The sequence below is a fragment of the Lycium barbarum genome, chromosome 5 (genome assembly GCF_019175385.1).
Source record: "Lycium barbarum isolate Lr01 chromosome 5, ASM1917538v2, whole genome shotgun sequence".
In the NCBI taxonomy this organism is placed as follows: Eukaryota; Viridiplantae; Streptophyta; class Magnoliopsida; order Solanales; family Solanaceae; genus Lycium; species Lycium barbarum.
The window spans coordinates 143149173-143213595 of NC_083341.1; the positions used below are offsets into that span (position 1 = coordinate 143149173).

At 33.2% G+C, this 64423-nt stretch overlaps 5 protein-coding genes across 5 annotated transcripts; 2 read left to right on the forward strand and 3 right to left on the reverse strand.

Annotated features, from left to right (window-relative positions):
- Positions 1-1501: 1501 nt before the first annotated feature.
- On the reverse strand, positions 1502-3338 carry LOC132642073 (methyltransferase FGSG_00040). The gene has a single exon (XM_060359341.1). It carries the CDS (start codon positions 3276-3278, stop codon positions 1689-1691), a length of 1590 nt encoding a protein of 529 aa, XP_060215324.1. The 5' UTR covers positions 3279-3338; the 3' UTR covers positions 1502-1688.
- A 1209-nt stretch (positions 3339-4547) lies between these two features.
- Positions 4548-15952, reverse strand: LOC132642074 (anaphase-promoting complex subunit 2). Its single transcript, XM_060359343.1, has 16 exons — positions 15371-15952; positions 13129-13218; positions 12276-12507; positions 10846-11141; positions 10572-10643; positions 9779-10023; positions 8153-8569; positions 7846-8047; positions 7594-7708; positions 7433-7509; positions 6596-6715; positions 6356-6444; positions 6180-6261; positions 5903-6094; positions 5324-5392; positions 4548-5213 (listed from the first exon to the last, which is right to left on the reverse strand). Exons 1-16 carry the CDS (start codon positions 15581-15583, stop codon positions 5091-5093), a joined length of 2634 nt encoding a protein of 877 aa, XP_060215326.1. The 5' UTR covers positions 15584-15952; the 3' UTR covers positions 4548-5090.
- A 730-nt stretch (positions 15953-16682) lies between these two features.
- Positions 16683-19656, reverse strand: LOC132642075 (pentatricopeptide repeat-containing protein At4g32450, mitochondrial-like). The gene has a single exon (XM_060359344.1). The coding sequence runs from the start codon at positions 19554-19556 to the stop codon at positions 17376-17378; it is 2181 nt and encodes a 726-aa protein (XP_060215327.1). The 5' UTR covers positions 19557-19656; the 3' UTR covers positions 16683-17375.
- A 4316-nt stretch (positions 19657-23972) lies between these two features.
- Positions 23973-29135, forward strand: LOC132642076 (mitochondrial uncoupling protein 3). The gene is made up of 3 exons (XM_060359345.1): positions 23973-24636; positions 27696-28281; positions 28525-29135. Exons 1-2 carry the CDS (start codon positions 24253-24255, stop codon positions 28236-28238), a joined length of 927 nt encoding a protein of 308 aa, XP_060215328.1. The 5' UTR covers positions 23973-24252; the 3' UTR covers positions 28239-28281; positions 28525-29135.
- Positions 29136-47593: 18458 nt separating this feature from the next.
- Positions 47594-50854, forward strand: LOC132642878 (transcription factor MYB16-like). The gene is made up of 3 exons (XM_060359891.1): positions 47594-47818; positions 48635-48764; positions 49912-50854. Exons 1-3 carry the CDS (start codon positions 47686-47688, stop codon positions 50675-50677), a joined length of 1029 nt encoding a protein of 342 aa, XP_060215874.1. The 5' UTR covers positions 47594-47685; the 3' UTR covers positions 50678-50854.
- Positions 50855-64423: the final 13569 nt, after the last annotated feature.

Below are 64423 nucleotides of genomic sequence, written 5' to 3' on the forward strand. Positions count from 1 at the left end.
TGCAAATCAAGACTTGAAGATCTCTACAACGCCATCAACAAGAGCTCAATCTTATTCTTCGATATAGAACCAATCAAATCTCTTTTCCAAGGATCAATATTCTTGGGTTTGCATCTCTGTCAAAGAGCCTAACAGGCAATTTCCAAAGACTATTTAAAGGCTCACTTTAGGGGAAATCAACATACTTTCATTTCAACCGTCTCAAATTCTTTAGTCTACTTTTAACGAGCATTGTAATCTTAGTGATTCACTGTGTACTCAAAACATAAAGGTGAGGAAAATGTTATGGTGAGGCATTTAGTTGCAAGAAAAAGAGTTTTAAGCGTAGACGTAGAAGTTACATTCACCAAAATTGTACAAGATCGCTAACAAGAGCTTACAAAGAACACCCTCGAAATCTAAGGGGACTGGACTAAGATCCATATTGGATCCCAACCAGTATCAAAATATCGTGTGTCACTTTACTTTCTGCCTTTAGTTTCTGCATTGTATAAAGTGTTCATTATTGTCCTTATTAACAGGTGACTACTCTCAATACCAATTGAATGAAATATTGAAAAAGTTACAACCCCCCCCCCCCCCCCCTCCGTACTTTCAGATATGGAACGAGAGAAAAAATTAACAAAGAACTTCAACTAATTTCGCAAATTTCATTATATGTGAGGGACAACCTAGTGCAATATTTATATTACGAGGGCTAATGACTAGGTATTTTGAGAATCTGCAAACATGGTTGGCTGAACCAAATACACCAAACAAGGGTCTCTGTCGCATACAAATCTTTTTATTAAAAAGGCTTAATGCATATGCAGCACCCTAAACTTGTTCTTTTTTTTCATTTTGGCATCTCAACTAAGTGTTGTTCCTATTGAATTCCTGAACCTGTCCTTAAGTGTGTCTATCAAACTCTTTAAATCTGATTTTTAGGTAATGAAGGTGAAGTAATATTTTAGACGTGTGGTAAGCTATTCTTTAGGTCATGGATGTGTCGGTTTTTGCTGGTTCTGCTCTTCCATTGCCAGCTTAATTAGGAGTTTACTTTTTTTTTCCCTCTCAATTGCTGCTAATCTTAGCTAAAAGATGGCATAATTAAATTAGAATATATATTAGTATGTTGCTACATTGAAGATAGAATACTATGTAAGTCAGATTGTGTTTGATAGACACACTTAAGAACGAGTTCAGGGGTTCAATAAGAACACCACTTAATTAAGGTGCCAAAAATGAAAAAAAGAGAAAAGTTGAGAAAGCTTTCGTATGCATTAAGCCTATTAAAAAAGTCTCATAAAACGGGACCCCTCGAATGGTATGGTACGTGGGCCTTTCTCAGGGAATGTCTGACTAACCTTTGATCTTCCCCTTCCTTCCTCTTTTTCGAGCTTTCTAAGGCTTTCCAATAAGTAAGCTTTCTCCTATAAGTAAGCATTGGTAGGAAGATTTCTACATCTAAAATAGTTAGAACTAAACAAGAATTAAAAATATCAAACATTAACAATCTGAATTGTGAATCAACTTCATCTTCTTTCTACTAATTTTTGTGAGAAAAAGAATCAAAAACTACGGAGCAACAAAAAAGAAAGTGAAAAAAAAAGAACTAACCATGAGATACATTTTTGAACAGGAAAAAAAAACAAGATTAATCTTGAAAATTGGCTATCAGTAATAGCCCTTAAAAGTCACCATTGCTATTAGTTGCCAAGCTGAAATAGTATAGTCTTCAATGTTTGTTTCTTCATTATCTTTCCATACAACCCCCTTCCCAATTTCATTGCTTTTTCCATCTCTAGAATTCCATTCCCATTATGGCCATTTTTTCTCTTCAATCTTCCCATCAACAACTTCACAATTCTCTCATCACTTCCCACTGCATCCACTACACTGTCCACCACACTTTCCATTAATGGAATCTTGCTTCCCAATTTCCTCATTAATCTTTCTGACTCATAAACTTCAAAATACACTTGCCAAAATGATGCTCTCAAATACCCTTTTCCTTTTCCCCTTACCATCAATCTCCTCATACTTTCCTCCAATCTATAAACTACACCTCCCATTTCTAGTCCTTTCCCAAGAAACATCTCAATTTCCATCATTTCTTGATTGGAACAAACACCACTTTCAAGTTTGCACCTTTTGCATTTGCAAATAAAGCCCCAATTTTTCGCCTTCTCTTCGCGGTTCTTGAAGGGTAAAAACACATCAAAATACGCGAATGTGAGCTCTTCGCCTGCTTTTATATCTCTAGAAGCATGGATTATCACATGATCGCCAACGTGAGACCGCCTCACGTTGGGATCACAAGAATGGTTGATAAAAGAAGCCAAAATCCATAGACCTATCCCATGCACATCACTGTTTTTCCCCTGAATTTTCGCGGAAATCAACTCCTCAACAATAGAATTTACATCAAGTATGTTAAGTAATTTTTCCTTGTCAATCTTCTTATCATGAAATCTAGTACTATCTTCTGCCTCAGGCCTAAATAATTCAATGTCAGGTACCTCCAAATGATCCTCATTTTCACCTGTTGATAGCTTACAAATCAAATCACGCGTTCGGATACATTTTTTAGCTGACTCCATAACCTTATCAATAAAACTCTTCCACATATCTAACTGAGCTTGTTCCTTAGATTCTTGAAAAATGGCTCTTTCAATTGCAACAGCCTTAGTAACTAACAACAAAGTCCCACAATCAATATTCTTTGTTGCAAACAAACCACGCCCACTAATCTCAGATTTATTAATCTCTATAGGACCAATAAACTCAGCTAGCTCAGTAGGTTTACCTTGGAACTTATTAAGTACCCAATCAGATATATCAAAAGCACCAGTTCTTGATAAAAATTCAAGCTTTTTGCATTTTTCTAAATACCCATTAAGGGTTTCAGAATTTTCTAACTCATGGGGATCATCAAGACTTGCTTTTTTAAAGCAATCTAAAGCCAACCCATATTGATTGAGACTGAGCAAAATCTTACCTTTACAAAGAAGAGTCTTGAAATGGGTGTTTCCAATTTGGGATGCTTCGTTACAATCCTTTAAGGCTTGAGGGAATTCTTGAAGATTTAAATGGGCTTCGGCTCGGTTACAGAGAGCTAAACAGAGGGATTTTTTGAGCTTATTTGAATCAAGATTTTGGTTGGTGTTTGAGATTTGGTCATGGTAAAAGGAGATTAACTCGGAGTAAGCTTCAATGGTGTCTTTAAATTCTTTTCTGAGTAGAAGCTCTGTGGCTTTGGATCTGAGATTTTGCATTCTATCATCTTCTTCCTCCATTTTTCTCTTTGTGTGTGTGTTGGTTGTGTTGTTGAAACTATTTGAATGAGATGGAAATGTAACGGTCGTATTTACTCTCTCTTCACGGGTTATGTGCTAACGGCTAAGTTATTTTTACTTTCTTTACCAACTATTCCTTTTTAAGATTACTCCCTCCGTCCCATATTACTTGCTATATTACTAAAAATATATGTCCCAAATTACTTGTTCATTTACAAAACTAAAATGCAATTAATTAAATCTTTTCCATCTTATCCTTAGTATTAAATGTTCTTGAAAATAGTCAATATTGATTATAATGTATTTATTGGAGAGAGATATGAGTAAGGTAGTAAAATACATCTTTTATTAATGATTTCTTAAGGGGCGTGTAAAAGCAAAAGTGGCCAAGTAATATGGGACAGAGGGAGTATTAAACAAGAGCCCATTACAAAAGGAAAGGAAAACAATTCGGGCAATTTGCAGGATTACCCTTCACTGGGGATGGTCTTTAATTTTTACCCCTCAAAATGGTGTTCTTTAAATTTTCACTTTCAGGTAGAATTTGCATGGACAGAAATTCTGCCTGTGCCCATTTGCATGGAAAGATTTGCAAAATTTTGCCTTGTGAATATATTTATTTTTTTACTGAGCTGGGGCTCGAACCCAGAATCTCGAGGTATTAGACGAAGGGCAAAACTTAAAGACCACCAATTTGAAGGGCAAAAATTAAAGACCACCCCAAATGAAGGCCAATCCGTGCAAAAAAAAAAAATCATTGTCGAAGAATCCAAAGTGATTACAATTTCTTTAGATTCTGGTTTAGATAAGACTTCAAATTTCATCTAAGAACAATTTATAAAAAGATTAATACGCTATAGTATAATTTAACCGGCTGCATTCGATTACAATATACTATAGCGCGTGAATACAATCTACTGTAGCTATAAAATGTAATTAGCTAAAGTATAGTTATGCCAAATTTTTAACCCTCAAAATGTAATCATTTATGTAAGTTTCCTATTTACTATAGCTTTTAGATGTTATCAACTCAAGAGTGTAGCATATAATAACTATTAACTAACCATATTGAGGACCCAAGTGATTTCATTTGTAAACTTTTAGGTACTCTCCCTCAGTAAATATACATAATAAACAAGGTATGCATGTGCATTTCACAAATTCAGTCTCTGAAACTTCCGATTTTAATTCTTTTTCTCCTTTATCAGTAGAACCATGAGATAAACTAGATATAGTTTTTTTCTTTTTGGAACAGGAACTGGATTCTAGTTGTTTTGGATAACAATGGTGATCCCTTTCATTTGAAATCAAAAGGCTAATGTATTCAGTTTACATCATGTACAGCAAATAAACAATAGCACTCCCTTTCTTTTGAAAGCAAATGTGCAATCTACTCAGTTTACATCATATACAACAAGTATACTGTCAACTAAACTGACTAGGAAACTAGCTAAAGAGCACCAGATCCGACATCTTCTCTTGGCTGGCTTTGTCTCTCTGTCTCTGTGTCGAGTGAAGGATCTGCTAATAAATATTACTAACACTCTTCCTTATGCGTTTAGTAGCACGAGTCATACAACCCACAGGAACCTTCTTAATTTGCACTTACCCTCAGCTTGATTAAATAGTACACAAATGATTTGACTGCAAGGAGTTTACAGATATTTCTGCACTTGAAAAGAGAAGAGAAAAAGAGATCTCTCTGCAGCCAAATGTTGTTATTTCTTTCTTAATCGCTCGTTATTGCATTTCATCAGTCTGAGAAGAGTGGCAATAAGATTCATGCCACCAAGACAATGTAGACGGAATTGATCACTTTCTCAGAAAGTACATTCCATCTCTTAATTCCAACTTCTCCTCAGCAACTAAACCAGATAAGAAGCTTTGCAGTTGTTGCAGTGATTTGTCATAAGTAGGATCAGCAATGCAAAACATCTGCAGCAATAATTTAGTACTTTTAATTCTTCGGCATTTCATGGCCTCATGCCACAACATAGTTCCCAATTCAATTATAATTCTTCGCGAGATATAAAACAAATAATTACCTTGAGAGTATTATGAATACGGTCCAAAGCCATACTGCCGAAATTGGTAAGCATCCCAGTGATAAATTTCTGCAGTAAACACCAGCACCTTGTTAAGAAAGCACCAGTGTTTTCTTTTCTGTCATTTTGTTTTTTGTTCTTTGCAAGATGGTTTCGGTCCTCAGAACAATGAATAAGCTTTGCCCAATATAAATTATTTAATAAATGATATATACATTTCAGATATAAGATAAAACACAGCCAGGCAAGAAGCTGGCGTCTCTGTCCTGCCTTGCAAAGAGTTTCACAAGGAGTTTCCTGTATCAGTAAGGGAATTATGCACAATATTTCAAAAACCCAGGTACCTCACTAGCAAAGAGAAATTGCAGGCTTATAAGAGCTTGTTCTATGATGATGTCAATGCAACTCAATAGTTTGGAAACCACAGGCTTCCATAAGAGGACACAAAAAACAGTTTTTGAGAGAAGAAAAGCTTCTACCATTTACACGTTGACAACTGATAAGAGTGTGTATCAGATTCAGATATATACAAGTTCCATTTATATGCAAAAGCAAGAAAAAGGAATTCGATTGGTATACCTCATAAATAGTCATCTCTTTTCGCAATTGATCTTCAACAGAGGCCACAGACCGTTCACCATCGTCATCACCTGCCAATAGCTCTTCACAGCCTCCATCAATTGTACCACTTTTACCTGTATCACTCATGGTTTCCACCAGAGTAAAAGCATGATCAGCAGAGTCTGCCCCCATTGACTCTACCAGAACTCCCTAGTTAATCAAGTGAAAAAAGATCAAATAAATCTTTCCACCAGAGAACCATATACTGATGATAATTCAAGTGAGAGGAACTAACCTTGCTTATCCAAAAATTTATTCTCCTATTCAACACATCAACAGGTACTCCAACTGCAGCTGCAAGATTCTTAGATGTCCACCTGCAACATGAGGTGTACATACCCTTTACAGCAATTGCCGAAACTTTTCTGAAGAACTGATAAAATGAAAATACAAGATGATCCCCAAAGTTACCTTTTCTGATCTTGAAACTGCATAATAATTGAAGCATGCAAAGGAGTTACATTGAACTGCATTGCTCTATCCTCAAATTGGAGCTCCAACTACAATAATGGCAGTAACAACAGAGTCAGTCGTCTGGTGTATAAAAGGATGCAGGGAACAGAGAACTCAGATCTAGAGATTTTAAATCAACTGTTTGTGTAGACTATTTCGAAAGACACACAAGTCCCAAGACACTGTACAGTGACTGACCTTTACACTGCCCAGGTTTTTCTTCCACACTAGCTTACGTGGTGTCTTGATTTCAGTATACCTTTTAGCATAATCAGTCAGAAGCTGCTCCACAGGCTCTGGTAAGTTGACTGCCTCATCCTGCCATTAAAGAAGATTTTCTTACTTGACCGGCAAAAATGAAACAAAACAAAGAAAGCTACATAAAGGCAAACAATTAACACTATTAACCAAAAGCCTGCATGAAGAATTTGTTTGGACCGGGAAGAAGGGGAAGAGAGGTGGGGGGGAGGAGGATGTCCTAAAATCAACCCGCCTTTATCGATTTTTTCCTTTCTCTCTGTGAGATACAGAGGTGGTGGTCCACAAACCTCCAAAGACCTTCCTTTCCAATTTATGTGAACTCATACATAACTTCTGCAGTCTCTATGAACGTAAAATTGCTCATATGTTGATACCATGCTGCAGATACAACAGCATCTAAACTCTTTGAAGGTTGTCCAAAGGCAGACGCAGTGACAATAGGAAGTATAAAGGAAAGATTTGTCAACACATCAAGGATGTCAAATGGGACATTTACTTGATTCAGACTAAGACCATGAAATGTGAATGTCAAGCATCCCGAACCCGTTAATTTATGATTATATTGGAAGGAGAAAACACCACTATAAAAATAAAATGGAGCAGTTGAAATGTTCCGCTTGTACGGTTCATTTCTAATGTTTACGTATTTAACTTCCTGTAGGGTAAAAGATAGTCCAGAATGGATGAAGACACTCCACTAGATAACTAAAGAGTCTTACCAACAGATGGTGAATAAAATTATTGTATCAGTTAAATGGAAGAATAAGCGCATACCTGAATAGGAGGCCAGAAATTTGAAGATATGATGGTAGCATTAAGATTGTCTAGAGAAACATTGAGGTCTGTTTGCTCTGTATTTGCACAAATCCAGTAATCAATAAGAATAATTAAAATAGTCGAAAGCCCAAGAACAGGACATAACTTACAATCATTACCTGGCTGTGGTTGATGCTTGATAGTTGCTTTTATATTTGTATTTGTCCTCTTTGAGTCAATCAAATCGTTAAGCATTATTTCACATTTCTGCATGCTGCTTTCTCCAAAATGAATCTGCAAATGATAGAAATGTCAAGCTGACTATGTAAATCAGGATGAAATCATATAGCAGAAAAGGTCTCTATTTTCGAGTACACCATGTGACTGATTTGAGACAATAGAGAACTAAACTCGGAGGTTTGACCACTTACCTTGAGAAGCTCTAGAGTACGTATTTCTGCATCTATGTCATAATCAGATTTGTTCAAAAGCTTTTCAGCCAGCATTACACGATATTCATTAACCAGCTGATCTTTGGAACCAATTATGCCAACTATCATGCCAAGTATGTCAACCTTCCTTCGGTATCTGCTTCCCTTTGATGGGTCAGCCTCTATCGGGTCAGGCTCCCAGCTTAAAGATTTCAGATCATAAAAGATATATGCATAAGATTAAAAGTACACGATAAAAGTATGTCCTCCAATCATTTCCAAAACAATAGAGACAAAGATGGCATACTTTTGTGCATTAATCCATGCTTGCTTGTCGTCAGAGTTAATATCATCATCAACAATAGTGTTCTCTTGACTCTCTTCATCTCTATTCAATTCTTCCAGCAGGCTATCCCCAGAACTGCCTAGTCCATTGGGATTTCCACCAGTTCCATCAGTAAGCATGGTCACAATGCATTTAATTGTATCTTTTCTCCCCCTCAGGTATTCCCTTATTGGCTCACCAACAGCTTCAAGAAAAACACCTGCAGGATCTATAGTTCGAAGTGCTTTGATTGTTGAAACATATTGGTGCAATATATCATTGGTTGAGGCACCCGCCGTTAGTAATCTATATCTCAGTGAAGAGATAAAAGAATCTACCAGCTTTGAATGTTGCCCAGTGTACTCAAGACATTGTTTCAAGTCTTCAATAGCAGGAGAACTGTCAAATTTTATCGGTCATTAACTCGCAAGTTGAATATTGAGATCTTACAACAACAACAACCCAATGAAATCCCACAACGTGGGGTCTGGGGAGGGTAGAGTGTACGCAGACCTTACTCCTACCAAGGTAGGACGGCTGTTCCGAAAGACCCTCGGCTCAATAGAAAGCATAAAAAGAGGTCAGATAAAGCCAAGAAATTCGAAGCGATATGGAAATGAAAATAACGAAATCGACTAAGCCATGATGAAGCAGTTTGCAAAGGGCAGTAGCTATCACGGATAAAATAAGATAATCAAAGTACAGGAAATAGGAAATAACAGATAGTAGCAGAAATCAAAGCACAAGAACTTATATCGCGATAATGCGACTACTAATATGAAAGGATAAACGATACTATCTACTAGCCTTCTACCCTAATCTGAGTCCTCCATACCCTCCTATCTAAGGTCATGTCCTCGGTAAGCTGTAACTGCGCCATGTCCTTACATGAATAAAATATTTACAATGTAGGTAACTGCTAAGTGAGGAAAACACAAGCTTATTTCTTTCATTTCCAGCTGAATTGGTACTAAAAGCCTAAATGGTAGAAACAAAACCAGAGAATGCTGCATCAAGTATTTTTTGTAAGATGAAAGAAAACGGAGCCTGACATAGTATTAGTCACAGGGAAGATTGGAAGAACATACTTAAAAGTAAAGATCAGGACATTGTGAATACAAATACATCCTCTATGCATGTTATATCCATTTAAAAATTAGTAACCTAATTAACTAAGAAAATAATGTTGCAGTTTGAATGGAATGGAAGGGAGAGAAACGAGATAAGAAATCAGGGGTGAGTCTGTTTCTTGGCTTTTAGATTGAATTTTTGGAAGAGAAGGAAGGGACTTGGTTCTAATGGAACTTTTCTAAAGCCAAAAAAGACGGTAGATGTTTAACAAGAGAAATATTTCGCTAAGGGTAGCAGGGTCGAGGTATCTCTTCCTTTCTCATCCAAACACAGAAAATTATTACTCTTCTTTCCTCTCCTCTCTTTTCTTTTATGTGGTCCTCGTTCTTTCTTTTCATTTCTTTCCTTCTAAATATCTACGAGTTTTCTTGCTTAGGAGCCTGCTATAAGATACACTTATGTAAAGAGAACCCCCACCCCCCACGACACACACAGAGACAAAATAAATGAAGAAAAGAAAATGAAATAGTAAATTACCTGTCCGGGTAGTCCACAATGATTTCAAAAAGTTTGGCTATTCTGAGATCCTGCAAGGTTTCATAAGCATAATACTCTAAGCGCAATTGCCATCTAACAAGACCCTCAGATGGAACTCCAGTTCCAGAATAGCACAAGGAGGGGTGGGATGCCAGGGGCGATTTCAGGCTAGAGGAAGGGCCATCGCAGCTAGTAAAATCACCAAGGTAATCAAGAAGTGCTCGCAGGAACTGAAGGGGCACAGCCTGCACAAATTGGTTCTCAATGTTAGCAAATCGGATCCAGTCGAAACTTCCGGATTAGTCAGATTGATCTAAACATAAGTTTATCCATGTTCTTCAAGTTTGAGCAAAATTCATGAGGAATTGATATTCATAACCAACCTTTCACAAAGTTATTCTGTCATTCATTTTGTCATCTCTACAATGTCACCAAGCTATCGATACACAAATTACATGAGTGAAAGTATCACTAACAAAAAATTGATTAAAAACATTACAAAATCCATTAGATCCATCTGACTCTAAATGTCCGATTGTCGTATTGCAGAATATCAATGAATCCAAACTAGTGCACTAGGCAAGGAAAAGAGGTTTCTTATTTCAGGAAGCCAGTAGATCAATATCCTAGATTAGTTAAATGACCACCAGACAATAAGTCGATGCAACTCTCTTACTGTTGAAAAAGATAACTTCCAAACGACTTTGTATTGCAACACCAAAATAAAACTCCGAAAGGACCTTTGTCAGATTAACTTGAGACGTAAAATTGGGATCATGCAGATGAGACCAACCTGTATCCATGCTTTGATGGACTCCAAAACAGAGCTCCTATAGTCATCACCAGCCAAATCATGTACTTTGTCCTATCACCCACATTCAAAGAATAAATGTGTACAAGATTAAATGAAATGATTACTTATAGAAAATTTGAAACGAAGGATAATTTTTTTTTTTTTTTTGTCAAATTAACAAAATCAAGGATGCTTAAGAATCACCACAATAAGGTTGACGTCAACTGAAAATGTGGATAGATCGACTGAAACTTAATCACTGATGGCCATATACCTTTAGAAGAAAGAATATAGCAGAAGCATATGCATCTTCCGCCATAGATGTAAAGCCAATATTTCTCAGATCACGAACAACCATTCCAATGTTCTTCACCAACTTATTGTTATCTGAAAATAATGCATATTTATGGTTTATATCACTATCTATATTACCACATTTGTAGGGTAGTTTTCTTTTCTCATCTAAATCCATTTTATCATCCATATCTAACTCATCTTCATCCTCAGGATTCGTAGCGGCAATTGTACTCAGCTCTTCCAGTCTTCCTTTGAAGTACCACTGTAGTATCCCTAAAAAATATAGTAAGGGGAAGGATAAGCAAGAATTGCTTACTAAGATGTACATTTTATAGATCATAGCCATAGAAACATCTTTTAATATCAAGCTTTCCTTAACCACTCTGCCTCTTCCAATAAGTGATAACGAAGAATAAATGTATAAGAATTTCAAACTTCTTCCTTGCCAAAATCTGTGTGATGTTGTTATTGTTTTATGTGTGTGTGTGTGTGTGTTTAGTATAAAGACATCTTCTAACTTAGAGATTCAGAAATCAAAGGAGTAAAATCAGTGACTAAAGAAGTATAATTCTTGTGTTGCACCAGTCAACCCCGGCGATGGTATTAAACATTTGAGTAATTCACCACATGCTTGGTCCAAGAACAAAACTGAGTCAAATGGAACATACAGAAAAGAGAATGATGTAACTTCAAATCCAAAACAAACAATCTCAGGACCTCAGAAACCTAGCATATACATGATGAGGCTGTAGTTTACATTCTTTTATTTCGACAATTCAAGAGGTAATTTGAACAGGGCTTAATATGAATAATACAGGTCAATAACAAATGAAAGTCCCAAATGCATGTGTTTCCATCAGTGAGTACAAATTAAAAGAACAGTCTTTCAGCTTCAATACACTGAGGTTGCTGCCACCCTTTTATCCCCAAGAGACATGCTCATGTAATATAGCTGTTCAAGAATTTTCACATAAATTACCATTTTGCAGTAAACAACAAACAACAATGATCAATGAAGTATAGGAATTATATTATGCCTAATAAAATCCTCCACCCCACCCCCCCTCTTTCTACGCCCTTACAGTCTCAGTTTAACCATTACTTAAAGATCATAAAAACAGAATGCTCTATAAAGGTGGTCAGTATCACACTTTAAAGCTTCAGCTATAGTATTACCGCCAATTAGCCATTTGAGAAAGGAAGTCAAATGAACAGAATTCTGTTATCGAGACAGCAGCTACATTTATTGACATTGCATAAAGGATAAAGAGAAACACATTGGGAGTGTTACCTGTTTCAAAAAAGAAAAGGAGAAACACATTGCGAAGTGGGGAAACATTTAAAAAGAACAAATAAGCAAAGCTCCTGAGCAGCATGTACTAACATTCTATGAAGCAATCCACATACCAGGAAAATGGCGAGGAAGGCTAGCCAAAAGAACTGAAGACACAATTAGTTGATATTTTGAGAACAGATAAACTCGAGTAGAATCTGGGTTCGCTTGTCCTTGCGCCTTGTTTTCTTCATAGGACTGAAAAGCATGAACCAACAATAATAGGCACTTCTCCTGGTACTGCTTTTCCAATGATATCTCTCCCAAAGCTTTACATATAACTTGCTGAATCTCTTCTTCTAGAATCTGCATCAATACCAAATCAGGATTTACTACCATATAAAATTGCCAAGCCCTGAAGGCTAAAAACAAGTCCTACCCTGAGCCATATTAAAATGCTAACATGACAGCAGCAATAGTGAGAATATACCATCCTCACCCGCTAACTAAACAAGGTAATATTGACAAATAACATGTGTTTTCCATGTAAATTACTTCCCAAATAAAAAAATGCATTTACATGTAATGTTAAGATTCAGAACTATAAGCCTCTAGTTCAAACAGTGTTAAATAAATTTGTCGCAAGAACCAAGAAGTGAAGACCACGAAAATTATGGTAATCAGAAAATGTTATAACTAAAACCAAAAAAAGAGTGTAAACCACTGACTAAAAGGTGTGTAAATGGGGTTGTTAGGTGGTGTAAGACTGGATGGTGAACAAAATTGGAAAACTTTACACTAAGTTATAATATCCAAAAATTACGAGAAATATAGAGAATCCTCATTAACAGTAATCCTGCATCTGCACAGACACAGACAAGGTCTCGGTGAAAATCAAGTAGTAATTATTTCTTGTAATTCCATAGAACAGGCCTTCTCTTTAATGTATAAGAATATATGGCATGACAAAGGACCGTATGTACATACTGGATCCTTATTAGTTTCAAATGGTGCAACGCTGCTGTAAGGTTCAAAATAACTCCAGAACCTTCTTGCTCCATTTCTTTCGAAAGTTTCCTGTTCCAACACAATATTGTCACTGTGAGTTCAATAAAGCACCTAATAGAGTCATTATAGTCACACCAACAACGACATACCCAGTGAAATCCCACAAAGTGGGGTCTGGGGAGGGTAGAGTGTACGTAGACCTTACCCCTACTTTGGGAGGTAGAGAGATTGTTTCCGATAGACCCTCGGCATAAGGACAAGCAATTGAAAGCAGTCATTATAGTCACACCAGCTTTAGAAAATGCGAAAACTAAGTTACATCATAAATTTGGGAATTAATGAATGATAGTTTGAATGGAGTGGCTGAAAATGTTTTCTCAGAGAATATTTAGGGTTGATGAAATCATTTGCAAATATTTTGAATATTTGTCCTTGGAGAAAACATTCCAATTCAAGGTACTCAAATATTGAAATGAATACATCAACCAAATATTGTCTGTGAAAACATTTCCCGATATTTGAATCCTCCGAATAGTTGAAACTTTTTTGTCCAAAGAGAAATTTTTCTGATAAGCGAATAAAACTGTTTCGGTCACTTAGGTTTGGAATTCATTTTCCATTATTCTCCTTATATCCAATACTATACCTTCTATAATTACCATATATCACCTATTATTATAACCAATCAAACACAGGAAACACTAATCCAGGTTACAATTTGCAAGGTAAATGTTTTCTCCCAAACAAAACCATACCAAAGAAACAATCTTTACTTGTACTTAGCGAAATTGAGAAACTATGATTTTTTAATCTTTTAATCTACTTTCGAAATATGCACATTTTATTCAAAACAAAAACACTATAATATACTCCCTCTGTTTCAATTTGTTTGTCTTACTTTCCTTTTGAGTCCGTTTAAAAAAGAATGCCATTTTCTTTTTTTGGCAACTTTTTAATTCTAACTTTCCACATGGCATGGTTAATACCACAAGATTAAAGGGCATTTTGGTACATTTTACATATCTTTAATTTAAGACTAAAAGATTCAAAAGTCTTTCTTACTTACTTCTTGCCAAGTCAAAACAAGATAAGCAAATTGAAACGGAGGGAGTATAATTGAGCAGACCTCGATGCAGCGAAGGAAGTGTTGTTCAAATCCAGGTTACAATTTTCCAAGGTAAAACATTTTCTTCCAAACTAAACCATCCCAAAGGAACAATCTTTACTTGTACTAAGCAAAATTGAGTAGCTATGATTCTTTAGTATTTTAAATCCTCCCTCCGTCCCCATTATCAGTGTCTTACTTTCCTTTTTGGTCTGTCCCAAAAAAGAGTGCCTGTTTCCACATTTAATAAGTTGACAATTCAAATATCCTAAATGGCAAGTTTATAACCACAAGATCCAAAGGGACATTTTAGTACTTTATACACATCTTTAATTTAGGACCACAAGATTAAAAAGTCTATGTTTATTTCTTAAACTCCGTGCCTATTCAAACTAAGTCGCTTAAATTGGAACGGAGGAAGTACTTTCGAAATAAGCACACTTTACTCAAAACAAAGGAAAACACTATGATATATATATATCCCAAAAGCAACAATCTTTATAGCAAAATTGAGTAGCTATGATTGTTTAGTATTTTAATCTACCTTTTGAAATGTGCACATTTTATTCAAAACAAAAAACACTACTCCCTTCCAATCCATTTTATTTTTCTATTGCACGCGCCTTAAGAAAACATTAACTAAAATGATGATTTGACTAAATTATCCCTATTTCTTATTTGATCTCAATTTAATTCTACTCTCTTTTTCACCACCATTAATCTCTCTCTATATTTATTGAGCAGGGGTAAAGATGAAAAAAATACTTAATTTAATTAACTTGGTTTACTAAAATGACAAGTATTTTGAATCATCTATTTTTAGGGGAAAAGGGTCAAATTTACCCCTCTACTATGTGAAAAAGATCAAATTTACCTTCTGTTATACTTTGGGTTCAAAAACACCCTTAACGTTAACTAAATGGTTCAAATATACCCCTTCACCGTTAAAATTGTCCAAGGTGGATGCTCAATCTCACGTAGACACACATTGCATGCCACCTCACCAGTATAACGGAGGGTAAATTTGACCCTTTTCCCCTATTTTTAGTAAGAAGGACAAGTAAAATGGACCGGAGGGAGTATGATAGATATGAATTCACAGTAAACTAAGCAGACCTGGATGGAGCGAAGGAAGTGTTGTTCGACTAGAGATGCAAGGCCGTGTTTGGAGAGATTCTTAGCTATCTTTGCAAATTCAGAACTGAATGACAAGTCACCATTGCCTTTGAGAAGAGATTCTGAAGCGGAGCAAAAGCTGTTCCAGTTTTCAGATATTTGTGCGATGGAATCATCACTCAGTGACTCCAATATCCCCAAACCGCACGTCATTGTTGTGCGCACAGAAACCCTAATTGACTAAACCCTATATAAAGATTAAAGGAGAGGAATAAGTGGGGATTTGTTGCTTCAATGGTGTGAAGAAGAACGAAGCTACTGCATTTGCCGCCATTTTCATTGTTTAAGTGAAGCCCATTGTTCATACCCGACCCGAATGACATCTAAACATCCCCAATAACTTTTATTGTTATTATTATATTATATCATATTATATATTGAACACCTACAAATATTCCATGTTTAAATTATACTCCTACTTTATCTCTTTGCATAATATACTGCTCATCTTTCAAAGTATCTAAAAATTATACTAATTGGATCTTTGTAAATGGGGAGAAGAATGGTGTCGGGACCAAGCTTGGGAAGTGAGAAATTTATGGTAGAAAATGTTTTCTGTTAAATGAATTTGATTTAGTCAGGTTAATGGTACCGGATATAAGATGATTATGCCAAAAGAAAATTGATTACGTGCCTCCTTTTATCTTAGATTTGTTATCATAAATATATTGTAATTAAATGTTCAATATAAGAGTATCAAATAACGCTATATTAAGAGGAACACTAAAATAGCATATGCTAAAATATGAAATAAACTAGTAGATATATTGGTTGCTAAACCAAGTTTAACATTACAAACATTGAGATTGCCAAGTTTGGCTAAGTTACTACAAACAGTAGGAGGTATTTTCCTCGTAGTGTGGATGACAAAAGTTATGTACATCACAACTTCCAAATTAATACCGTGGACATTATGAAAACAAGCAAGAGATTATAAGTACAAGAGTTAACAAATGTAGTAAAAGTTGATATGCATTTTAGTCATTTTAAACCAATACGTATATTTTCTTATTTCATATTAGATTTTGATTTAATACAATATAGGAATACTAATTACCATATAATTAATGCTGGATGAACATTGCGTGCATTCAAATATAATCAGCAGAACTTAGTACCGGTATTATTTGCAGTGACAAAACAAGATTCGAATAAAACAAAAATTATAAATATACTGCATGATATATTATTTTCTTTCTTCTGTTTCAGAATTTAATATTTCAGGTTGGAGTGTCATAAGCTTGAACCCAAATTGCTACAATGACCAGGTTTTGATTTCCAACTGCTGAAATTGAAAAATTGGACAATTGAACCAACTCCCAAGTCTCCAACTCTGTTCAAACATGATAAAAGAGTAAAAAAATGTCATCATACCAGTTAAAGGGGGTTCCACCAAAGTACAAGGATACAAAATCCCATGTTACTAACATTACTGCTTTAGGAAAAAATCAAAGTATCAAATGAAGATAATCTTATCCTATTAATCTCTATACTTCAGAATGTGAAGCAATTAGCTTGAGACTTGGAAAACAATTCCACTTCATCGCCAACTGCCCCCGACTAGTCTAGCTAATCCACTTTGAGAAGGTGGTTGATCTCTGTTTGGTTGTGTCCCGGATGAACAGGGTAAGGAAGCTCTTTATGGTACTCGATGAGTCAATGGCTCGTCCTTTACAATCTTTGGTGCAAAACTCAAGTACCTGCAACTGCGCTCTCCGTTGTATCCTTTATGGACAACTTATGAATATTGACACTAACCAAATCAAGAGGCCATGTGGCATTAAATATGGTATTTGCCGATCTTTGAACACCGTGTCGCTCACAGCTGATAGAGTAAGGCAAAGAAATCCCATCTGCTATGAATGATAGCTTTGCCAGACACTCTGGCTGCGCTAAAGCAAGAAAAAGAGGGTCAGAACTAAATATTACCTGAAAGTTAGGATCTTCACCAATAATCCCGACACGAGCACAATCCATCTTTTAAATGATGAAATCTCTTAGCATCTCGCATGATAATTTCCCGACCAACAAGCTTTGAAGCAATCTTCAATGCATTATGGCAATCACCACAGACACGAAGATTCTTTATAATCCGGATTGGTGATCGTGCAGAGCTATTCATAAGACCTTGAGCAAAAGCCAATCTCTCGCTGTGAGCCATTAAAGCGTCCTCTTTGGTTTCTTGGTCTACATCATGTAACACAAACTTAGTCTCTGGTATATAACCGTCCTCCTTCATTAGCTGCTTTAAACCCCTAAGCAATGCATATATCTTCTCATGATCAGGATGTGATCTATCTCCTGCACGATATTCATGAACTTTGCTTCTAGCCTCAAGAAGGCTTTGAGCAGATTTCTTCTTCTCTTTCTCCTTAGCTATGTCTGACGCTTTTACAGCCAAAAAACCTGCCTTTGACTGTTCATCCAAACGAGATGGGTCTAGGCACTCAACAATCTCAGCACAACGATCCCCAAGCTCCAAATTCCCTTGAATTCTGCAGAGATTCATCATGGTTTCCCATACTTCAACACTTGGCTCTATAGGCATCCTTTCAATGAACTCCATAGCTTCATCGAGATATCCTGTACTTGCCAACATATCTACCACTCCCACATATTGCTCCATGGAGAGAACAATGCCATAATCCTTACTCATTGACTCAAAGTGCAACATGCCCTCAACTATATCACCAACAACACTACAAGCATGGAAGACACCTAGAAACATTTGGCCATCAGGTTTCATCCCAGTTTTCTTGAATTCCCCAAACAATTCTATCGCATCTTCTCCAAGACCATTTTTACCAAACCAGGTAATCATTGTGTCCCAAGAAGTCAGATTACGCTGAGGCATTTTTTGAAACAACAAAAAGGCATCATTCATGGAGCCACATTTTCCATACATTTCAAGAATCTTATTGTGCATTTTGATGTCAAGGTTAGGATGAGATCTCACAAGGTGCTCATGAACTGATTTAGCATCCTCAAGGGATTTATCCTCGCCACACACATTCATTAACATAATATATCGAGACAAATCGACTGTGACATGTTGCTGCTCCAACAAATGCAAAACTTCAATTGCCTCCTTCACTTTGCCTTCTTTACAGAAGTCATCGAGCTCATCAATTGAGCCTTTTTTATTGCTGCTATCAACAGAATCGATTGACTGTTCAACAGGTGCTGAACTTCTCATTTCTTGATGGCCTACTATTCCATTCTGCGATTGATAAGAAGCTTCATGTCCAGCACTAGAAGGGTTAAAGCCGCTTAAATTTTGCTGATATTGGCCCATCATCTCCCTTGAGTAGCCACTTGAATTCGTATGCCTTCCCATATTATACCCACTTGCACTTTGTGGATACGTTTCAGAATTTCCAGATCGAACATTCCTTACATCTCCAGGGTTATAATCGGGAAGGTTCTGCTGAGGCACTCCTATGTTTCTCGTGTAATTACCACTGAAATTCTGCTGAGACATTTCACTGTTTCCACCATAATAACCATTTAGATTCTGTTGATAGTGTCTGTATACCCCATTTTGACTCGGCTGAGCTCCTACAGCTCCCTCAAACCTGGAACTATGCAGCAAATTTGACGAATCTTCACCCTGATAACCACTATCATTTCTATTATGGACTAAATTACTTTGATAATCCTTTCGAGCCCCGAAATCATTACTCCCATTTCGCTGAAACTCGTTTCTAGATGAACCATCGACATGCCCAGATGAAAAGTTGTCATTTTTCGCATGTGGGTTCTGCTTAAACCCTTTATTAGTTGGTTCTTGAAATTCAGTTCTAGGTTTTGGGGGATAAAGCCCACTAGGGATCTGCTCTATTCTCCTAGAATTTCCACTATATGCCCATTCTTGACCCTGACAGTTTGGTTTATTCAAAGAACCAGTATTGTTTGAGTTATAATTGAAACCCCCATTTGGGTTTTGCTGAGAATCGGCGCTATTTCCCCCCTTTAACTCGCTATAGTTATCAACCTCAGATAATTGAGTAGCAGTGCTGATATTTCTTAAGAAAGTAAGCAACTTTAAATGATGAGGTTGTCTGCATACCTTTGATAGAGTTGTCAATGATTTGGAAGTGAGTGTTGTGCCTCTACTTCTATACATTTTTTGGGTCGAACTGGCGATTTATTCGGCGATGAGCTATGGAGCGAAGGACGGAGTAATGGTGTTTCCCACTGCTTAAACCCTTATGAAGGCGACCAAGAAAGTTTGTAGACTGTGTACTATCACCCCTTTAATATTTGAAAAGACAGTAAGAGACCATTTAACTTATTTACTAGCAAACTATGCCCAACATGATTAATTTGGCTACTCAATTTAGTTAGTCTTTATGGTTTATATATTTTGCAAAGTATAGTGCGATTCTCCGTAGTTAGTTCCCATTTTTTTTTTCTTTTCCTCTTATTTTCCCCCTGAATTTCTCAATTGTTGTTAAAATTTGTCTTATTTTGGTTATGTCCGCCTCTTTTTATATTTGATAAGTTGACAATTCAAATATCCTACATTTCAAGTTTATAATCACAAGATTCAAAGGATATTTTATTATATTATACACTTTTTTAATTTAGAACCACAAGATTCAAAAATCTATCTTTATTTCTTAAACTCTGTATCTAGTCAAACGTAGGCACTTAAATTGAGACAGATGGAGTATATGTCAAATGAAAGAAATGAAAGGACAATTGAGACACTGCGGACACGTGGGGACTTAAAAAGTAAACACCCAAGAGATAGAATTAATGTTCAACTTCTGAAATGTACACATGTTAGTCCCGGCTTAGAGTACAATTTCAGTTGTTTTTTATATAACTTATTGTTGCTGTGTTCGTCCACCTTGGGCGTTTGTTGTTAACTAAAAAAAATTGTCTTATTTTGGTTATGTCCGCCTCTTTTTATATTTGGTAAGTTGACAATTCAAATATCCTACATGTCAAGTTTATAATCACAAGATTCAAAGGATATGTTATTATATTGTACACATTTTTAATTTAGAACCACGAGATTTGAAGGTCTATCTTTATTTCTTAAACTCCGTGTCTAGTCAAACGTAGACACTTAAATTGAGACAGAGGGAGTACAATTTCAGTTGTTTTTTGTACAACTTATCGTTGCTGTGTTCGTCCACCTTGGGCGTTTGTTGTTAAATAAAAAAAATTGATTTATTTTGGTTATGTCCGCCTCTTTTTATATTTAGTAAGTTGACAATTCATATATCCTACATGTCAAGTTTATAATCACAAGATTCAAAGGATATTTTATTATATTATACACATGTTTAATTTAGAACCACAAGATTTGAAAGTCTATCTTTATTTTTTAAACTCCGTGTCTAGTCAAACGTAGACACTTAAATTGAGACAGAGGGAGCTTATGCCAAATGAAGGAAATGAAAGGACAATTACGACACTACGGACCCGTGGGGACTTAAAAAGTAAACACACAAGAGGTAGAATTAATGTTCAACATCTGAAATGTACACATGTTAGTCCATGCTTGGAGTACAATTTTAGTTGCTTTTTGTACAACTTATTATTGTTGTGTTCATCCACCTTGGGCGTTTATATATAAGAAGAAAAATATAGAATAGAAAAATATACATATATTTTTAGTAATATGGGATGAAGGGATTACTTTATTTATTAATTCTTAAATAATGTGAAAATTCAAGTATAGTAATGTGGTTAAGTAATATGGCACGAAGGGAGTACTTCATTTATTAATTCTTAAAGAATATGAAAAGTCAAGTAATGTTGTCAAGTAATATGGGACGAAGGGAGTACTTCATTTATTAATTCTTAAAGAACGTGAAAAGTTAAAAGTGAACAAGTAAAAGTGTACGGAGGAAATAAATATGTGTCCGAGAATTAAAATTGAAGTGCATACATGTATACATGAGAAGAGATTAAATATTCAGCAAGAACGTGAAAAGTCAAAAACGAACAAGTAAAAGTGCACGGAAGAAATAAATTGAGAAGAGATTAAATATTCAGTACTATGACATACGAACAAGTAAAAGTGCACGGAGGAAATAAATTTGTGTAGGAGAATTAAAATTGAACTACAGGGGAACGAAATCTCAATTATCAAGAGAGGAGCCAAGTAATATGAGACGAAGGGAGTACTTCATTTATTAATTCTTAAAGAATGTGAAAAGTCAATTATATTAATATGACCAAGTAAAATGGGATGAAGAGAATATTTCGTTTATTAATTCTTAAAGAATGTGAAAAGTCATGTAATGTGGCTAAGTAATATGGGACGGAGATAGTACTTCATTTATTAATTCTTAAAGAACGTAAAACGTCAAAAGTCAACAAGTAAAAATGCACGGAGGAAATAAATATGGTCGGAGAATTAAAATTGAAGTGCATACATGTATACATCAGAAGAGAATAAATATTCAGCAAGAACGTGAAAAGTTAAAAGTGCACGAAGGAAATAAATTAAGAAGAAAATAAATATTTAGTAGACATATGTCCACGTGGGATTTTTTTAATTCATAAAGAACGTGAAAAGTCAAAAGTGAACAAGTAAAAGTGCACGGAGAAAATAAATTTGTGTAAAAAAATTAAAATTGAACTGCTTAGGAACGAAATCTCAATTATCAAGAGAGGATCAGTGTTGGAGTCAATTTTTGTTTGGATTGCTATGGAAGTTATAGATCAGGAAAGGGGAAAAAGTTGAAAAAGCACTACACATTAGGGTTGTTCAAAATCGAACTGTAACCGATAATCCAACCGCATAATTGGCTTATTGGCTTTTTAGTATTGGGTTACCGGATTAACGGATGGTGAACGGATTAAAATCTTACAGTTAATGGTTTATCGGTGCGAAGGTGGATTACTCAATTTCCTTATCGGGTTAACCATTAACCCGTTAAGAATTATTATATTTATTTTTTAGTCCTAGATATATAAAAAAACCTACCGTAAACCCTAATGCTAAAGCCTTATTCACTATTTTATTCACTTGTAATAACTGCCATTAGATATTTCAGCTTAAAAAAAGAGTGCTAAATTGTTCTAATTGAACTTTGTCATTTAAGGCGCTGATTCTTTTATTTGGTCCTCCTTATACAGGAAGAGCCATGATTGCTAAGGCTGGGGGCACTGGAGCTCGTATAAATTTCATCAATATTTTAATTTTCAGTATTTTTCAAATTTGCATCAATATTTCATTGTCTTTTAAATTTAGCCGATACACCATCCGTTAACCGCCTGATAATTGCTAATCCGATACCGAACCAACCGATATCTTATCGGTTGGCTAGCGGATTAGTACATATAAAAGTCGATAACCGATAAGCCAAATCGTTAAACATAATTAACCGCCCGATCCGCCCCGATAAGCAGCCCTACTACACATGTCTATGGTTGCAGTACACGTGTTAGAAGGGGAAACAATTTAACCCCAAAATAATCCACAGTTTCGAAGGTACAACTTTTGTTGCTTTTAGTACAATCTTCTATTGCTGTGTTCGTCCATGCTAGGCACTTATATATATTAGAAATTCTGATGTTTATGAGAAAAAAAACAATCCTGATTAAGAAAATTTGGAAAAACATAACAATATGGGTTGTTGATTTGAGTGACTTTGGGCTTATTTTTATCATTTTGGCTTAAAACAAATGCTTAAAATACTTTTTTATTTTAGTCAAACACTACATAAAAGAGCTTAAAAGCTATTTTGTCTACAATTTTTCCAGCCGATAAAAATTGTTGTTCCATTTAATTTAGCAGAACAAAAAATATATGCATCTCCGATTTCGATCAGGTTCATCGCCACACAACCACCATGTTATTCGGATTTGTAAATTAATTGAAGTAATTTAAAAATTTACCTATTGTATTATTATTTTAAATATATAGTTTAGTTTGATTGATAATAAAAGTTAATTACATTGTACCGTTAAATCTATCGTTATATAGCGATAAATAAGTCTCATTTTATGTAACAACCGATTTTGGTGGTTGAGTTCTTTTAAACTTCTTCTTTTTTCTCATTTTGATGGCGCTTATTATTTAATAATCCTATTTTATCTTTTTCCTTACTTTTTTTTTTCTATAGCTCTACCTCTATCCTACTTTTCGTTATAATATTGTAAGTCTGCTATTCATAGTATTAATGTGTGTATTGTGTGATTATGAAAAACGATACATTATGAAATTATGTGTAACAACCATCAAAACAAGTTGTAAGACTGATGAACCCAAAAAAAAAAAAAAAAAAAAAAAGAAGAAGATGAGGAAAAATAGCCACAATAACTGACAATTTGATTTTAAAAAAAAAGTTCAATCTTCAGTTATAAAGTCTGAAGTTAGGAGCGTCGAGCTCAACTTAATGTCTGAAGTTTGAACTGTGAAGTTTCTCTTGACAATCTCCAACGACCGTCAAATTATACTTCATATACCGAATTTCAATTTCTAATCAATGAATTAAAGTTAATTTTAAAAAGCACAAAAATTTGTAAATTCTGGTTATACCTTAATTTTTCCTTTCAATGGGCGATGCCTTAAATAGTTATCCTCGGCTCGAAAAGATTATCTTAGGCCATCAAGCTTAGCCACGCCTCAGATGTTGAAGATGGGCCAGTTTCAAAGATTGAGTGTAAAGTGTTTAAAAATTTTGTCCTTTAAATGAGTTGAGTTTTAATTATTTTCACTTCTAATTTATGGTTAGTAGGCATAAAAACCGGGCTATATAACTTTTGTGCGAAAATATGAATTTATGTTGGTGGAAAAGTTATTTACGTTTAAGGCCAAAAATTAAAGACAACACAAAATAGGGACAAAAGTGCAAATGACCGTCGGGCTGGAAATGAAAGCCCAAGAGGTAAGCAATGGCCGGAAAGCCCATACAACGAAGATAACAGTAACGGCGATATCAGCAATGACGGCCGAAACGTCGACGTTTCCGGTTGACCTCATCAAAACTCGGCTTCAACTCGCCGGCGAATCATCCAAGCGGACATCAGCCGTTCGATTAGTATCAGAGATCTTACGAAACGACGGCGTTTTAGGACTATACAAAGGATTGTCACCGGCAATTATAAGACATCTCTTTTACACTCCAATTCGAATAGTTAACTATGAGTTTTTAAGGAATTTTTTAGTTCCTGATGATCATACTCTTTCTCTGTCAAGTAAAGCTGTAATTGGTGGAATATCTGGTGTTATTGCTCAGGTATACTTTAATCTCATTAATTTTGGAGTTACATTGAGCTGAAAAAAATCAATATCTCGTGTTTGAATTGATTCTTATTCTGAATTATAATAGAAAAAAAGTTTGAATCCGTTTCAATTTGTTAGTCTTATTTTACGTTTAGAAAAGAATGCCTCTTTGCCTTTTTTTGCAACTCTAACTTTCCACATCACATGTTTAAGACCACCACAACATTAAAGGATATTTTGGTACATTTGACTTATGTTTAGTTAACAACCACAATTTTTTTTTTTTAAAAAAAATAAATCTTTTTTTTCTTAAACTCCGTGCCCAGCCAAAACTACACAAACAAATTGAAACAGAGGGAGTAATAGAGAAGATGCCACATGAAAATTGAAATAATAACACAGTACCAATCTGTTTCATTTTATGTGATGGAATTTGACTACAGGGAGGAAGAATTTAATTTGATTTATGGATTATATTAGTAGTAGAAGAAAATGTAATAAAAACTGGATGAAAAGTAGTTTTGATAAGGAAAACTTCTATTCAAGTTTTAAACTTTAAATAGTTAAACGAATTTGGAAGGGGGCCTTGGCGTAACTGGTGAAGTGTTAGCTGCCATATGATCAGGAGGTCACGAGTTCTAGCCGTGGAAACAACCTTTTGCAGAAATGCAGGGTAAGGCTGCGTACAATAGATCCTTGTGGTCCGGCCCTTTCCTGGATCCCCGCTATCCGCAGGAGCTTAATGCACTAGGCTGGCCTTTATAGTTAAACGAATTTGAATTATTGAAAAGTTGTAAAAGTTGGTATCTAACAATATTATTAATTATCAAGTGGATTAATGTCAAAAAAAATTCCAGATGGAAAGGTAGTTACATTCTTTGAAACAGCGTGTTCTTAATTTATGTTAAACTTGAATCATGTGATAGAATTAGTTTGTCATTTAAAGTAGCTCAAAATTGTTTTGGCGGGGAGAGGAGCATATGCAGTCAATTGGTCATGTTTTTCAGTATGTTCTGTTGCAGCATGTGTAGAAAAATGGCTGTTTAAGTCCTTCAGGAATAACTACTTTTGTTAGAAGGTGAAAGTTGATGAACATTTGACTAAATTTGGTTAAGATGGAGTCAGATGCTTTCAGGAAAATGTCTTATAATGAAGAGTTATTTTTTCTTTACCATTTTCCTACGTTGAGTAGGAAACTTATTGATGATAATAGCGGGTAGATGATAGTAGTGATGGAAGGTGGTGGCAGCAAGGGGTGATTCTGGGTGCCCGCAACATTTCTGGACCTGGTAGGTCGGATACGATGGAGACTGCAGTATCGAGAGTTTGATAGATGACTAATGCAGTGAGTGATTAGAGCTGATTTCTCCTTTATTTTACGAAATTTGTTCACTCGGAAAAGATTTTTCATGAGTTAAAACAGTGAAAAGAATATCAGGAAATACTTCCAGAGAAGATCTCTTTTAATCAGAGTGCTTCGAGCGAAGATATTTTTAATCTACCAAGTTTAGTCTAATGATTTTTTGCTGGTCTACCTACACCTATTGGATTTGGATACCTACCCAGTCAGAAAATTCAGTGTAATAGAGCCTTGCCTTTAGTGCTTGATGCATAAATGACTTCAAGGTTGGGGGGCTTGTGGCAACCAGACTAGTTATACTTAAGACCAAAATAAAAGGGATTCAAATCAATCATCTTTGTCTCAATGGCAAATTAGTTAGGTGAGAGATATTGATCCTTTGTACCCGTAAATAATAATACTAATAATTTACTTAATGGGCAGCAAATTAGGAGATTTCTAGAGTCAGAGGTTATCTAATATCACATTTACCCCTACGTGGATATACAAGTCCTAAACAGAACAAAAAGACTTATCAAAACCACCAAATTTTAATCTCTACTAGTTGGTATCGTTTGTATGCAATTTTTGCTTTCATTGTGGTCTGTTCTTAGCTAAGTCTGCTTAATTTTTAAAATGTAAATGTTAATATTGAACTTCTTTTCTATAAGCGGTCAATAGTCATCTTGTTTATAGGGCGGATTGCCTCATTCTTAGTGCCCCCGCTTCTTTGGCTTACTTTAGATGAAGAATAGCCTTTCGAAGAGGAAGCAGACAAATTAAATTAGATCCTCCTTTGCACTTAAAAGAAATAGAAGGAAAAGTGTTTTTTTAATTGATTCATCACACTCTGAATTGAGTGAAGCAACTGAGTATACATAATTCTTTAGGGAATATAAATCCGTTTATTGGATTGTTGATTACTTTGTCAATTCTTTGTTTCCGTGGTGCTCCCGAAACTTTTGATTAAATGGATCAAGGACTAGGGATAAGGTCTGCGTACACATCACATTCCCCAGACCCCACTTGTGGGATTACATTGGGTATATTGTTGCTGTTGTTGTTGTTGGATGAAGGACTAGGGATCACCAGAACAGAACTTGGGTCACTTGCTTGCCATCATTTGTTATTTTTGTGGAACAGAACAAACAAGGTTCTTTTTAGCTACACCATTCTTTTAGATCATTTTGATCATTCCAAGTAAATTTCAGCTGTCTTAGACATTCATCAGAACAGTTTCCTTTGTTTTGAAATTTTATTTACTGTACCTAGGCTAGATATAGATGCTGATAGGTACCCTTGGAAGGGTTTATGACACATGTATCCATTGATGTCTATTGAATATATTTATCACTCTATTATTTTTTTAGAAACTAGTTCTTTTTATCTCTCCACTGTTTATGCTTTTTGTCTCTAATATCCTTTTCTTCTTTCAAAATCTCTGGAATCCTATAGCTCTGTGCATGTTGGGAAGAATGTGAAGTATGATCAGCTAATGCTAAGTTGAAATGTTGAATTGCTAAGCCGAGAAAATGTGAGTATGATGGGCTATGTGTCCCGAAAGATAAGATAAAAAGAAAGAAAGAAATTGAGAGAAGTACAGAAAAGAAGTGAATTATGATATATGCAGACCTTTTAGTTTACAGGTTTGTTGTGCTTAAGCTTTCAATTCGCTTCCTTCGGCAGCATTCATTGTGGGACCCGTCATAGTTGCTTGTCTTCTTGTGATCCAGGTTGTGGCAAGCCCAGCTGATCTTGTGAAAGTTAGGATGCAAGCAGACAGTAGAATGGCAAGTCAGGGTCTGCAACCTCGATATTGCGGGCCATTTGATGCTTTCAACAAGATTATCCGGACTGAAGGCTTCAAGGGACTTTGGAAGGGTGTGCTCCCAAATGTCCAGAGAGCTTTTTTAGTTAACATGGGAGAATTGGCTTGCTATGATCATGCAAAGCGCTTTGTTATCAATAACAACATAGCGAATGATAATATTTATGCACACACGTTATCATCTATAATGTCAGGTCTGTCAGCAACTACATTGAGTTGTCCAGCAGATGTGATTAAGACAAGAATGATGAATCAGGCTGCTGATAAGCAAGGGAATTGTAAATATAGAAACTCCTTTGATTGTCTTGTCAAAACTGTTAGAGTTGAAGGACTCAAAGCATTATGGAAGGGATTCTTTCCTACATGGGCAAGGCTCGGCCCTTGGCAATTCGTATTCTGGGTATCATATGAGAAATTCCGACAAATTGCTGGTCTCTCTTCATTTTAACCAATTCATCATGCTATGCGCTTTATAAAACAGTGGAGCAAAGGTTAGGTTTTCTTATTTTTCCTTCGTACTGATCTTTGATTTATGTATGTATGTTGTATCTTGGTGAGTGTTTGAGAAACCCAGTATGCTTATGTATGTTGTATCTTGGTTAGTGTTTGAGAAACCCAGTATGCTTATGTATGTTGTATCTTGGTGAGTGTTTGAGAAACCCAGTATGCTTATGTATGTTGTATCTTGGTGAATGTCTGAGAAACCCAGTATGCTTCTTTACTCCCTTTTACAGGAAAACTGGAGAGACAGAGTTCTCTACCTGGAATTATTCAGTATTGGATAAACGCACCCGGTTCCTCTACTTGAGCCATTTAAACTATTTGCTGTATGTTCTTAATCCAAATGTTAGCTGGTCGAACTTCAAGTATGGCTTCACGGTGCCAGGAAAAGTTGGTATTTCTCATATTTGTGCGGAAGTTCAGAAACAACCAATTGGCAGTGTCAATATGAAGAAGACATCACTATTCTTGTTCTTAAACTAAATTGGAGGGCAATTCGTTGGAAAAGCAATACATGTGTCAGTAGGGTGTTGTAAAATTTAGTAAGAAGTGTGATAAGAAAATAGATTTTGGGTCTAACTCGACCTCATAAGATAACTCATAGCTCATGAGGCGAGGAGAAACCCCATCCCCACCTTAGACAAAAAATAGCGAGAGGGGCCCATTATCCTTCGAGCTTCAAACTGTGCTTTGAGATTTCTTGGTTATCCAAAAGGAATTTCCATTTCTTGTGATTATGATGGATGAAGAATTTTTTTGATAAAATATATTTGCTCATGTCTTCTTTGATGATATCATCTGATATATGAATTCTATGATGCAAGTGAATAATATTGTTTTAATTAATTCTTTTCTTAATTACCTCTTCGTAGTTCATACATACCCACCACACACAAGTTAGAACAATATCAATGCATAGCTACTATAATTCCTTGCCATGCATCAATTGTATCATTACGCTATCCATATTGCATGTCTCAATTAACCATTTCAATACAATTACTCTCTTGTGTATCAGTAGCAGACCACTATAATTGCCCTCATTAAAAATGAATACATACCATCCCACTGTTCACGCAGACCTACTATCTAATTTTGCATGTGTCATTAATTTTATTTCCAATATACATTTATTCTATCCTCCAACTATACATCATAATATCCTATATATAGGCATATGGTTACATGTTCGGCCATAATTATAAGTTCTACCTAAGATCAAGGACGAAGCTAGAGGGGTGGAAAAGGTTTCATCCGAACCCCTTCTCCGGAAAAATATTTTATATATACAAGACTTTTTTTTAGGGAAATTTACATGGCATAGCTAACTATTAATAGGTAATTATATTTAGTAGCTATAGTTTGACTTAATTACTTTCCATAGCTAAATTTTGTATATTAATTACACAATATAACTATTCAAAACCCTAATCTCCTATCTTCTCCTTATTCCTCCCTCAGCAGCCGACACCCACCGCCAGTAAAAACTCCGGCAACGACTACCACTGCTCCATCTCTTACACCATCGTCACTGCCAGCCCCTTCCCCTTTTTCCTTTCTTCTCCGGCGAACTTCGTCAACAACACGATGACGAACCACAACATATAACATAAGTGGTAGTTTGTAGGCGTGAAACCACCAGCCCCGCCATAATAGCCATGAAACCACCATCTTCACCACCTCCACGCCACCACAAACTAGCCGAAGCAACGATAGAGCTATGCCCAAACACGGCAGATCTGGCCACAAAACTCCGGCGAAAGGCTGTTGTTGTTGTTGTTATGAAATTTCCGGCAGATTTGACCAGAACTAGTGGTTGGTGTTATTGTATTCACGAATAAGGCGTTTGTATTCACTTTTTTGAGATTTTTTTGTTAAAATTTTAGATTGTATTCATTTTTTTTCGTCGATAGACCTGCCGGAACTAGTGGTTGGTGTTGTTGTATTCACAAATACGGCGATTGTGTTCACTTTTTTGTTAAATTTTTAGATTGTATTCATTTTTTTAGGGTGTATTTGTTAATTTTTGGTGTATCTATGTTTTTATGTATTTAGTTTTACTCGCTGTATTCATGAATACAGCGAGCCCGTTTATGAATACAGATAGTCATTTCATGAATACAGTGAAAAAAAAATCGTTGTATTCATGAATACAGCGAAAAAAAAATGAATACAGCGAGGGAAAAAAAAACGAATACAGCTAAGAAAAAGTAACTACACCATGTAAATATAGAAAATGTAGCTATGCCCTATTTTAAACCCCTATAATGCAGTCATTTATGTAAAATGCCCTTATAATATATATATAGTAAATGTTTTACCTTTTGATGAAAATCTTGCCTTCGTTATTGTGCCTATGATATATCTACTCTAGTTCCTGCGATGGTTATCTGCTCTACTTTATCATTCTTATGTTTTTTCTCAATTCATTGATTTATTATAATATTATATCATTACGACATCACAAGACAGTTTATAGTTTAATTGCTTGTGATGAAACATATCGATGACACATAATATATTTTTAACAAGAAATTAAAAGAAAATTAGTGCTTCTCGCATTGAAAGATGAGATAAGTAAAACTAAATTAAAGTAGCACTAATATTGACAGAGATGGTCAGAACATTGATTTGAGTTTAAATTATCAAACCAAACGAAACGGGAGCTCGAGTTTAAAGCATTCAGTGGTGAGGGCTCAAAATAATTAAATTATAATGCATTTTAATTTAGACCTCCGTAGCATATTTCTTTTCCATTATATATAAGTGTCTTAAGAGGACTAACAAGGCATTGAATACTTGTACTAGAAGTTATATAAATTGTGTACACTTTAACACAACAATGAATACTTGGAATAAAAGTTATATAAATTGTACACTTTAACCAACTACTTCTTTATCCCACGTGGATATATGTCATAGTATTGAATATTTATTATTTTCTCGTGTACTCCCTCCATTCACTTTTACTTGTTCATTTTTGACTTTTCACGTTGTTTAACAAATAATAAATAAAGTGCATAATTTACCGATGTACCCATATTAATTAGTGCATATTTTTATTAGATTTGAAAAATGATTTGAAGTGAGTAATTAATACTATGGGCAAAACAGAAAAAAAATTGTCTTATCTTGATATGCTAAAAGTGACAATAAAAGTGAAAATTTATTTTTGGAATACTGGACAAGTAAAAGTGAACGGAGGGAGTGTGCACGTATGCACTTCAATTTTAATTCTCCGACACATTTATTTTCTCCGTGCACTTTTATTTGTTCACTTTTGACTTTTCACGTTATTTAAGAATTAATAAATGAAGTACTCCCTCCGACCCATATTACTTTGCCACATTACTAAAAATATATGTACAAATTACTTGTTCATTTACAAAATCAAGATAAAATTAATTAAATCTTTCTCATCTTACCTTCTCCGTCTCATATTACTTGGCTACTGAATATTTATTTTCTTCTCATGTATACACGTAAGCACTTCAATTTTAATTCCCCGACACATTTATTTCCTCCGTGCACTTTTACTTGTTCACTTTTGACTTTTCACGTTCTTTAAGAATTAATAAATGAAGTACTCCCTCCGTCACATATTACTTGGCCACATTACTAAACTATTTTTTTATCCCACGTGGACATATGTCATGATACTGAATACTTATTGTTATATCCCGTATTTTTGAACCTCGGAGCATCTGCTGGGGTGGGGCCCACACACCGAGATTTTTTTTGGAACATCTGAAAAGTCATATGAATCACATATGTAAAGTTAAACACAACTCATGAAGTACCTTTGGACCAAATCAAAGTGGAAACCCTCCAAACGAATATTTTTAAGAAAACGTTTTCGGGTGACCTGACTTTGGGGGGCAAAAAACTGTATTGTAAGTTTGGAATTTCGAAAATACCTTGAAATAGAAGTTGTAGATAATTGAATTAGCTTTCAATCCATAGGTCGTGGGTTCCCAGGTGACGTCGGTACAAGGAGTTATGAACGTTTTAAGGTCGAAAGGTCAGTGGGCTAGGCCCAACTCGGGACCAACCGAGTTGGCCCAAAAAAATAAAATAAATATTTAGGCCCAATGTTTAAGGGGTGGCCGGCCAAGTGAGGCCCAACCCATGGCTTTAATGAGTATTTCCATGTGCTAATTAATTATAAAGGGATCAATATCCCTTAAGAAGGTTCAAGAGACTTAGAAGAGAAAGAAGAGCAAAACAAGAGCAAAAAAAAGAAGACCATTTCGGGTTTGAGGTGCAAAAATTCACCACCAAAAATCTTGCTCCTAAAATTTTTCTTTTGTGGTTTTCCTACTAAGTTAAGGTTCCTTTGTAACTTGGTATAGTTGGATTGGAGTGGGGAGCATTAGAATCACCAAAGTGATCACATCTCCAAGTGAAGAAGACTTGAAGAAAAGGTAAGAATTTCTACCTTTTTATTGTGTTATGAAGTTTTGATTGTGTTGTAGTATATAGAAATGTGTTGATTGTATGGAAAAATGGAAGTTTGCAAAGTGGGTGTGTGTTGTAGGTGTGTAGCCGTGGGTATGCACAATTGTATAGCCACAATGTGTTGAATTTATGTTATATTCTAGTTGTGATTGTGATGAAATGCATATGGGAATTGAAAGTTGGATGAATTTAGTTGATATTGGAAAAAATAGGCATATGGCCGTAGGGTGTATATGGTTTGGGATAGAAAGGAATTGAGTTGTTTAGTGTGTTAAAGTGTTGTTGTGATGTTTGTAATGTAAATGAAGTTAGAATGATATAAGTTTGTATTGAATTGGAATGTAGAAACTTATGTCGTTTTAGTATGATTTTCCGACATTAAGGAAATGAAGTTGTTTGGTTGCTAATAGTGATGATCATTGATGAATTTGGAAGTTGGAAACTTGTTATGAAGTGGTATGCCAAAGATTTGATGTTTTGCATAAGTTATGACTTTGGCGGAAAGTTGTATATTATGTATATCGAGTGTATATCTTGAGGAAAACGATATGAAATGTTTCTAGAACTATATGGTGATGATCATGATTGTTGTTGAATGTGAAATTATTGATCTTAGTTGAAAGTTGGGTTGAATTGAAGATTATGTCAACTTGTGAGAAAAATGACTAGTTGAAGGATATTTATGTTTTTAATGTTCATTGTTGATATTGATGTTGTCGTTTGGGTTGTTGTTGATGATTTCTAGCCGAGTTGAATTCTCGAGGTGCTATATGTATAGGGGAAGTGCTGCCGAAATTTCGGTAGCCAAATATGCATTAAGTTGAAACTTTGGTATTCATAGCTTACAATTGGTAAACTTGACCAATTGCAGTTTTTCGACGAAACGGGAAGTGAGTTTGGAAAGGCTTAAGGAGCGTGAAAGGTATGTAAAGCAAACCCAATTCTTCCCTTGGCATGCCCTTAGTGTATTAGGGTCGGATCCGGGCCTCGAAGGACCTCTTGGCCCTCGGAATCCGCAAGACAAAATTTCAGTTTTTCCTTCAGTAGAATTGAACCATTTTGATACGCTTTTTCTGAAATTATGCAATTGTGCTCTAAATTACTCAGAAAGTCATAGGATGTCTGTATAACCTTCGTAGATGATATTATATATTTAGAGGGCACAATTTGAGCCCGCCGCCTTATTTGTTCTGAGGCGGGCCCACTATTTACGGTTTTGCCCCTAATATGCTAAAGCTTCCTTTTTAAGCGATTTTTGAAAGAAATGTTTTAATTACCCTATTAATCGCTTAACGAATATTATATTAGATATTCTATTAAATCTTATAAATTATTTTGACACTCGGAATGACTTCAGTAAAGTTATATTTCTGTAAATTATTATGATATCCGAATTGTGATAATTCTGATTCCGTCCGACTCCATTTGATTTGTTTGTCTTTGCTACGCCTCATCGAGTCTTTGAAAATACTTATGATATTTTTAAATTGCATTAGTCTCTCACTACTCCATTCGTGGATGTCCCAATGTTTCCCACACTGAGCCCGGGCCAGGATATGTTGTCAAGCGTAATTCTCTGCATTGTTCGCCGCGTCCCGATGTGAGGGGGCAGGTATACGCGTACATGGGTCTGTGGAGTATGATGTGCCATGTCCGCCTATTCTGATCTGATCTGTTATGGCCATTTTGATATGATATTATATGATACGGGGCCACGCCCCTTTTCTGATTCCTCTGTATTGTGGCACCAGTGTCGGGAGGGTGACCACGTTCTGTCTGCCGAGTCCCGTGGCAGGGATCGGATATGATATGACATATGTTTCTGTACACATTCTGTCTGATTTGGAAATATGCATTTGACACTCTGGATTTTGTACCCATTTTCTGTAATCATTATGATTTGACTTCTGTGATTCCGCTTTACATATTCAGTACATATTTCGTACTGACCCCCTTTCTTCGGGGGCTGCGTTTTCATGCCACGCAGGTACAGACGACAGGTTTGCTGATCCGCACGTTTAGGATCCCATTTCTGCTATTTTGGGGCGCTCTCTTCTACAGAGCCCATCTTTTGGTACAGTCTGTCACTGCTATCTGGATGTGTACTTTGTTCAGGGTATGACGGGGCCCTGTCCCGTCTTATGATTATGATATGTTCTGTAGAGGTCTGTGGATACATCTGTGTGGGTTCTGTACATATGTTTGGGATGTTTTGGTTTTATGACAGCCTTATCGGCTTCTGTGTGCCAAGTCTGCTCTTCGGCTAAATTCTGTAGCATCCACTAATGTTATTATTATATTATTATTCTGATAATATGCTAATTTGGGTATCGGGTACGTATAGGTGCCCAGCTAGGGCTTTGGTCGCGGCCCACGGGGTTGGGTCGTGACACTTATTCTCTTCTCATATATACACATATGCACTTCAATTTTAATTATCCGACACATACTTATTTCCTCCGTGCACTTTTACTTGTTCACTTTTGAATTTTCACTTTCTTTAATAATTAATAAATGAAGTACTCCCTCGGACCCATATTGCTTGGCCACATTACTAAAAATATATGTCCAAATTACTTGTTCACTTATAAAATCAAGATAAAATTAATTAAATCTTAATTTTGATTTCTTTGTAACAATTATTTTTATCTATAATTGTTAATATAAAAAATATAATGTAACTAATTTACCTCGTATTAACATACTTTTTAATTAATTTAATAAAAATATTTTATTAGTTTTGCTTTTAAAAACTCCAATATATACAACAATGGTTCTTATGTTTGGATCTAAACGGTTAGTTAATTGAGATGGATATCAACCTGTCGGTATACATATAAGATATTAAAGAATTTAAAAGAAAAAATCTAGAATCAAAATATTAATTTCCTCTCATATTCTTACTAATTTTGTTTTTCACATCGATGAACAGCTTTCATTGTCATGACAGTGAGAAAAAAGTCCGACTCTTTCCATCTCAAAGACTTAATTTCATCATTTTTTACCTATAACTAAAGTGATGGCACATAAAATACATTTTATATATGTTGCTATATATAATATCAATTAGAATGTTTTTAAAAGTTATTTATAAAATACAAACCTTAAAGTTTGGCTAATTAAAGTGACGGAGTTTAAGAAATAAATATAGACTTTTGAATATTGTGGTTTTAAATTAAAAATGTGTATAATATAATAAAATATCCTTGAATCTTGTGATTATAAACTTGACATATGAATTGTTAAATTAATAAATATAAAAAGAAGCGGACATAACCAAAAGGGCAATTTGTAGGATTGCCCTTCGCTGGGGTGGTCTTTAATTTTTACCCCTCAAAATGGTGGTCTTTAAATTCTGCCCTCCAGGCAGAATTTGGCCTGCACAGGCAGAATTTCTGCCCGTGCAAATTCTGCCTTAAGGCAGAAATTCTACCTTCAGGCAGAATTTGCATGGGTAGAAATTCTGCCTGTGCAACCCAAATTCTGCCTTGCGAAATTCTGCCTTGGATTTTTTTTTTTAACTGAGCTGGGGTTCAAACCCACAACCTTGGGGTGTTAGGCGAGGGGTAAAATTTAAAGACCACCAATTTGAAGGGCAAAAATTAAAGACCACCCCAAATAAAGGGCAATCCGCGCAAAAAAAAGTAACTAAAATAAGACAAATTTGAACAACAATTGAGAAATTAAGGGGAAAAATAAGAGGAAAAAAAAATATGGAGATTCATTAAGGAGAATCATCGTATATTTTGAAAAATATACAAACGATAAAGACTAACTAAGTGAGTAATCAAATTAATCATGTTCGATCCCGTACATCGCACGGACATAGTTTGCTAGTTAATTCCTAATTGCGAAAGAGTCTACAAGAGAGGACAAAATCATAAATTATAATGTCCCATCCTGTATGTTGCATTATTATAGCAATAAAGTTAAGTACAGCATTATATTTTCCACCAAATCTGCAAAACTCAATTTATTATAAAGCCTGTATTTATGTACTTATTTTCAATTAATAATAGCCATACACTTGCAAATATTAAACATAGTAGATAGTAATAACGCTTTACACGTCGGTACCATTAATAACCACCAATCATTGACCTTTTCTCAAATATATTACTCCACTAATTAAGATCTATTTTTTCTCTTAAAATATCAAGTTCTTGAATTTGGAGAATAATTATAATACTAGTGAATTAGTCCTCGCTTCGCGCGGTCGTAAGACACTTTACTAAATCTAAGAAATAATAATTTAATAAATTTAATTGAGATAGAAATACTTTATATTTCTACTTACAAAATTAATTCTATAAGTTGATCATATAACGAATGTAAATAATGTAAGTGATTTTCAATTATAATGCTGCAATTTAAATACTTCAAGCATCGTATATATTATAAACTGTAATATTTCAAACTTCTATAAATGAGTTAATCAACATATCGAAACTTGGTTTTATATATTAATCAATTAGTTTTTTTTTTAATTTCTAAAAAATAAAAGAAGTTTGAACAATTGTAATAGAACTGTTAACTATAATGTATTCCATTGAGAAAAAGAACATGATAATTCAATATAGGATGGGGTGGAGGAAAAAATTTAGCTCGGAATGAAGTCTTATCCATACATGTGAAACCATGCTATGGAGTAAAATACGTTAGGTATTCTCTTTAGATCTTGTGGGAAAAAAAAATATGACTCTTTGTTATTGTCATTTAATATGACTCTGCATTGCCCTTCACAATGATTCTACTATCTTTTCATAATTCCTTTAATAAGCTATATAAAATTCTTTGAAGAAAGAAGATATATTGTTTGTTATAGTAGCGGAAGACTTGATCCTTAGAATTAGAAAGAGAGAAAAGTTCACAACAAAAATACGGAGCAATGGAGGACGGAACAACATTACTAAAATACTCAATGACTTTGAGGAGGCTCCCGCGCAATACCTATCTCGCTTGAAGGATCTATGGAAAGAACGTCCCACTACCAATTCCTATCACATTAATAAAATACAGATTTGAAACATTTCATTTAAAATATGAAACAACTCTTTAAATTATACATTTATTTTTGAATATGTAAGACGAAAAAAATTATGAAAAAGATTTAAAGAAAATAGCAATGAAGAATATTAGGAACGCAAACCTAAGATCTCACCTGTTTTTTTTTTCCCCTTCCTCTAAAGCTTTCTTTTTAGTATTTTGTTTTTTTAATATGAACTATGCACAATTATGTCAATATTAACATCATTTTCATTCCCTCAAACAAAAATTATAAAAAAAGGAAAAGGGACAAAAAAGAAATGAAAAAAGTAAAAAAAACAAAAACAATTAGTATATGTGTTCCGTATTTGATGGATCTATCCCTAGAGGATTACTCATCATAGGAGGAATTTAGTACAATCGTAACATATCGAGAATCACGAGCTTAGTAGCTTTTTAAAGATAGAATCATTTGGAAGTTATATGCTTAAATTATACTACATATACCTAAAATATAGTAAGAATATACTTATCATTTCCTTTTGTTTTTGTTTTATTCCATTTATTTCTTTCCTTTCTTTAGTGTATTCTATTTTTCTATTTAGCTTTAAATATATCATTTGTAAATCATTTAAACAATAAAATCGAAAGTAATACTACAAAACACTTTTTCTATATTTCATGAATTTAATACTAATTACTAAATAATTAACATTAGATAGCAAGAGAATGGCAAGTATTAAGATTTTTATTGTCAAAAAATACCATTCACATTATTCAAAGAGAAGAAAAATAAATAAAATTGAAAGAAGACCCAATATTAAAGGAAAGAAAATTTTGACTTCCAAATTGCAGAACACGTTAATGACGGAATTAATTTGTAGCATCTCGCTTACTCTTATTTCTTATAGTACTTTCTTTCTGTAAATTATTCCCCTCCATTTTTTTTCCTCCCTTTTTTGTCTGTTTGTTCCCTTTTTATTCACTCTCATTAATTCCGTTTAAATCACCGAGGCAAATCTTTTCAATTGTCATCCTAATTTCCTATAAAGTTCCATAAATAAACATTTATTCATCATTAGTTCTCGAGTCCGAAACCTAAATGACCCAAGAAAAAATAAAAGTGACCCAAGCAACCCATAAAAAAGAAGTTATCAAACTACTTTTAACGCACTATTTTTGTGCGTTATCTAAAAATGAGTTAACGTCCCACGTTAACATCAGTTACCCGAGATATTTTTTTGTTAAAAAAAAATAAAAAAATAAAATTTACATAACGCATCTTGGTTGCGTTATTCAACAAACCAAAAATTACTTTGCAACTCCAAAAGTTGCTTTCCATCGCATCTGCAATTCCAAGGGTTATTTAATTAGCCTTTTCTAATTTTAGTTTGTATTCACTTTTTAATTAGATATAAAGTAGTAATTATGTAATTATTTAATTACATATAAAAGTAGTTCTCAAGAGGTTATTTAATTATAATATTTAAATTCACTTTTTTATTGTCATGAATGTTATAAAAATCCTGCAATTACACTCTCTATGGGAAATGGCCGTAACTATACATATTAAAATATAATTATTAGAAAATCAATTAAATTATAAATAATGTAAATTACTTAATAAAATATGCTTATTATATTAGATATCTCACACATCAAGTAAGCACGTTATTTTAGTTTCATTTAATTAGAAATGTATAAAATACAAAAAAAAAAAAGTTTGTTTAGTTATTCTTCCGCTTTAAAATTATTTTTCAATTTTATTATTCGGATAAAGTTTGAATTATGTAGGATTTCTTAAGAGGTCATTTAATTTTTAGTTTGTTTATTCATTCTTCTGCTTTAAAATTGTTTTCAACTTACTTATTCCGATAAAGTTTCATTTGTGTAGGATTTCTGAAGAAGTTATTTAATTATTATATTTTATTTTTAAATACGTTATTTCAGAATGCTACGATACGAAACCAATTATTTGTCGTGTGATAGAGTAAAGAAAACAAAAATGTTTAAAAAAGAATGTTGATTTCAATGCTAGCCAATAAAAAAAATAAGAATAGCACATTGATTAATGTAATTACAGGTCAGATCTCTTAGTGCGTTATGGAATTTCATTTGAAGATAATAAGAAACCACTCGTCGGGCTGAATTGATATGATTTTGCATCAAGTGGGAATCCAAATGGACTTTTTTTATATTACTAAAATTGCCTTTTTTTATATTACTAAAAATGAGAAATTTTTATTTAATAAAATATTGTATTTAAATAACTTCTTAAGAATTCTTACATAAATGAAAATTTATCGAAACAAGTAAATTGAAAATAATTGTAAAGCTGAAGAATAAATAAACAAACTAAAATGACAAATTCATATAATTAAATGACTTCTAAATTAAACCTTATTGGAATAAGTAAATTGAAAATAATTTTAATGCAGAAGAATAGTAAAGAAACTATTTTTTCTTGTATAATATATTTTATAATTAAATGAAACTAAAATAACGTGCTTGCTTAATGTGCGAGAGATCTAATAATAATAGTTGGCATATTTTATTAAGTAATTTACGCGCTATTTATAATTTTAATTTATTTTTTAATAATTATATTTTAAAATGCTTAGTTACGGCTATCCCCCATAGAGAGCGTAAGTGCAGGATTTTTATAATATTTATGACAGTAAAAAAGTAATTTAAATATTATAATTAAATAACCTCTCGAGAACTACTTTTATATGTAATTAAATAATTACATAATTACTACTTTATATCTAATTAAAAAGTGGATACAAACTAAAATTAGAAAAGACTAATTAATTAACCCTTGGAATTGCAGATATGATGGAAAGGAACTTTTGGGTGATTTTTGGTTTGTTGAATAACGAAAGAAAAAGATGCGTTATGTATTTTTTTTTTATTAAAACAAAAAAAATCTCGGGTAACGGATGTTAACATGAGACGTTAACTCATTTTTAGATAACACACAAAAATAGTGCGTTAAAGGTAGTTTGATAACTTTTTTTTTATGAGTTACTTTGGTCACTTTTATTTTTTCTTGGATCATCTAGGTTCGGGACTCTTAGTTCTCTTACCATTTTAGAATGGCCACTTTGATTCTTTATTTGATTTTAAATACTATCATTGTCCTTAAGATTGATCTTGTATATACAGTATATACATAAGAAATAATTCTTTGCTCCCCTCACATACACGTTCAATTAGTTTTTTCTTTCCCTTTTAATTCTCAACAATTACAATATTATAACTCCAGCAATTAAAAATGTCATAACTGCATATTAAAGGTTTGTTTTCTTCCTTTTATCTTCTTCTATTAGAATTGTTTTTAAATCATAAAAAGGAGGAAAATGTCAAAAAAAGGAGAAAAAAGATGGAGGCTATAGAGAGGTGTCACATCACCTTGTCTATGCCTAACTTTATATTATATATAGATTACAAGATGCATGCCCCTAGATAATATCATTAAACATTTGATTAAAAGATATTATCACCTTCTAAATAATGTACATTTCTTCTCATATTGGTTTTACTTTTTATTTCCTGTTGCAGAAAATCGAAAGTGCTTGCCTGCAGTGACTTGATTTCATGCAAACAATACAAAAATATAAAACCATTCAATCATCTACAGAATGTGAAAACGTATATATACACATACATAGTTATTCAAATATGACGAAGGTGTACGAAGTGTATTCATAGACTTGATGTTGAAAGGAAAAGAAAAGAACTAAAAACATTGAATCTATTCAATGATACATAGTTCTCACATAGCAGGAAGGATTCCGTAGTGCATAAATGCACTTGATGTTAAAAATAAAAAATTTCTTTTAAAATAAAAAGGTACTCAAAAATTGAAGTTCTAGGTAATTATTGTCTAAATAATTAATATTCCATATGTTCCAATAAAACAAACTTATTTTTTTTTTACTCCGTTTCAAGAAGAATGATCCCTCAAAATTTCATATTTTACCCTTAATGAGAAGCTTTTATAGTCACACAAATTTGATGATATGTTTAAGACCAGCGGTGGATCTTGAGGGTCCATTACGTGTTTTACGGTGAAGGGAAAATTACATAGGGTACCTACTTAAGACTCTTTATTACATAACATAACGATAGTTTTCTTTATTTACAATACATAATTACAAATTTACAAAATATAACGGATTTTCATTTTACATACTTTTTTATTTATTTTATTATTATGTTTTTTTTTCTCTCATGGTCTAAAATGTTCACTCAAATTTTTGTGGATGAAAATTGTATGAAATGTGTATATGTGAGCGAAATGTTTAATACAGTTTTCATACACAAAAATTTGAGCGAACTTTTTAAGTATTGAGCAAGATATACACATTTCATACGCAAAAATTTAAGCGATTTTTTTAAGCCTTAAATATTTTATGAAGTTGTAACAATGTTGTTGTAGTTGTATTAATTTTTCAAAAACGTAACTTGAACTTTATACACAAAAAATGTGAGCGAAGTTCTAAGTCTCGAGCGAGATATACATATTTCATACAGTATTCATACACAATTTTGAGCAAATTTTTTAAGCCTTGAACTAGCTATACACATTTGATACATTTTCATATACAAAAAATTGAGCAAACTTTGTAAGCTTTGAGCGAGATATACACATTCCATTCAGTTTTCATACACCAAATTTTGAGCGGAAAAAAAATTAATTTTGTAAGAAATCTATTGTTATGTTTTGTAAACTGAAAAGTTTCGTTATATTTTGTAAATATTTTTCTTATTATGTATATCTAGGTCAATCGGTCGTGACCTGAACCCAATTATAACTTTTAGTAAGACCCTATATAACCTAGCTAGTTGTTATTGTAGTATACAACTTGAGATTGTGGGAACCTATAAATTCCAAATATTGGGTTTGCATCGGTTTAAGATCACAAATTTCTAAAGTCTTACTTTCACTATAGTCGCGCAAATGTTATGAGAATCACAAATTTCAAAAGTCTTAGTTTCACCGTAGTCACACAAACGTTATGACATGTTTATAATTACAAATTTCAAAAGTTTTCAATTCTTTCTTAAACCCCATGCTTGGTCAAATAAATTCACATAAATTCAGCGAAGGTAGCACTTGTTTTTTGTAATAGACATGGACAGAGTGAAGCATTTTTAAATTTTTAGGGGTATGAGTTTGATATTTTGCCAAAATCTATGTATAATATAAACCTAGGCATAGACAATCCTATGTGATACCTCTCTATGGCCAAGGATCCTATTTATCTTTTTTCTCCTTTTTTTTTGACTTTTTTTCTCACTTTTCTCAATTATTTCATGTTAAAATATAATTTCCATAACTCACATTTATTGATTTTCATAAATTTTATTTTAATAGCACTCTTAAGTAACCTCTAAATGACTGCTTTGAATAACCTGTAAATGGGGGTATATTTCCACTACTCTTTCCGGTACATATTGTTCATTATGGGTGCTTTAAATAATTAGTAAATGGGTGATTTATTTCACCTCCTTAATGTTGGTTTGTACATATTCCAAACCTCCATATTATAAATTGACGCCAAGAATGTATCAATTTTCATTCACACTTTTTTTGCATTTATCATTTTCTGTTTATCTATCTATAGTCAAGCATTTGTGTTCATACTTTACATGATTTATCGCGATAATTTATATCATGGGTTTTAGTGTTCTTATGTAGCCCACCTTTATTATCTTATGAATTAGCATGTAGTTCAGGGATCCGTTGATAGAGGATTTTTACCATGTATATAGTTGAATTCAGGAATAAGTTTTCGTAGTTTAATTTTTAATGTTTCCTTTAAATTTTCAGTCTTATGTCTCAGAAAGTACCGGAGTGGTGTCGATGAGATTATTTTTGTTATTGTAGATACCACCTGCAATATAAACATTCGATTTGTATTATTCATATGGATCTTCATCTAAAAGGCAAGTTGCATAAGGTATATAATTTTACTCCTCTGTACAATATATACATAGCTATTCAATTATTTTTTGACTTATGTTACATGTAATTTTTATAGGAGAACAAAATGAAAACGAGCCCTAAGATAAACGGAGCTGAGAAATAAGTACTTTTAACGAGAATGATCCATTACGCTGGACCTTAATCCTCATGAACCTCTTAAAAATCACCTGAATGTAGATTCCAGAAGAAGTATCACGAATTATTTTTCTTCTTTGAGTGGTTTACTAATTACTGGTGTTACTAATCTTGATAATTACTAATCCATAGCTTAATGAAGACTGTATTCCATTATTAATTTTTTCTTTGTTCCTAAGCCGAATGATGGTCCTGTAGGTGTTATATTATTAAGTGAGTCATATTTTTGTCAAGGCTTGCTAAAAACTCCTTCGTGATAGGATATCATTTACTCCGAAAATTATATTGTGCGTAACTTTTTGCTTAGTATGGAGTTCTCATTTTCGTGAGGCTTTTGGAAGACTTGAGTTACTGTAACATATATAATGGTATAGGTCTTTTTCTTATTCTAGAAGTTAACGGCCAAAACCTTTATAAATTCTTGAGTATTCATATTTAAATTCATGATCTGCTTCAATTCAATAAAACATTTAAAAGTAGAACTAATTTTTGAGGAGGTACCGACCGAATTATTCAATCACGGGCGATTTAATTATTGTTAATAGCAATGAGAGTGAGACTATTCTCTATTAGCGCATATAATTTTGGTGTTCTCAAATTAACGTCTGTAGTCCAATTGCTGTAGAGGTTGGTTTTGCTATTTTTTTGAAGGTTAAAAAAAATTCGCTCTAAATGTGAATATTATACATATGTTATTTTTTTAATTAAGCTCGCAAGCAACTAACATTGTGACATATATCTATGGAATGAGTACTTGAATGGAGTTAATTTTTTAAAAAAAAGTAACTGACATCGAAGCAAAAAACGCCGATAATCCACTTGGTGCGAGGGCCTTTGATACTTTCTTGCAGGTTAAAAATCTTTTACGCTCGAAATTTGAATATTGTATAAATATTTTTTTTTAAAAAAAACTTGCAGGCAATGTTGTACGTATACATTTGTTTATAAATAAGCCCTTGAGTTGAAGTTAATCTCTTTAAAAGAAGTATTTGAAATAGAAGCAAAAAATTATAAGTTGCGTGGATGTGTAGTTAGGTACTTCACTTAGCAAAAAGAAAAAGTTGGTGAAATTTGAAGACTTCTGAGAGAATATACCAATAATATGTTGATTGTCTTTTTTCTTTATGGTTTTAGTTTAGTTAGATTTTATTTCATGTTTCTTTTATTTGAATTACAAATTTTTCCTTTTCTAAGAAAAAAATTGGATAATGAAAAATGCAATTTATCTAAACTTTAATTCAGATAAATAAATAAATAAAAATTCGATAAAAATATTATCTTTGTGATTTAATCAATATAATAAAATTAATTTTATGTCTTCTATCTCAACTAAATCTATAAAAATATTAGTTTTTTAAAATTTATTGATATCTTTCATAACCGCGCGAAGCGCGGATAAATTTACTAGTGACTAGTGAGTAGTATTTGTGAGGAGAGCATGACATATTGGTTAATAATAACTGTCAGTATACTTTGCAATATACAACAAAAAACTTTACAATGAGTGAGACATAAATATGACATGGTAGGTGAGGAAATATTTTATTATAATTATATTGTGGGTCCCATCACTTTATGCTCTTCCTCCTCTTGCTTTCTTCTTTCACGTTTTTTGTCATTTCTTTTTCCTCTTTTTTCTCATTTTCTTTTTTTGCATCAAATTTAAAATCAATTCTATTATATGCAGATCAATTTTTTTAAGATATTCTTCCTTTTTATTATTTACTTTTTCATTTTTTCTTAAAAAAGCAGTTAAACTTCGTACAAGTTTAAAAGAAAATAATTGGCACTCAAAAAAAAAATTAATGTAAAAACTGATAGCCAAATATGAAGCTATATTCTGTACCCGAAAAATTTAAAGTTTTAAGTGTCATCAAAGTAGTCCCTGAATTTAGTGGTGTGCAAAAATCGGTTTAACCGATAAACTGATTCAAAAAAAAGTTATTGGTTTAGCAATCTATTTGGTTAATGATTTTTTAAGTTCGAAGTTTTATGAACTTAAAATTTGAAATCGAGTGAACTTAGAACTTAAAAAATCATTAACTAAATAGATTTCTAAACCAATAACTTTTTTTTTTGGGTTCAATTTAACGGTTAAGCCGATTTTTGCACACCACTAAATTCAGGGTGTACTTTGATGACAGTTAAAACTTTGAATTTCTCGGGTACAGAATGTAGCAACTTTGAACAATATATACCAAAAGAAAAAGGAAAAAAAGAATTCCAATAAATTTTCTAAGGTGATTTTACTTTTAAAAGCATCCTACATTCATTTTTGCTTATCAGTTTTTGCATTAATTTTTTTTTGGAGTGCCAATTATTTTCTTTTAAACTTTTACGGAGTTTAACTGATTTTTTTATAGAAAAAATGGAAAAGATAAATAATAAAACGGAAAAATATCTTTAAAAAAATTTGATCTACGTATAATAGAATTGATTTTAAAATTGATGCAAAAAAAGAAAATGAGAAAAAAGAGGAAAGAGAAATGACAAAAAACGTGGAAGAAGAAAGTAAGACGAGGAAGAGCATAAAGTGATAGAGCCCACAATATAATTATAATAAAATATTTCCTCATCCATTGTAAAGTTTTTCAAAATTAGCTGAGATATCCCCCACGTTGTCGTCAGAGTACGTTCGAAGTCCTATTTATGATTCTTAAATAAATGTACATCTCATCTTTGGTTGTATAATAAGTCAGCCGGATACCCGACATGCAAATTTATGAAAGGGGAACATGTTGTTCACAACATATATGAGAAAGGAGAAATTTGTGGAAATTTTCCGGGGTTTACTGTATTTGGATTACTTCTTCTATAGTGTATTTAAATAACTTCCTTTTTATTGAGTAAAGAGGACAAGTGGACAACTAGTAATGTATTCTTTCTCTTTTTGAAGATATTGAATCATTAGATTGGGCAAGAACTCATTTCTTCATATGCTCCTCCACTATGTTTTTAAATAGTATGTACTATATAAACTTAAGGTGTAAGCAATTCAATCTTTACGTTGGTGCCTTTCTTCAATAATAGTATACAAGATAAGCATCACTTTAATCAACTTGAATATTAATGTACAAATAATGTAAATACAACTCTTCCAAATATTGTGGTATTTAATTTGCTAGTGGCATATTTTGTATGATGAAAAATATGCTTTTAATAACTTCCTTGGCTTTAAGTTTTATCCATCGATAATATAGTCAACATCAACCTGCAGTAGCACAGGTTAGTTACAATTTCACTCGACCCTTTAATGCTTTTTCCCTCGAGTTTCCCTTTATTTTTAATGACTTGTGCGTAGTTAAAAGAGTTGACTAGTAGCTCAAACCTCAAAAGACATTAAACAGAGGCCCTTAAGTAGTAATATATGCACCACACCATTACAGATGGTCCGATGCTTATATCGAGTAATCTAAAAGCTCATCTTGGTACATAATTAAAAGAGAGACAAAAAAAAAAAAAGTATAGATATAGCATTTGTTGAACAGTGGAGATGATTTTCATTAATGGGCCGCGAAGTAGAGAATTTGGTAGTTCAATAGTATTTTCTCCAGCACCTGCCTGAAATTCCAACATTGTAATTAAAGCTTGACATAAGTGCTGCTATGATTACTACGCGTTAGGAATTTGTACCCCCTTTAACATTAATTTTACATCCCAGCTAACTCTCCGATCACACAAATTATTAGTTCTTCATTTGGTGCCTCTATATATACTTCCAACTAGGCCTTTCCATATACCGTCTCTCATTTCCACAAAAAGAAAGATACAAATAACAAACTTTTCTTGATTTTTTTCTTGCTATTAAGGTAATTTTAAAATGGGAAGGTCCAAGTGTTGTGATAAGGAGGGTTTGAAGAAAGGGCCATGGACACCTGAAGAAGACCAGAAACTCTTGTCTTGCATTGAGGAACATGGTTGTGGTAGCTGGCGTGCTTTGCCTGCCAAAGCTGGTAATATTATTTGGTTGCAACACTTATAAGATTTAAGCTAGTTATTGCTTATTAAATTGTGTGACCACATATTATATCGTAAACCCTTTTAATTATTTGAGTGTGGTACTGATTCTTTTTCATGGGTCAATCACCTAGTGACAGAGTAAGGAATTTTACTAAGGGGCCTTTTGGTTAGAAACCAGGCTATCCCGAAATTATAATCATGTGATTAAAACCAGGACTCTAATCAAGATAACCGATCCACCGTATATATGCAATAAGTTATCTTGATTATATATAGTCTTGAATTTAGTACCAATTTTAGGTAATACCTCCAGGCTCCAACCAGAGCGCTCAAAATTTAATGTATGTGTGTAAGAAGTTATTTTTGAACTATGTATACAGTGGAGTATAATTTTCTATATACACAATATAATTTTTTGAAATCGACCACCCTTGGCTCCTGCAAGCATGTGATAGTATTTGATGAAAATGAGTGACTCTGACCCATGATCTTTAACGTGGCTCAGATACTCTTGTTGAATTGTATGATCATTTAATTTAAAAGTTTAAATATTTTTAAAATACTTTTTTATTTACTTATATATATATATATATATATATATATAGACAATATAATTTTTTGAAATCGACCAGAGTGACTCTGGGACTTGACCCATGATCTTTAATGTGGCTCATATACTCTTGTTGAATTGTATGATCATTTAATTTAAAAGTTTAAATATTTAAAAAATACTTTTTTATTTACTTATATATATATATTTAGTATTTGCCATCATGATTTTGATCTCTTTTTTCTTCTTCCTTTTTTAGGTCTGCAGAGATGTGGGAAGAGTTGTAGGCTTAGATGGATAAACTATCTAAGGCCTGATATTAAGAGAGGAAAGTTCAGCTTACAAGAAGAAAGAACCATCATTCAGCTTCATGCTCTTCTTGGTAACAGGTATATATCACATTAATGAAGGACAGTAGTAGTAGCAGTAACCAAAAAAAGACAGCAAATGATGATAAATTGTTAGTTACCTTTTATTTCTGTCACATTCTTTCTCAGAGTCACTGTTTTCTTCTCTTTTACTAGTATGCAACGAATAGGCTTAATGCTACCTATGATACTGTCTATGATTAATAGTTCCCTAATATAGCAGTGTGCACATTCGATTAGAATCACCATTGATTATCCATGCAGACAGCTTTTTTGCCATATAATATTGCCAGAAAAAAAGTGGTAGTACAGGTAGTAAACCATGATATATGAAGTTTAAGACTCAGTAATTTTGGTTAAATTATGTGACCACCATCGAAAAGTTAAAACAATTACAAAATCCCACTTTTATTACTTAAACATATTTTCAACACACCTCCTCGTGTTCACATCTAATAATTTTTTTGTCAAATAAGTGGAAAATTCCTTTTCTGATGACAAGTGGCAATGAGATTTGCATCCCGAACATCTCTTTGCTCTAATATCATGTTGAGTAAAGTATCTTAATTCATTAAGAAAGTACACTTTTATTATTACTTAATTACATATATCTTCAACAACTTCGTCATTGTAATCATAATAATCATCATCAATTATTATGTCATTATTATTAATTCTTTTTTCATGGAGGACCATGTAACCCCATTAATAGAAACTGACTTTTGTATCTCTCACATAGGAGTACCACTCGGCAAAAAAGATATTAGTACCATCGATTTACTACTCTTCCTCCCTCTCTCTATACATACATACAAGCATACAATTATAGTACTATTTAGTCATAAATGTATAGATACGAATGGTTGGACGTTTTATTAACGTTCCAAGTCACGTTCGATATTTTCCTAATCAATAAACAAATTTAGGAAATTGTTCGCTAACCTGCTAAATAGCCCGTAACTAACATAATTTTTTAATAATATGTGTAAATAGAATTAGCAGCAATTTTTATTGTTTAGCTATAGAAGTTGTCCGTGACTAATTCCTATTTATTTTATAGTGAATTACACGATAATTTCATTTTTCATGTAGCGTTTTTCATGTGTGATTATTGCAACATTATATTAAATTGACAGGGTTTAATTTGTTCCTTTTTGTCATTGATCAGATGGTCAGCAATAGCAACTTATTTGCCAAGCAGAACAGATAACGAAATAAAAAACTACTGGAACTCACGTTTGAAGAAAAAATTAACCAAAATGGGCATTGATCCAATGACTCATAAGCCAAAAATCACAGATAACAATGGTGCCTCTTCAACTACTCAATCAAAATATGTTGCAAACCTTAGTCACATGGCTGAATGGGAAAGTGCTCGACTCGAAGCAGAAGGTAGGCTTGTTCGTAGGTCAAAAGACTCTAAAATCCTCTTCAATAACAATAAAACTCACAAGTACCAAATTCCTCGACCTTATTATCAATTCCCTTGTCTTGACGTATTAAAAGCATGGCAAAGGGCTAGCACAAAATTACCAACATCAAATGACATTAGTACCATTCTCCTTGATGGCTCTGCTAGTAACAGTCCGAAGGACAAAAACCTCGAATCATTGATACCATCAACGGGGAATTTGGTCATGAACAATGTATCAACTACTGTGAAAGTTGATGAAAATCTTCCTTTGCCTACAATCAACTCATGTTTTGAAGACCCTTTCTCACAGAAAGAGGATCTCCAAACAGAACTTCCAAGTTTCATGCAGGAGTTTTCAGGGCTATTTCCGGAATATACACAAAATTCAGCAAATTATTCTACTGGACAATTGGATAATTTTATGGGAAGCGGCTCTGGGGATTTTGAAGATAACAAGTTTAATTGGAACAATTTCCCTAATTATTTGGCCAATTCACCTATTGGTTCTCCAGTATTGTGAGTGCTCATGTTGTTCTACTAGCTATAGAAAATTGTACTTCTTTGACTTTAGTTTTTGTTGTATGACTATGGTAGCACTTTAGATGTATTAGCAGGATTTGTAACGCTAGCTCCTTATTAGCGTGAAGTTTAGTTATGAAATGATTTGATTAAAATTTAAATCGTGTATCCTTACTTTTTCAATTTTTCTAATGTTCCCTCTGCTTCTTTGTATGTGGCAAAGTTCACAGTACAATGGACAAATTAATGTACGTAAATTCAGGGGAAAATACAGAAATTGGCACCTAAAGTATAACCAAAAAGTCATTTTCACACCTTAACTATACTGGTGATCTATTTTCCCCTTCAACTACTTAAAAGTGAATTTATTTAACCCTTCCCACACCCCGACCCAAGTTTAATCAGGTGCGTATGTGGCACTCGCCCTCTAAAGATGCCACGTGTTTAATGACTTAATTACCGTGCTAATTATACCAATTATTCCTAAAACTAATCAGCCCCATATTTTTACCCAAAAACCCATTACATTTCACCCAACCCACATTATTTCACCCACCCGTAAAAAACCTTACCAGCCATGAATTAAACGATTCCACCTCCAAAACCTAAAATTCTTGCCTAAAACTCGAATCTAAGTCTCAATGTTGTTTGATTTCATAGTGTTTTTGTCTTCATCTTCATCTTACACACCTAAAATCGAAGTGTTAGTTATTTAATAGTTGAAAGTCAAAATATTTGGAGGAGAATCTACTACAATCCACGTATTTCATCGTCTCCATTGCTAAAAAAACAACCAAACAAAGCTAAATAAGTCGAAGATTTCATACAACTGAAACAAATTAGCAGAAAAATTCAAGTGATTTAGGCAGTTCAAGAAAAGAAAAATAATGGGTGATTTTTTAGAAATAAAATCGAATTAAGTTACCTTGAATTCACTAAAATGTAGCTAGAGCTTACAATTGGGGCTTATTCTTCAAAAATTTGGGGTTCCAATTGATTTAGGGTTTCTTCAGGTAGAGACGGGTATGGGTTTTTAATGGTGGTGGGTGATTTTTTTTTTTACCGTTAGGAGTTATTAATGGGTGTTTAATTATTTTTGCATTTTTTTTTAGTTTAATGCACATAAAATGAGCTCCATCGCGCTAACAAAAGTTGAAATATACACTCTTGGGTCGGGGTGTGAGAAAGGTTAAATAAATTCACTTTTAAGTAGTTGAAGGGGGAAATAGGTCACCAGTATAGTTAAGGTGTGAAAGTGACTTTTTGGTGATACTTTAGGTGCCAATTTATGTATTTTGCCTAAATTCGGACATGTAATTATGTTTTTGTTTGACTCCTCAAATTTTAAATAGTAATGTTGCCACATAAATTGAAACAAGAGAGTAGCATTTTTTGTTTTCTTAGGTCAATATTGCCCCTATTAGATGTTTAATTTGCCTTGAACAGAACATTAATAATCAAGTTTTTAATTGGTAACGATTAACATACTTTAACGAGATTCCATCTACCTAAGTTTGGAGTTTAAATGATTTAATTATTGGATAATGTAGAATACAAAAGAAAGCACGATATACTCGCTCTGTCCCATATTATTTGTCAACTTTCCATTTTAAAGTCAAACTGTATAAATTTTGATCAAGATTTTGAGATGTATTTTTTTGATCATATTAATATGAGAAGAATTGCAACTTCTAGTAATTTTCATGTAGTTTTTAAATATTTAAATTATAATTTAAAAATATTGAATTGACCTAATCTAAGCTCCTAAAATTAGTCAACTTGACTTTCGAAAAGCGAAACGGGACAAATTAACATATATGGGACGGATGGAGTAGTATGTACAATATAGCAATGTGCATAAGTATAGTTGTGGTCCTTTAACTCCTTATTGAGGTTATTGACCTACGGAGTCGGACTTTATCCAAAAGACCAACAAAATTAAGTACTCAAACTGCGGATATAATTTAGGAAAGGTCCAAAAAGACCCGCGTGGGAAATGATTCATGAATATTCTCCATCCATCTGTTAATCTGAAAATATCTCTAACCTATTTTCTTTTGCTTAAAACTATCCCTCAAGCTTAATGACTTTTTTCAATTTAAAAAAAGCTATGTGGCTTTATTATGATTCTCCGCACCGCATATATTATTTTATAATTTAAAAAGTATAATCACACACTATTACACCGAACCCACTGACCCGACCCATTTTTGTTAAACTAAATCGTTAGACTCGTTTCCCTGGTAATCAGAACCCGAGCATGCTGTGATGACTTTAACAGCAACGATCTTTCCATCAGAGCCAACCATTTTCAGAAGAAAACTCACCAGTTGCATTGCGGAGAAGTGCTCAGACGGGGACGTATCATCTGGTTGTTTTTTTGAACTTCTTTCTGATAATACAACGCAACAAATAAGACAAGGACTACAAATAAAGAGCCAAAGACAATGGCCAAGATGAACTTAAGTGCAAATACAGGCTTCTTTTATTGCGCAACACATTTTTTGGATTCCGGAAAATTACAGCACTTACATTAATTTGAGAATGTCCCAGTTAGAGGAACCTGACCCTCTAGACCATTAAAGGATAAGTTTAAGTATTGCGGGGAAGTGAGATTATGCATGAAATGATGATTTCGCCCTTAGAGGCTATTCAGGAAAGATCTAATAATGGAGTGTGGGTTTAGTTTTAACAAAATGGGTCGGGTCAGCGGGTTCGGGTATAAAAGTGGGTGGTATACTTTTAAAATTAAAATAATATAGGTGTCCAATCATAATAAGTCACGTGACATTTTTAAATTGAAAAAGGTCATCAAGTTTGAAGTGTTAGTTTAAGGGGAGCCAAAAAAAAATAGGTTGGAGTATTTTTAGACTAACAGGTGATAGAGGGTATTCATGAGACATTTCCCATACGTTAAGAGTATTTTTGGCCCTTTTCTGTATAATTTATAATTAAGTTTTCTTCTCTTTCAAATTATTGTCAAGTTTTATCACGGTCTGAGATCAAACCCAAGTGATAGTAAAAGATTTGAATGACATAAGCGAAATTTTATTTTGCGAGTCACATAACAAACGCTACTTGTGTGAGACTACTTTACTACTTGACAAGTGTACACCTGCTTGGTTTAAGCATAAACAAAAAAAGACAATATCATTAAAGTCCACATTTTCCTTAATTAATTAATTGCCTAGCTAGGAAAAAAAAATGAAATTTAAAAAAAATGAAAATATCTCTAAACTCTGCAAATAGAGAATGGTAACAAAACTGGCGTTACCAAATTTTTTAGTTGTAGTTTTCCAAAACCATTGCTATTCGTAATATATTTTTTGTTATTGAAGATCTAAAATAAATTATTTCTCTAAATATTGCAATATTCAATTATAAATATTTAAAGCCATTACAGTTAAATCTATTTATCTGATTCATGATCTTGTGTCCTTAATTATAAATCTATTTTTTTTTTAGAAAAGAAAAAGACCAATAGCCTTTTATAAGATCAAAATTCTGAAATTTTCACACTAATTAATCAGAGAAGTTCATTCCTCCATTATATATATATATATACGCACACCATTCTCTAATCGTTGATTTTGAAGATATTTTAAGTTTTTTTCTTCTTTTTTTTAGCTAAGCATTTTAATTAGGGAAAAGATTATCATTGCCCTTCTTGTTTATGCTTAAAACAAGCAAGTGTCCACTTGTCAAGTAGTAAAGTAGCCTCACATAAGTAGTGTTGGTTATGTGACTGACTAAATAAAATTTCTCATGACATAACGGTAGACATATGAGTTTTTATCAGTCTGATTCAATAAGTAATCTGAAACAGAATTCAGAAAGAGTGGAAAATAAATTAATTATAGTGTGTCCTTAAGGAAATTATTTCCCTTAATATAGTTGAGGTTATGGAATATATCCTTCTAGGATATAATGAATTAAATTGACCAGTGTACCAGTACATCAAACTCTGATGATTAACAAAATTATTCCCTCAATGTATGCAAGGTTATGAAATATATCCTCGCAGGATAGAACAAATTAAAATCATCGGTGCAGCAGTACGGCAAACTTGATGATTAAGAGGAAAATGATCAGATTTGGAAACTTATTAATAATTGAATAATCAAAATTAATAAAAGTATTTGATCCAAAAAAATTATCAATCAAGTCATTTGACGGAAACCGAAGCCAAGCCGAGCAACAAGGACGGCGCGAGGGGATATTTTCTTCTCAACTCTTTTTGAGCTAAAACATGTGCTTCTATATATAAGTACACGAGTTTTGGTTGTCTCCACTAACGAGGGACAAAGTTCACTTATCAAAATTAACTTTATTCAAATTTCATTTCCCATTCACTGCAACACTTAAACCCAACATGAATTGATCGAGCTCTTATCAAATCAAAACCAAAGTCCATCAAATTCAAGATTAAGCTTTCAAGCATCTGAATCGATGTTTGTTAAGAGAAGAATAAGATGCTTACATCTTTGTAAATTTAAGATAGTTTAGAAAGTATAACCACTCATCATATTTGTATTAATTATAATATATGAACTCTATTTCCTGTCTTAATTTCACGAAGTTTCCTTTCCGAAGTAAATGATATTATGGCCACTTACAAATTGAAAAGAAAATTTATTCACTCTTTACCACTTTTGGTAATCTAAGTTTTGGGAGCGGTGATCTATTCAGAATGATATTTTATTTTCCAATTACAGGCTTCTTTAATCTTCTACTACTTAATTACTATACTGATCTAGTAATTGAGGTAAGTACGAACTACGGAAAATTAAGAAAACAATGCCAATTAGTGCAAAATTATAAGTGTGAGAGTAGCAAAGACAATTTTCAGCTTTTAAGTAGAAATCGATGGAAAGGCGCTTTTTTAAAAAATAAATGGAAAAGCGCTTTTTGAAAATTAATAGTAGTCTGTTAACCAAATTGCCAAATTAAAGCTGCTAGTAAGTTTTTTCTTCTTCGTAATTTGACACATAAAAACACATTTTGAAAATATTGGGCAAATAATATTACTAATGAAAGTGCTTCGCAAATGATTCAACAAAATATAAACTGCTATTCTTCAAAAATATTTTTCTTAAAAAATACTTTTAATTATTACTTCTGAAGATAAGCTTATTTCGACGCTTGATCAATTGTGCAACACTTACACGCCTGTAAGGACAGTAGGACATAGTACTGCTGCACCATGAGTATATTAATTATAGCTATATACTGTAATAAGCATTCTTGCATATTCTTAAATTCTAACAATTAATCATTATAGTGTAAAGTATTTCACTTGTTCTCTTTTTTACTTGAGAATTATAGTTCATTTTTTCACTTAAGTATAAAACTAATTATTTGTAAATTCTTAAAATAGTAGTATGGTTGTTATGAAAACAATTGAAGACCGAGTACGTACTTCTGCATTATACTAAAGTATATACTCCATCGGTTTCAATTAATATGAACATAGCTAGCTATTTCCTTATTAGTCTGTGCCAAAAAATAATGAGTCTTTCTATATTTCAAAACAATTCATCTTTATACAATAATTTATAATCATACAAAATATATGTGACTCATTTAACACTACAAGTTTAAAAATCTTCTTTTGTTTCTTAAATTTTATTCCCAGTCAAATAGATTCACATAAATTGAAACAGAGGGAGTTGTAGGTAAAGAAATTTTAGTAATATTTAATTCAAAAGAAATTCAGATTACATTCAAGATATATTAGTCCGAATAAATAAATTGTGGGCTAATAAAGTTGGGTTAATTATTTAAATCCAATAAATATGAATTTAAGTAATGGTCCAATTTCGTTGGGCTAGTCCATTTAATTGGGCTACAAATGATGAGCCCACTTTGTCAAGTCCAAGATGTCATCTTATTCAAGAGGCCCAAATTGGTGCCACGTATCAAATGACGTGGCGCGCCAAGTCAAGTAAAGGAGCCTATAGCGTCATGCCACGTGTCAAAATGATGCAGCATGCTTATTCAAATCAAAGGCAATTAAGATGCGCCACGTGTATAAGTGACATGTTCCGACCAATCAAATATCGATGTGTCAGCTTAAATCTGATTGGCTGAAAGAAGTCTGGTCTTAGCACAACTCCTCCATCCTACAACTATAAATAGGGGTCTCATAATAATTTGTGCAGGTATAAGTTGTCATTTTTCACATGACCAGCTAGTATAAAACTATTGTTAGTAGATCGAAGTTAATTACCATTAAACTCTATCAGCTCCCGCTTGAAACAAAGAGGCCAAAAAATAAAAGAGAGAGAGAGAGAGAGAGTAATGCACATCAACTTAGATCTTCGTAAAATCTAGAGAAAAATGACGATACTAAAGACTTCGCTTTCTGTAGATTTATGTGGGGTCTCTTAAATAAATACCACGTACTTAAAGTAGAATTTAATAAAGTCCCCCTCAGGCTCTCAGCCCTGTACTTAAAGTAGAATTTAATAAAGCACCGACAATATATAAATTATTGTAACGGGAAGATTGGTGATATTTATCTATTGTGGTAATGTTTTTAGATATTTTCATCACAACCGATAAATATCAATTTGGCCTAATATGTAGAATGCTTTTGTTGATGCCCCCCATTACACTCCAAACTATAGGATTAATTAATACAAAAAACTTTTAAGTCATCTGCCTATCTTATTGAATTATTGAAAATTTCCCTAACAAAATCTTGTTAGTATATTAGTACTTTATTAGTATCCATTATACTAAAATAGTTTCTTGAATGTGAATTCTCTTAAATTGATTATTGACGAGTTCACAGAATATCTCTGTGTAAGTTTTATGGAGTCATGGCAATCCAATACTACCATCGACATATTCATAGGGAAGAAAGGGCAGTAACGAATAAACAATTGACTAAAACTCACATCAATTATCAAAATTTTGAAGAAAAAAAAAAGTATAATAATATGTACTCACTCCCTCTTCAAATTATGTTAAACTCTTATTATCAGAATAATTGTGGGAGATTCAAATAATGTCTATATGCAAGCATGATGATTTATATGTTGTTGGAAAGGAATTTTTTCTTGCAATATTGCATTATTTGATAAATGCATTGAAACTGATAATAATATTCGAGATTATGATTTAAGCGGATACATAAAAGATTCTTTTTTGGTTCTCTGTTTAGCTCATTACCTCTCATTCCTGGGAGTCCGGAACCAAAATGACCTCAAAAAAAACCTTTTGAACCCAAATATCCCAACAAAAAAAAAAGTGACAAAAGTATCTTTAGCGCAGTAATTTACTGCGCTAAAGCAGTTCACGGAGACGGAGCCGTTAACTGCTTTAGGGCAGTATTTTACTGCGTTATAGAAGCAGTTAAAAAAAAAATCTATAACGCAGTATTTTACTGCGTTATAGAAACAGTACCAAAAAAAAAACTGGCCAACTTTATTTTTTGCAACACTTAGTGTTTTTTCCATATTTTGATCAATGATTAGTCGTGTGTCAAGACTCCGAAACGTCAATATTTTATATAGAACCTGATATTTTTTTCTGCGTACAATAATGTAGGCTCAATACATCAAGGATACGTAAACGTTCGGATCGTCATTTTAAGGGTTGAAAAGGTACCCGAAGTAAGTTTTGTTTGTAAACTTTAGGTTTAAGTGTTCTATATACATAGACGTCCATTTTTATTTGAAGACTTGTTGTCATTAGCTTAAATTTTTTTTTTGGGGGTTTAGATTTAAGTGTGTTATTTTTTAAAGCGTAACTTTATTTCGAATATACACGGTTTTTTGCGCTCGGACGTCCGGTTTTTTTTTTTTTTGTTTTTGCAACATATTCGAAATAAAGTTACGCATTAAAAAATAACACACTTAAGGAACACTTAGTGTTTTTTTTCCATAAAAAGATCGCAACATCTTATTTTAATAAATCTTTTCTTTGCAACACTTAGTGTTTTTTTCATACTTTGACCAACGGTTAGTTGTGTGTCAAGACTCCGAAACGTCAATATTTTAGATAAAACCTGATATTTTTTTCTGCGTACTATAATGTAGGCTCAATACATCAAGGATACGTAAACGTTCAGATCGTCGTTTTAGGAGTTGAAAAGGTACCCGAATTAAGTTTTGTTTGGAAACTTTATGTTTAAGTGTTTTATTTTTTAAGGTTTTTGATTTAAGCGTATTATTTTTTAATCAAGACATAACTTTATTTTGAATATAAATATAATTCTAAAAAATATAGGGAGAAAAACTAGTTGTAAAGTGGTCAAACTTTAGATGGTCATAACTTTGTGCTCGGACGTCCGTTTTACGCGTTTTTTTTAACTTGCGTATTTTTTTGAGATCTATGCGGACGTCGAGCGGATTTTTAAAAAAACACCTTTTATCCCATTCAATTTCAATTTTTCCCCAAATTGGCGTGAAATTTTCAGTTTTATTTACTTATAATATGATGATACGCAATAGATTTCAACGTAAAAATCCCGGGGTAATGTAGCTATGAATGTCAATTTCACTTCTTTGGTTTCAATTTTTGAAAATAAAGCTGACTAATTTTCTCGACATATAAAGTTGACTAAAATAACCTTACAGTCAAACACTAAGTTTTTTCAAACAAAACGTACTTCGGGCACCTTTTCAACCCCTAAAATGACGATCCGAACGTTTACGTATCCTTGATGTATTGAGCTTACATTATTGTACGCAGAAAAAATATCAGGTTTTAGATAAAATATTGACGTTTCGGAGTCTTGACACACGATTAATCATTAGCCAAAGTATGAAAAAACACACTAAGTGTTGCCAAAAAAAAAAAAAAAAGTTTTACCGATTTTTTTTTTTGTAGTTTTCACTATAGCGCAGTAAAATACTGCGCTATACAAAAAAAAAAAAAAAAACTTTAGCGCAGCAAAATACTGCGCTAAAGCAGTTAGCGGCTCCGTCTCCGTGAAATGCTTTAGCGCAGTAGTTTACTGCGCTAAAGGTAGTTTTTGTAACTTTTTTTTTTTTGTTGGGATATTTTGGTTCACTTGGTTTTTTATTAAGTCATTTTGGTTCCGAACCCCCTGGCCGGAAGGTCTTTCTCCTCTAGCAAGTTTCTTTTTTCTTTTTGAAAAGGAAAAAGGGTCAAATTTGCCCTCCGTTAAAGTTTGGGATCAAATTTGCCCTCGCCGTTAGGATACTTGATAAATTTACCCTTATCACTAACGGAATGGATACGTGGAGCAATGACGTGGCAAGTGACCAGTTAAATGAAAACACATGGCATATACTCAGTGCATGACAAGTTTTATAATAAGTGCATAATCGGTGTATAGTGTATATGCATTTATTATAAACAGATTATATAATAGTTATGTGTGTTGCATACTCTTAACATTTATGAAAAATAGAGACTAGGAGTTATGTTTTGTTGTGGCTACTTGTGGTGTAAAAGTTCCTACTTTGCTTGGGCAAGTACAGACTACAGAGGTAGCCGATTTGGAGGACCGACTTTTTAAGCCACCGAAGAATATAAATTTTCGCAAGTTTAGAAACTTCATAATCAACTTCAGATTTAGTGGACTGAAATCGAAAAGAATTACTTTTGATGCTACATACTTTAGACATAGCTTGTCAAAGCCTAAACTTCAGACATTCTCTGAAGTTTGGTTTGACATTCCAAAACTTATGACTCTTATTTGAACTTAATTCATTCATCCATGGTATCCTAGTTTAATATATTCATTTTCAGCCCGAATTAATTCAAATTAAAAGTAAAAATTTATGGAGATTTGTAATACTATATTGAGAACAAAAAGAGCATCGCATATGATGGTTGCATAGCACTGAATGCCATGAATTTTTTGTTAACCAATAGTCCAACACCGATTGAAAGCTTTTAAAGAAGAAGGAGAAAAACAACGGACGGAGGATGCTTTTATATGAAGTTTGTTAAATTGGCTATATGTTAAATAATTTTAAAAAATTGGATATAATTTAAATAACAATGTGAAAACTGGCTAACGTTCGTAATTTGCTTCCTTTTTTTGTGGGACAGGGGAATTCAACAGGGCGAAGTGCACAAACAGCATTTTTGGTGCCGCCATTTAATTTGTACTCGAAGTTAAAAAAGAATTGCAAATTTATCTACTTCCAAAATAACTTCAGACATTTTTTTTACTGAAGTTGTGAACTCGACAAGGCCTTTTACTAAAGTTATGGCCTTGGTAAGACTTCAAATATATAATGGCTAGCCAAGGCCAACTCAATACATTTTTTTTACTGAAATTGCCCTTTGGCAAGACCTAATTAATTCAGACATGTTTTATTGACGTTGTGACCTTGACAAGGCCGAACTTCATATTGGCATGAGGTTGGGATGTATATTTGGCTACACTTCAGGCATTTTCGCATGAAGTTCAGGTGAACAAATTTTGCGCAGAACCATCAATTTGTTTTCCGAATTTAAACAAGTGGAAATAACCCATATATATCGCTCACACATCTAGTTTGCAGTCAATCTAGCCCACTGTATCATTCTAACCCACTACTGCATCACCATTGAATAGATAATGTATATGTTCTGTATAGCTATATATAAACATTACGTATACTCTTATATATTATGTGTATACTTTGTATAATCATGTATAAACATGAAACCAATTCAAATTGCAGTGTATAAAAAATGTATATGTTCTGTATAGCTATTTGTAACTTGCTCAATTTTTTTTGTAACTTTACATATACATCCGTATACACTATTATACATTACATATACATTCTCATATACATTCTTATATATTATATATAATGTATAAATAATATATATCCTTTGTATAATTATGTATAAACAATGTATTCCTCGGGGAACTAAAAAATTACCGCCAGAAAACCGACCATAAATCTTCTCCACCTCCTTCCAACTCCGAAATCCACCGGATTTGAGGCTCTCTTTCAGTTTACTATTAAGTCGAACAGTAACAATCTCCTTGATCACCACTTCTTTGTTATCGACTCGGTGGCACGCTTTCCACACCGTTGAGAAAGACACTGCCCCGATTTGCTTTTTAACCACATAATCCCCAACCTCAAATCTCTCACAACTGCTCATCGATTGAGCCAAACCCTGACAATTTCGAGTGACCAAATTAATATTGAGATTATGGCCATTTGTAGAATAAAGCAATCCCTGAGCTCCAAAGTTCCAAAAACAAACAAGGTTAAGAATATTGGGGAAATCGTATTTAAGTTGACCTCGTCGGAGAATCGCGATGAACTGATATGCCCAGTTCACAATTTTGGGACTTATGGCTATTGCCCTACGGGAGCAGTAGCCGTTAAAATGATCATGCATCGCAGAGTTACAATAGATGAGGTGCAATACATCTAACTGTTTTCACAAGTAATTTTCTTTTCTATAAATCATGAATACTAAATAAAATGATATTTTCCTGGTATTTACACGTTCACAGCAAGCCAGCCTTATCGACGATCGAAAAATCCCTCAGGTGTACGGTGGTCAACTGTAAGAAGTGGGCATAGTACGTGAACAGTGGAAATTGAAAGTTGGCTAAAATTTCGGTAATTTAGATTGCCGAAAGGTTATATGTGTAAAAAGTGGGTAGTTAAGTTAAAAATGACAAACTAGATGCCTGACTGGTATCTGTGTGTAATTATCTGTTTAAACAATTAAACATAAGATTCAACACTCAAATCTACATCAAATAAGCTCAAATTTGAAATATAAATTCCATATGTCATAATATAAAGAACACACCTCAATCATCAATTTGCCTAAACAACAATGAATCTAACTAATCCATTCAAGTTATTCCAACACCACCCATTTGTTTTCAAGTTTTTCAACCATTATAGACTTATTATTTCATGTAGCAAAACAAAATTAATTCAAACCCGAGATCAATGAATGAAAAATACATGGTAATCTCAAATCCCCGATAAAAAAAGAAAAGGGCGGTGGAGGAAAAAAAGCCTTTTGTCTGAAATATATTAATACCGAGCACAAAATAAATAATTTTTAAAAAGGGTACAGAATAAATGGCAGTGCCAAAATAGGGCACACCGTGAAATTTTTAGGATATAGCAGCTAATACAAAAGGTCATTAGTCCACCTCTTAAGTGGACTCAATTCCAAATGAACTCATCCAAGAAAATTTACTTGCCTAGTTTGAGTTGGACCCTCCAACATCAAAACCTCGTATTCAAGCCCACTAAAACTATATTGTTACAGCCAATAGGCATAGTCTACATTAGCTACTTGAATAATATATTTTTTATTCTTTTCTTTGCATAGTTAACAGAAAAGACCATGTTTGTCTTGCTATCTTCTTTTCATTTAGAAGTAGGAAAAGTAATAGAAGAGTGAATGAAGATCTGAGGCAAGGAGATTAATCCCTGCTTCTTTCATCTTGCAGTGGTTCTGTTTATTCGATGATAAGCCTGGTTGATGCCCAATAGGAAGATTATTAAATTTGAAAATTATCGACACATAAAGGTTCCAATTTTTTGTATAACTAACAAAAAGTAGGGAAGATACAACGAGGGTGAACTCATGGACCTCTAGGATTTGAAGTTTTGAATTTTGAAATAACAGTTCAATTTGGGATGCATTGTAAGCTACTAAGCTCATTTTAATTTGTGGTGTATAAGTACTGTAGTGTTGGGAAGAAATGATTTTTAATTTAACTTATATACGCTTTTATGTAAAAGCTTTTTAGACCATCAAATATGGCTTTACTGAGAGTAATAGTTAACTTACCAATATTTTACTGGTTACAAATCCATTTTCTGATATAGAAATTACCTACAAGGCAATAATGGCTTTCTAATAACTTTGTTAGAGTAAAAAAATATATTAGGCTGTCAGTATATAAAACTTTAAAATAAACTTCGAAATATGTTACCTTCAACTGTGTTTATCAAACATCGGAAATTAATCTAAGGTGCAATATATTGATAGCCCCTTATACTTTTTAGTTAATTTCATTTAGGTTATATTTCAATTGAGCATCTGAACATATGATAAAATGCTCTCAACCTCACATTACATAGATAAGTTAATCACATAAGATATGTCACCTCCTTTATTTATACACATCAGCATAAATTGGAACATGCCTGAGATTTTATGAGTTATAAATGTTAATGCGTAAAAATAAAAAAAAAGGTGATATATTTTAAGTGATTAACTTATTTATGTAATAGGCACTTAAAAACACGCGCAAAACATTTTCTAAAATTTGAGTCGATAGTATCTAATAAGAACACTTTATCATGTGCCCAAATACTCAATTGAAATAAACTGTAGTTCAAGTGTCTAAACAAAATTTACTAGCAAGTTTATAATCCACCTTCATAAAAATTAGATAAACAACCATATTTTGTGAGTTCCCTATTCCTTTGTGAGAATATAGTAAAACTACTGGAGTCTGGATACTCCCAAAATGAAATATCATAAGCAATCTTTGACTTGCATTATTGCAAGAGGCTGATTTTACAACATGAACCTATAACCTTTTGATCATACAACATTAACTCTTATTGCTGCACATATAAAACAAAATTAATGATCACTCAACACTTCGGAAAGCCCATTCACCCGACTTAAAAGAGTATGATCAATGTAAATCAATCAAATTTTAATTTTGTTCGGTCCATCTCAAATTTTCTAATATTTCACTTGCTTGTACCAAAATTTAGTTGCCTGATTATCCTAAGTCCTAACTAGTGGAACTCTAGTGTTCTTGGTT

Excerpts from the sequence above, each read along its gene's own strand:
- LOC132642073 (XM_060359341.1), bottom strand. The coding sequence starts at position 3,278 with ATGGAGGAAGAAGATGATAGAATGCAAAATCTCAGATCCAAAGCCACA.
- LOC132642074 (XM_060359343.1), bottom strand. The coding sequence starts at position 15,583 with ATGACGTGCGGTTTGGGGATATTGGAGTCACTGAGTGATGATTCCATC. Across the intron at positions 6,262-6,355 it reads CAGTTTCAAGATCAGAAAAG|GTGGACATCTAAGAATCTTG; the intron begins GTAACTTTGGGG and ends CTCATGTTGCAG. Across the intron at positions 5,393-5,902 it reads AAGAGATGACTATTTATGAG|AAATTTATCACTGGGATGCT; the intron begins GTATACCAATCG and ends TGTTTACTGCAG.
- LOC132642075 (XM_060359344.1), bottom strand. The coding sequence starts at position 19,556 with ATGTATAGAAGTAGAGGCACAACACTCACTTCCAAATCATTGACAACT.
- LOC132642076 (XM_060359345.1), top strand. The coding sequence starts at position 24,253 with ATGACCGTCGGGCTGGAAATGAAAGCCCAAGAGGTAAGCAATGGCCGG. Across the intron at positions 24,637-27,695 it reads TATCTGGTGTTATTGCTCAG|GTTGTGGCAAGCCCAGCTGA; the intron begins GTATACTTTAAT and ends CTTGTGATCCAG.
- LOC132642878 (XM_060359891.1), top strand. The coding sequence starts at position 47,686 with ATGGGAAGGTCCAAGTGTTGTGATAAGGAGGGTTTGAAGAAAGGGCCA. Across the intron at positions 47,819-48,634 it reads TGCTTTGCCTGCCAAAGCTG|GTCTGCAGAGATGTGGGAAG; the intron begins GTAATATTATTT and ends TTCCTTTTTTAG. Across the intron at positions 48,765-49,911 it reads CATGCTCTTCTTGGTAACAG|ATGGTCAGCAATAGCAACTT; the intron begins GTATATATCACA and ends GTCATTGATCAG.